Below are 63,996 nucleotides of genomic sequence, written 5' to 3' on the forward strand. Positions count from 1 at the left end.
GTAAACCTCTTAGGTTGGATTAATGAGTGTGTAGACAGCTTGGGTCACTCTCCCTCTCCCATTTCTTACAATTGCTGGGTTCCCATCGTACGGTATCTATCTCCGATTTGACAGATCAGAACTCCTTACTGTCAGGCTGGCAATTTCATGGGCCAGTTCCCTCAGCATTGGGGATGGAGATTATCTGGTCTTTTTAGCTGGAATATATTAAACTCTGAGTTTAGCTTCAGTCTGCAGCAGGGTAATTTCCATTTCTCTAAACATTTCCATTAGTCATCCTGGCTCTGACCCTGCAGTCTAGATAATTATTCTTATTGAATTGCAGAGGCAAGCTAGTCTCTTATTTTTTGAGACCTAAATAAATTGTTACTCCTTTTAACCTGAGCAGGAAGCTGAATGTCAGGATCTCACAGATAATTTCATTTAGGAGGGGAAATCAACGGGAGAAATTGAGTGGCTTTGATGCAGTTTTGTTTGACTGCTTGAAGGGATTTAGTAAGTCCAGGACGAAAGGCTCTGCTGGGTTCCTGGCCAGGGGCTGCTGCCACTGCGGCCACCTCACCCCAGCAGCAGCCAAGTGCCATGCCTCCAGCCCAAGCACTGAAGCTCCTGCACAACTTCTTTTTCATCTTTGAGAAAACGAGCTTATGATGGTTGGACCAGATGATCTTGGAGGTCTTTTCCGACCTTAATGATTCTATGAACTTCTTTCAAGTCCCTTAAATGAAAGGATAAGCTGCTGGTTTCAACCTCGGCTCAGCAATCCTATAACCTTAGCTTTCCTGTGATCCCACCCTTGCTGCAAATGCCTCCCACTTCTTCTTGCCCTGGTTGTATGTGGCATATGTGACACCTTCCCTGGCCACCACGTGCTGTTCCTCAACCTCTCCTGGCTGCCAGAGCCAAGCCATCCTCCTTAGCCTCTCTCTGCCAGCTGAGCACTCTTCTTCACCGTGCTGTCCCCCTGGTCCAGGGCCACCAGGAGAACGTACAGACACCTGCATCAGTCCTTTGACCTGAACCCAATCAGCTTATGTCCACTCGGTGCAAGGTCATCTTCTATTAGGAACTTTTCTATAACCTGCAGTATATCTAACTACAACTAACCAGCAATTTATCTGTCTTTAAAATAGCTGAAAGTAATGTCACCCTTGCTTGGCTCAAATACACATGAGCTATTGCATCTGAGAAAACTTGGTGCTGCTTATTATCGGTAGGGCTATTTTCCAGTTACTGACTGTGTACTCCAGCGCTCTGTGAGGATGTGACTCCCAAAATCATCTCTTCCTGATGAAACCACAGAGCTCTCTCCCACTTCTAACTAAATCCAGCACTAGGAGTGTGCAGCAGCGCCTTTTTCACAGTCCCTGTTTCCTTAATCTCTTGCAGAACTAGCAGGTAGTAACACACTCCTCTTTCTACTTTGGTGTCTCTGTTTTCTTTACTGTTCACAGATCGGTCACTTGTTCTTTCTATCTATCCATCTAGCATCCTCTATCTACCTGATTTATTTTTTATTTTATTTTTTTTTTTTTTGAAACCCTTTGCTCCTGGAAGGAGTCCTGCTCCTGGAAGTGCCTACTCTTGCAGCAAGACTCTGGCAATGTTCAGCTCATGTCCTGCTACCAGGAGGGCTAATACACGTGTTCTCGTTGTCCTGGCTCCCTGGGGAAGTGCAACCACTCCTTTCCAACATTATTATCAATAACTTATAAGGAAATGCTGATTATCTGGTGCGAGCTAATCAAGCTGAATAGTAGATTAACTATGTTAATTCACTTTCATTTAGATTTTATTGGAATTCAATCCTGCTTAAGCACTTAGCTGCTGAACTTGAATATTGCCTACTTCAACCTGTAAGCGAACTGATGTTTATGATCCACTGGTGTCCCTGGCTTTTCAGGTTCAAGGCCATGGAGGCAGGTGAATCCAAGGAGAGGTGAGTAAGAGCAAAACTGGTGTGGCGATGTGAAAACAACCCTTCAGGACAAAAGGCTTCTGCAGACACCGATGATTTTGTTCTTAAATCCCTGGGGATGTTGCATTGGAATAGGGCAAGCGTGCTCATGTGATCCTTAGCAAGGCTGCCTGCGTGGTTTCCTGCCAAGGGGCAAAAAGGGGTGTCTGGGCTGGGATTCACCCTCGGGGGTGGTCACCTAAATGCACATCTAAATGCAGGCAGCAATGGCTGAGCCAGGTATCTACACCCTCACTGGGGTTAATGGAGCCTGGAGAATGATTCAGATGACCAAACCTGAGTGTCCACTGGGAGGTGAAAGGAATGAATTCAGGAGGCCACCATCTGGAGCTGAATCCTTCCTCTGACGGCTGATAAAACCTTCACCACCTCCAAGGGTGTTCCAAATGACGATGCCTGTAAACCCAGACATGTTGTACATAGAGGCTTTTTCCAGCCAAAAGCTCATGGTTACCCCCCACACACATACACTCTTATCCCATCCTTCCTCGGGCTGGGGCAGCTACCACTGCCGGGTCCTGCTCCCCACCCCGTGCCTCTCCCAGTGGAGATGGAGGACGAGCAGGGCAGGTCGGCACAACAGCTTCAGCTGCAGCTACAGTGGCCGGGAAGTTATGTGGTGTTTCCTTTCTTTTAATCGTGCAGCTCTGTGTCTGGGGAGAGAGCCTGTGTTGGGTGGGGAGAGCATCTGTGTACGTGTGTGGTCCTGTCCCTACCTCTGTCTGCCAGGGCAGAGCAGCTTCGTGCTGCTTCCCTGTTTGACCGGGGGCCAGCTAAGCCACCAGGGAGGTGCGTTTTCCTTGCCATTACTGCCACATCTGATCGCTGCCTGAAAACCAGCTCTCCGCACCTCCCCTCTGAGTGCAGGTAGGTTTTGTTTGCTGAGGCGGAGGGCTGCAGAGCCTGCCTTTCTGCACTGCAGTGCCAGCAGGCACGTCTCACAGGGACATTTATCCCTGATTCTGACTTTCAGACTTCTATTTGCTTCGAGATATGAACAGAGAGACTTTTATTTCCACGATTTAACCTGTTTAACCTTGTTTGTCTTCTAACAAATCCCATTTAAGTGCTGTTCTTTTTATTTCAGTGGCTGGTGCGGAGGAAAAAGTTCATCGGGAGAGAACTCCCTCTGCTTGTGCCAGAACTCACTGGAGGAAAACAAGCCTGGGGTTTGGGTTCCATTTCTTTTCATTACAGAGAGGCCGAAGCAGTCTCAGGGCTCTTCATTTCCCTCATGAAGCCTGCAGGTGATGCCCTGTGGATAGGAGCCATCCACCTTGCAGCCATGCAGTGGCAGCACGGGGAAGGACGGTGGCAGGGAGCAGGCTGACATCTCCAAGCACCTTGACCCATCTCTGCCCTGCCCCACGGCCACGCTGGGGTAAGGATGGCTGGGGACAGCCCATGTTCTGGGGCCACATGTGGCACATCTCCACGGGACACGTCCGTCCCCAGGGAAAGCTGGGACACCAAGCATTTTAGGAAGGTACCCAGCTCTGTGCTGAGCACCTGCGGCAAAGGGTTTTGGGGGCAGGATGCTCCTCAGCATGCACATCGCACTCCTGCAAGGCAAGAAAAGGGGGAGGGAGCAGAGGCAGGGGAGAAAGGAGCCAGCTGCCTCGTGTATGAAAAGGTTTGCCAAGCTCCCATGGTTGGATTTAATAGCTGGGTGCTCCGCGCCCTGGAGAACAATGTAATTTATGTCATTCCCGCTAACGGGCTGGTTTGATGGTGAGGGCTTCACTTGCGTTGCCTAAAATGTTAACAAAGGGGAAAGCGAAAACAAACATGAACGCTGTAATAAAAATTATGAGGATTTTGGGGAGACTGCCAGGCACATTTTTCTAATAGTACAAAGTGGAAAGCGGCTCGTTTTGTCTATTCTAACTCAAAGACGTGAAGCTGGAGTTAGAAATAGAAGGAAATAATTAGGCTTCGCTTTAACTTCACAAGTTGCTGGAACATAAGTCAAGTCACCCCGTTGTGCCTGAACAGCGGAAGAGATGGTGCATTTTTTTCATTCAAAATTAATTTCCTGTTCTTGAAAAACGACTTCTTAAGCATCTTTTTAAAGTGCTTTGGGGATGGGAACGGGCAGGGGCAGAACGGATCCAAGGGGTCCTGTTCTTCCTACCACGTCTCGACAACCACAGATGTATTCTGCAGAGGGCTGTGCCTTCCAGGGCTGCTGCATCCCCATGCCGTTTCGTGATGGGCTGAAGTGGAGCTGAGGGAGATGGACACCAGCAAAGCCCTGCTCCCTCACCTGGCCACAGACGGCAGCCCCGGGGGAGATGTGAGGTGCTCGGCATCCCACCGCCTCCCAGCCAGACCCAGGTTTGGTTGCTGGTGACGGTGACTCTTGCCACAGGGCAGCTCTCAAGCCGTTCAGATCATCTGCTCCTGCGCTTTGAGGGACAGCTGCTCAAGCAAAGAGTAACAACCCGGAGAAATTATTTGCCTGTAAGCACAGCATCACAATGTGAGGCCCAAATGAGCCTCTTTTTTTGGCAGTGTTGCCTTTTGCATATGACATACATTAGGCTAACTCCCAGCCAGGCACAGCATCTCTTTACCAAGATGCTTTTTGTGGCTCTTGTCAGAGACCAGTTTATGGGATGGCTAGCAGTGAGCTTTTCAGTTTCATGTGTGCAAATACCTGAATACTTTTAGCTGAGCTTTAAAAATACCACCTGAGCATCACCAGTGGTGCAAGGACAAGCATGGGGCACACAGCAGCATGCAGCCAGCGCTGTGCCAACCTGCTCACAAGAAACATCCCTTGTGGTCAGTGGAACCACATTCTGTCCTCTGGCTGTCTCCTCGGTGGAGATTTCCAAGGAGGAGGTGGCTTCAGAGCTGGGGACAGCTCAGGTTGGGCGCTGCACGGAGATCTCTGACTCAGACACGCCGGTTGCCAGAAACCCACTGGCTGGCAGGGTGTTTTGGTCATTGACAACCGCAGCACTAAATGCAAAGCAGTGGATGTGTTTCCAGCATGAGATGTGGCCCTTGGCTTTTCCTTAAAGGATCCAGCCCTGCACTTGGTGGTGCTTCTGGGAGGGTCGCAGCCATCCTTCAGGGACCTTTGTCACATTTGTACTGCAGCTGCACTGTCGTTCCCCCTCCACCTTTCTCAGCTGGACTATACTCTGATGCTCTGAGCTAAGTATTTTACCAAATATGTATAATCTCACTATCTAACCTCACTATTTCAGTGTTATTGTTTCCTTGACTGTGGTTATCAAGTGGAATATATCCCACCACCTCGCATCTCTGCTGTCTCCACTTGTTTTCCCTGTTGATGTTGGAACGGGATGGTGAACGGGCTCTGCTGGACCTGCACGACTCGCCGACTGCTACACCTCCCCCTGTCAGCTCCTTGTATCGGTCTCATCTCTAACTCAAACAATTCTCATTTTTCCACTGCTGACAGCAGAAGTTTTGCCTGTCATTGATCCTTATCAGTCCTGTCTCTGACTCACTTTGCTGTTCCCGATGTGCTGTGAAATTGTATGCTAATGCCTCTGCATAGGATTTCAAGTAGGGGACAACTTATTCATAAAGGAGCTCTGTAGTTTGTTGATTTTCAGATTTGCTGTCTTTTCGGAGGCTAGGTTACCAAACACAATCGGCTGGATCCAAACAACTTGAATTAGTGTAGGACATACCGTCCGCATACAATGAATACTTTCAAGTCATCCCTTCCCCTGCACGTTTTGAGAAGGATCTCCGCCTGCCATCGCGCTGTTTGTCTGGTTTTCCCAGCTGGCAGCAAAGCCGCCGGTGTTTACAAAGTTAACTGTATATTTTGCCTCCAGCCAGCCCTGCCCCGGTGCTGCTCTGCTCCAGGTCATTAACAGCTCTGTTAATCACTGCTGCCAGCCCGGTAGCAGAGCCTACCCAACTCCTCACCTCTAGCTGCATTAAAATGAATCACTCCTCCCTCCCTCCCCACCCCCTTTCATCTCCTGCCTGTTTTAGTTGATAATCAGAAACATCTTTTGCCTGCTCTTGCAATTTCAGCGCCTTGAGTACCTTCACGGAGCGAGCAGGGCTGACAGATCCGACAGTGCCAGCCAGCTCCTCCATCTGCTGGGTTTTGCTGACTAAGTCCCGGTGCCGCCAGCGCCGAGGAGGGCACGCAGCCCAGCTCCAGGCAGGGCAGGGAGCGGTGGGAAGATAAACTCCTCGGCAGCTGTCTGCGGAGCGAGTAGCGTGGCATTTAATCCAGGCACGGGAACGTACTCCCCATTCAGCACTGGCGGTGATATTTCCTATGCTTACAGCCAGGCAAATAATCCGACGGCCGTCCTCGAAGGCTTGGTGACTGCTTTATCTATGTTCATGAACGTCAAGGGTAGCTCTGGGCAGCATCCCATCCCACCACCCTGTGTGATGCTCAGTCCCATCCCAGGAAGGCATACGGCACTTTCGCTGCCCAGCAAGCCAACCAGCAGGAGAGCTCACAAACGGGAGACTCTTAGATGCGTGCAGAGTACGCGCTGGAAGTGAATTTCGAATTCATGTCAAGCACTGGCACGAGGAAGTCTCTTCTAAAAAGCTGTGCTCAATCAGGGAACAGATACACCTCGTGACCTTGCATCCAATCAGCACTGCCTGGGTGACACGAATCTCAATTAGTCACAGCGAAGCTCGCAGCAAACATTAGACGAGCCTTTGCTAAGCTGGAAGGCTTTCCCTCAAAACCTGTGGCCTGGAGGAACGGGTGAGCACGTTGTCACTAGGAATTATTGCCTGCCTAAAGGGGCAAGAAAGACAGAGTCTGTAAGGGCTTCCCAGAGAGTGGATTTTAACTTGAAAATATTAGAAGAGTGCAATGAAACATGAAGCCCAGCTCCTGACATCCACTGAAGGACGACCCCATCAGTAGGGAGGTCAGATGGGGAGGCCATGTTCTGCTGGTGGCCTCAGAGGGGCATGCAACTCATCACCCGCCTGAAAAGCACCTCGCTTCTCTTCACTGAGGAAGAAGAACTTCTTTACGAAGAAGAACTTCGTTGCAAAGTCAAGTGCTTTGCAAAGTGAGCGTGCCACTTGCTCAGGCTGCTGTGACCAGAGCCTTCCTGGTGGCAGCCTTCATCTACCCTGTCACGGGCCAAACTGGAGGTGGCAGGCGAGGCCTCATCACCAGGTAGCACCTCTGTGCGTGTCCCACAAGATGTGCTGCAGGACGGTATTGCTGCTTCCCACTTTGTGGGTTTTCCCTAATGTGCTGTTTGCAAAAGTGTGGAAAAAGGGGAAGGGCATTATCACAGACGAGGATTCCTCTCAGCCCCTGGGGCTTCCCTAGAGAGATGTCTTGAGGGATCTGTGATAAACACAGACTTTCTCTTTCCTCATGACCAAGGCCTTTAAATGACCTGCTGCTGCTGAGAGCAAGAGAGGACGTTTTTCAGTGTGTCTGGTTCTCCATTTCTTTAAATGGCCTCCCGAGTCTCACTTCACCCAAAATCAATGCCGTGGACCCAGCAACATCCAGGATGCAGGTGCAGCTAAAGCCAAGGCGCCCATGGCTCTGCTGTGGTGCTCATTGGTCATGGCCAAGTGCTAACAATTAATTAAATTAATCAATATTATTAATTAAATAAATTAACCTAGAGGGAAAGCACAAGTTAAAGCCTAGCTGGGATCCCACCTGATAGGACCCCCAGTGGTGGGCTGCAGCACTGACCAGCAGTGGTTGCCCTCAGTCTGAGCCTCCTCTTCCTCCTTGTCCAACTCAAAAACAGGTGGGCGTAGAGCAAGATGGATTTTTTTTTTCTAATTTCTTTTTCTTGGAGGCTATTTCAGGCAAACTGATTACACCACGAGATGTCAGCTGGCCTCAGCCTGGAATATTTTTTTTTTTTGGAGAAATTGTTTTTAGCACCTCTACAAAGTGTTTGCCTTATGGTACGTGCCGGGGGAAAGTGCCTGCTTGAATCACTTCAGCAGGACCTTCAGAGAAGCTCTCAGAATTGACAGTTCTAATGGTGAAGACAGGCATCTCAGGTATCACTCTCTCTCTCCTCTTTAGGAAAGAAAAAATATTTAGAGTTTTTTTTTTTTTTCCCCCTTTTCCCTTTCTCTGGATTGCCATTGTTTCTGTAGGAAGCTCACACACTGACTTCGCTCCTGTAGCATTTTTTCTATTGCTCGCTTTCCAGCGACAAACTTCTCTACCAGTAAATGCAGTTATTATTATAACGAACTTCTATCCATGTTTCTCCTGTGTTTCCCCTAGGGGGGAGGGGGGGAAGCTTGTGTCTGTCTGTGGAGTCACTCTCTCCTCAGCCCATTTGGGATATCCTGTGCATTTGTAAACCAGACTGCATTGTATCTGTAGTCTGAATAATTGGCTGTAGGAAGATCTACATCCCTGGGTAAGGACTGAGGAGGCTCCCAAGGGGCTTGCTATTCATCACCACGCTGCCAAACCCACCAGCTAGTTAGCTTTTACATATCAGGTTTACAGCGCATCGCTCCATTTATTTTTTTATTTTTTTTATTTTATTTTTCCCCCATTGCTGAAGCATTTGGTATGTAGGATCAAAATGTATAAAAGGAATGTGTCCCCTCATTGCTTCCTCTTTTCCAATTCACCAGGGCAGAATACAAAAACCAAGAGAAAGCATTTTATATTCCCCCATCTATTACAGTTGCAAGCAAAAATGTGCTGTTGCACACAAACGCACCCTCCTCAGTTTATAACAGCTCTTCTTAAATAATCCTAGCCAGTTTATTAAGCCTGACCTTCTCTTTTCCTGGAATCATAAGGCTTGGCCCTTTTCAGGCCGTCCCTTTCCAGGAGATTCCCCATTTGAGCACTCAAAATGCTTTGTGTCTCTCCTCACGCACAGCGCTAAAAGGACTGGAATACAATTGCTGTTTACCCAAGCCTATTTTTGCAAGTACAAGGCCTACAAAGCTACTTCTTACTTCACTGGGATTTTAAAGCAAGGGAAGAAGTGAGATTGAAGCTGCAAGTTTTTGTAACAAACAAAAATAATGCAAACTTCATTTCCTGCCTTGTTGCCTTATGCTTTCCATGTGCTACTACCCTCAGAAGCAGGGTGGTTCAGTGCTTTTCCAAGTCCCTTTGTTTTCAGAGTCTAATTTTTATTGTCACTTACTGTTACCACATCTGTACTCATCACAGGAGGTAACCTGACTTGGAAATGTGAGGCTGGGGATCCGCTGGGCCATGGAGTGCTCCTTTGGGTGAGTCTCTCTGAGACCTCCCATGGGCATGAAATGAGGCTGTAATGCACCCATTTTACCCAAGAGTTTAATGATCATTGCCCGAGAGCATGATATCAACACAGACTAGAATATCAGTAAAGAGAAGCCAAAAAATCATAGGTTTTTAGGTAAATTTCCCTTCAAGAGATTGTTGGGCCGTTAAAACAAAAGGATGGTGATAAAGTGTGTGTGTGTGTCCAGATAAATTACTGACGGATCAAAGTATCAGCAGATAAAAGGCTTCTTATTCCCAGACTTTAGCACAGTATGCATGCAGAGGTGTCTCCCTGCTGTAACAGGAAAAAGAAGCTTGAAAGGACAAGCCACCTGAGATACCTTGACCTCGGGGCCCTGAATTTGACTAACCTTTGAGAGTCTCAGCCAACTGCTCATTTTTTCCAAAGATCTTTTACAATAGCAGCACACAAGAAAGAAGTTGGAAAAAATCAGTCTTCTTGGCTGGAAACTAACCTTGCTTTAACTGACGATCAACTACTACCTTCTTAAAAACTTACATTACCAAGGTTATTTTTACTTTTTGACAGGCTTTCAAGATAGGCCTTCAAAAGCCTGCTTTTACCATCAGCGGCTCGCTGGTCCCGGCAAGAGCACGTTAAACTCTGCTGCACTGCAATCACCAGGCGGGGAGCCATGCCAAGGTTTGCTCGATTTTTAATTTGGCTCTTCTGTAGGAGTCTCAGAAAGCCCTCTGGTCTTCATGGCCCTCCAGTTAACTGCAGGAAAAACTCCTGCTTTGCACTCAAAGCTAGTTACTGCGGTCAGTACCGGAACAGCCGACACTGAGCAATCTGCAAGTGATGCCAGTAAGTCGTGCGCATTGAGGGAAATACCCCCATCCTTTGAAGAGCCTGAGATACACTGGTGCAGAGAGACATTGAGAAGGAGGGAAAACATCCTATGCGCTACCCTGATGCAAGGTTTGCTGTCATCTCCTGTGCCTTCAGTGACTTGTGGGTAGGCAAGTCCTAAAAACCTCCAGGCAGAGAACTGACTTCTGCATTTTGTTTGATGCCTGAAGGACAAAGGATTCTTCAGATCTGTCTTGGATGTACAGCAGACATGCTGAGGGCCAGGGTCTAAGCATGGCCAGGCAGCGTGGCCCGCAGCTTGAATTTTGGCAGCAGCGCATGGACTTTGTCAGGGTGGAGCACAGGAAGAGCACACCCTTGAGAAAGCCAGCCATGAACGGTGGTGAAGGGTCTAGAAGGCAAGAGTGACTGAGGTCCCTTGGTTTGTCCAGCCCAGAGCAGAGCAGGCTGAGGGGAGGCCTCATGGCGGCCTGCAGCTCCCTCACGAGGGGAGCGGAGGGGCAGGCGCTGAGCTCTGCTCTCTGGGGACAGCGACAGGACCCGAGGGGACGGCATGGAGCTGGGACAGGGGAGGGTCAGGCTGGGGGTTAGGGAAAGGTTCTTTGCTGATAAGGTGGTCGGGCACTGGGACAGGCTCCCCAGGGCAGCAGGCACAGCACCGAGCCTGACAGAGGTCAAGAAGCATTTGGACAACGCTCTCAGACACGTGGTCTGATTTTTGGGTAGTCCTGTGTGGAGCCAGGAGCTGGACTGCATGATCCTTGAAGATCCCTTCCAACTCAGGATATTCTCCAATTCTGTGAAATACTCCCACTGTGCAATGTCACTTGCACTTCACAGTGCTGGAGGCCAACAGAAGCAGGACACTGCAGTCTGGGTCATCAAGGCACTTTGCTTTTGGTGCAACTCAGCAGAATTACTGCGTTAAGCATCCTAACATCCAACAGCATGGATTCTGTATTATCCCACAGATACACCTTTGGCACCATGTTTACCTCAGCCACTGCATGGCTGCTTCATCAGTCACATAATGGACAGAGCTGTTACGGAGTCTGTCCACACAAAGCCAGGGCAATGGGATGTCTGCTCTAAGGGGATTAGAGGGGGATCTCTGCTTAATTAGTCTAAGAGGACTGATCTCAGACATTTCTTATACAGAGTAAAAGGAGCGACCTGGTGATCTTTGGATCAGTCAATTACTGCACATACCACAAGGCGTGATACAGACAGCTCTGGCTAAGACTTCCCATCCAGAAGAAATGTGGTAGCCTGAAAGTAGTTTGGGCCCCTAGTGACATGTGGCTGGTCAGGAGTGATTATTCAGCATACACTGTTTTGCAGTTTGTGATGGACACCTTGCACCTAGCCCTCCTCTGTGATGGACAGCACCTGAAGGATGAAGAGCACCTGAAGATTTTTTGTAAGGAAGATACAGATTTAAGTGATTACACAGTCAATTAAAAGAGCTGTGTATTTCTAAACTTACTAAGCCCCAGCTGTGGTCTGCAGCAAAGCTTTGCTAAAGACTGTGAATCTAGCAGCTGCTGCAATGCTAATCCAGCTTTCTTGGTGCTCACAGCACCACTGTCGGAGGGTGCCACTCATCACCCGGCACAATTCCTGTTTGGTAGACATCGGTCATTAATGTTTTTTCTTTGCAGGGAGACTTGCGTGTGGAGGAGAAAACAGTTTTATTACCACCCTTAAGCCCACTGAAAACCTGCTTTCATAATCTTTCTATACTTGATCAGAGATCTTTATGGATAATTTTGATATTGCCATCTGAAGTCAGTGAGCAGTCAGAAACCCTTGGTTTTTTTTTTTTTTCCCCTGTAAGCCTTCCCCTTTCCTTCCTTTTTATTTGCATTTGTAGGTGACAAATAGTAGCTGAGACTTTATTTGTTGCAAACACCAGGATGAGGAAATGGGAATGGGCTTTATTTTCTGTCTGGTTTGTTATTTATTTATTTATTTATTGTGGTAGTGGTATTTTTTAAACTTTAGACCAACATGCCAAAACTGAGGGGAAAAAATGGAAAATTTTAACAGGAGACAGCATTACAAACTTTTTCAGAAAAGGGGTCTTCAGTTCTTGGAAAACATTGCCATTTACAAGTAAGCAAGCTAGATGTATAGTTTCAGTGATCTGTAGGCTCTCTGTTCATTTCTGAGAGCAGGGGATAAGCAGCTTCTGCCATCAGCTGCTGCTTCCAGAACAGTTTGCTAAAGCGCGGCTGCGAAGTGCAGTCAAGACAAGACATAAAACGAAAAAAAAGGTGCATGTGTGTGGGGAAAGTGTCTCTTCTAGTGGAAACAAGTTGCTTTCCACATAGAAAAAACCTGAACCTGGGGACAAGATGCTCATCTAGTGGCAGAGGTAGCCCTGTTGCTCTTCTTCCTCCGTACTGACAAATATGATGTTTTTGCCATTTTTTTCTAGACAACCCAAAGAGCTCTGACACTGGAGCTGCCACTTTCTGATGGGGAGAAAATATTTATTACTCTTCAGACTTCTTGTAAATATGACAAGTGACCCAGCAAATGAGCATTTTGATTTAGATCTCAAGCAGACATGCAAGCCCCCTCCCCAGTCATCTCAGTGTGTCTCCAAGTGGATGTTGTCCTCCTGAGTTAAAGATGCTCACCTGATGGATCAGCTCTCACTTTAAAGTAGAGATCAGGGATAATCTGAGTAAACCACCATGCATAGTGGAGCAAGTAAACAACATGCTGCAAGTGCACACCCACACTTAATGGTCTTTAAGTGTTTGAGTAAGCAAGTTCCCAGAAATAACTGCAAATACCACCTTCGTCAAGAAAGGGTGCTTGAGTTTATCTTATGAGAAGTTGCCAGCTCTTAGGAAGACTTCTGGAAAATCTTGAATCTTCACAGCTGCATCTTTCCCTGATAAATTCAGCAGAACCAGCAGAGTTTTTATCTCCTTCCATCTTAAAACACAAACCTAAATATAAAATCAACAGGGTCGCCTTCTCCGGAACAAATCTACAGTAGAGCCACACAGGAAAAATGTGAACTTCAGCTAAAACTGACTGAGAGAAACACATAGGTCTTTACAGAATCCTACCCCATTACAGCAGCACCTGAGGCTCTGTGGAGAATTTGAGAAGAGCGTTGTTTCATTTTGCATTGAAAGTCCTCCTTCATTCACTTGCTATCAGTCAGACACTGGTGTGTCATCCATTTTGCTTCGCAGAATCCCACCTTCTGTGATTGATCAATTATTTGTGTCCCTGTAATCAAAATCTCATATGGCAAATACCGTAGAGGTTAATTTATCGTCGCCTTAATTTAAGAGGGCAAGACTTCCAAGCGAAAAGCTGTTTGAAAGCTTTTCCTGTCCCAGTGTTGGTCACGAGCCATCAGGCAGGTTACGTTGACATGCTGAGACCAGGCCTCTCCTCCTGAGGCTAGTGAAGTCCACCCCCGAGTCCCTTCCTAGGGGACCTCACTGTCAGCAAGCCCAATTTCTGCTTCTTCAGCAGGATACATTAAGATGCATGGTTGGGAATCCTCCCTGCTGAACAGTGTCATCCTACTCTTTCCCACTCTATTTCTCAGCTCCCACCCACTGCATGTAAATATATACGGCAGCTTCTCTGCAGATCCTTCATCCCAGCTAGTACGAGGCTCCTTGCCTTCAGTCTTTCCCTCACTCTTCCTCCAAGAAGAACCAGCTTTATGCTACCAGCAGCAGAAAGACTTGCGACATCGCTTGCTCCGAGCACTGAAAAAGAGTGGGAAGAAATTGCTTTGCTCAGCTGTTTCCATTCCAGGATGAACGCTCACATGCACTGTGCAAGGTGCCTTGCACCCAGAAGTTACTATAAATGAACTACAAAGGGCCAAACGCGTTGCCTGCGGCAGCTGAAGACTTCGGATGCCAACTTCTAACTTGCTTTGTACTGACTAAAGTGTACCCCACCCCCCCAGCAGCTTATAAATACATCCCAAGACAGTGGTTTTAGGGTAATTTCCCTATGGTTCAAACCAGAAAGGTGTCAGATCTTAAACTATTTTAAAGAATTTTGCATATTCAGAATGATGCATCTTCCTTTGTTTTATCCTGAGAAACAACTGAACCATTTCACTTAATATAAAAAAAATATAAATAAATAAAATAAAAATAATTAAAAATGCTGTAATCCAGTGCATGTTCTCAGCTGTAGGAGGTGTGTTTTGTTTTTCTGAACTGTGTTATACAACAGGAAAGAAAAGGTGAATGTCTCAAGTATTTGAGGATCACATTTTTCTTTTTGTTATTGAACTGTACAAGGACTCTAAAAGAGTGAAAAATTCAAGTATGTAGAATATTTCCCATTACTGTATCGAGGCAGCTTTTTATCTTTTTCTGCCATAAAGGCTGTACTTCTCCCATTGTGCTTACCACTCTCTCCATCGACCTTCATTATTTTTCTTGAACAATCCTTCAGTTGTGTGTTTTCACCTCTAGGCAGATCCACCTCCACTCCCAACCTACCACCTCACTTTTCCATCCTTCAGTGAGATTCCTCTGTGGCTGCCGGACCTCGCACGCGCTCCTTGGAAGAGCAGGCAGGCATCTTACCCGGTTGCCTTCACACGTGGGCACTGCACCGTGGAAAGCTTGAAATAAATTCTCAGTGATCCCCAAACTGTTTCATATTCAAGTCAAACCAAAACGTGCGTGCTTGTAAGTACACAGGAAAAAACACCTCTACCAGAGCAGGATGAAGATTTGCTGTTTCAGTGATTCCAGCACCGCACGGTGTCTGGTTCACAGGAATATTGCTCCCCTGCCACCCACTTGCAGCCCAGCCTCTGAACGCAGCCTCCCGTCTGAAAGTCAGCGTGGGCTGTGCCTGCTCCGTGCCCAGACAGAGCTAGAAGAACGCCAGTTCCTGCTTCCACGCTGCGTTGGTTTCGCTAGGCAAATAGGCACAAAGTCTAGCAAAGCTTGCACAGCAACAGCTCTGAACAGCTCTAGGTAGTCCAGCCACTGAGACAGGGCTTTTACGGTCATTTTTCAAGCAAAAGTGCCGTTTAAAAACGTTAAGAGACCGCATGATGAACATAACACGGGAGCTGAGGCAAAGAAGAAAAAAATAAAAATAAAAAATCTTAGCAGTACGTTAAACTCATGCAGTACTTTCTATCTGCAGTGTGAGAAGGTAGACAGTACTGCAGCTAGATCCAGTAAGACTGATACCTGTGCAGGATAGATAAGACATTTATTTCCAATCAAAACATTTTACAAACCTTTCGCAGAGGCAGCTAGCTTCCTGCACTAGCTAAAAGTAAATAAAATAAAATAAAATAAAATAAAGAGGACTCAGGGAAGGCATAAGAGCAAAACATTCAAAGATTTCTAGTTGTTCAGTGTTTGTAAAGAGCATGTTTCATCAACTTTTTTTTGAACTCTTTAGAAGAGCCCAATGAGTTCCTCTCTGTACAGGTATTTTCTTGGGCAAATAAAAAAAAAGGATATTAATAAATGAACAGTACGGCAAGAACCCATCCACGAAAGCTCCCCTGGCACTGTTTTACAGAATGAATGGGCATATCAGAAGCACAAAAATAACAGTGTGTGTCAGCCCTCTATACTATCCATGGAACCAGATGTGCCAGCCTCAGGCTTCATGTTCCTTATGGCATGCATGACATGAAAGCAAGTGAGCATCAAGCACCCATCATTACTGAAAACAGTGTATTTTAGTGATACTGGCATGACCAAAATGTAACTGCTGATCAATGCCAATTAGCTAGAATAACCCTGTTAGCGTTAGCTCAACTGTTCATTTATCTCTGCAATGCTAATTGTGTTTGAAGTTCTTTCTAACACTGACTCCTTTTGTACTGCAATGAAAGCCTGCAAAAACACTCATCAATTGAACAGCTGATATAGTGAACAATACCCTTCTTTTTTCTGTTTTGACCCTTTGGAATCCTCAATGTTATAAAAGTACCACTGGATATTAATTGTATCATATATAGACCAAGTTCATGCATTGTTTTAATCTATTTTACAAGAACTATCATGCTTCTCCATAACAAGGTATGTATCTTATCAAATACCAAGTCTTACTGATTGTTGTGAGTGTATGTTCCTCTAAGAAAACAAACAAGAAAACCCCAAACCTTTGCTTTGGTTCTTTATCAAGCATTAACTTAAATCACACCATGCATCCATCTGTTAAAATGAAAATATATTTTTTCTTCTTGCTTCTTAATTTGTACTAGAAGAGCATTTTGGCAAAAAATGCTTCACTGAATCCCCGAGTAATTGACAGCATGTTTTAAATTACTGGGCAGCTCTTGTTATAAGCTTTGGATAAACTTTATGACCAGACCAAAACGGACAATACGGAAAATCCAAGGGAGGTTTCATTAAATAAATTTATTTGTTAAAATAATTTAACTCCAAATACAACTGCTGAGTTTGCATTGAGTTCTATGTACAATTCTTGTTTTATTTGAAACATCAAGGTTTAAACAACTGACATTGTTACAAAACAAACTGTTGCCCCATTTTAAGTTGCCAGTTGTATTAGAGCTCAACAATTATCTGTGAAATACATTAATTCACCTCTGGGAAACTCCAAATCAACAGCGTTAAGCCTGGTTCCAGCACCCACTTCAGTCTTTCTTCAAACCCTGATCAAGAATTAACAGATGCACAACAATGCAGATAAAGCCTCCTGCAGTTGTCAAACGTTTGCTTTTGTCGCGGAGTTTCACGATTAAAGCCTAGCCAGTGCTTTGACAGTACACTGGCAAAAAAATAAAAATAAAATAAAAATAAAAAAAACCAAACATGCACAAACCCCCCCCCCAACCAAATGGCTGACATCTTTAGGCAACATTCTATACAGGAAAGCAAATACCAGTAGTTTTCCCACAGAAAAGTAATGGCAACTGTAGCACTGGGGTTAGGGAGAGGCTAGAACCAGAACAGAAGTCACCAAATTGTTTCGATGCTTTGAAGGGGGGGGGCGAAAAACAACAACAACAACAAAAGCAACTACGTGTAATACTTGAGATCTGATTCCCGTTTGTTTGTTTGGACCAGTTCTTGTGTGCATTTTTAAGGGAAAGAGGAAACAGTTGCTATCACTATCATCGCTTAAAAGAATAAAAGTTGCAACATTATATATATTAAAAAAAAACACAAACAAAACAACAAAAACACAATAGAACAGGAGAAATGCTGTCTTTGTAGAAAAGGACAAAGCTCTACAAGAACAGCCAAAGGAAAAAGCGGGTCTTTGGAACAAATCATAACATTTTAAGGCATGTTATAAAAAACTTTCCAATACTATAATTGGTAATCCGATCAGGGTACAAATTAAACAACGACCAATGACTCCCACGGGGTGGCCACAAAACCGCCGTGTGGCTCACTCAACTGCGCTTCTGCTACCCCTAGATTTTGGAAAAAATCTCTGTCAAGTGCAACTGTCATTGATTCAAGCTCCACTATCTTCACGTTAGTGGAAATACAAATAGTGCATAACTACTTCCTCGGAATTATACGAAAAACAACACTTACGCTTTTCCCCCCCGCAGTATTTATATGGTAGCAAACACAGCCTAAGTTTTTGAAGACGTAAAAGTGTACTGCAAAAGCAAGACTGGGAAATATTTTCACCAATATTTTCTGTAAGGAATTGTACTGTGCAATTTTTCCTATATTAAATCTGTTTTACAATATGAACTCCACATTAGGCTGTTCATATTGTACTTTATGCCATTTTGTGGTCAATTAACAATTTCCAAGGTAAGATTTTTAATACCTCTGCAAATACCGTTGCATAACGTGCACTTCCAATTAAGTATTTTTGATTTTTTTGAGCGCTTATACAGTGGATCTCACACTGACAAGCTATTTGGCAATTTGTGCTGCTCAATGTTTCCGTAATTTCCCAGTCTAGATATCTTAAAAACTGTCACCAAGCAAGACTTCAGCTGTTGAATTGATCTTGCTTAAGCATGGTGGCTGACACAACGGGCGGGGGGGAAGAGAACATTCATACCATCTAGTTTAGGCATAGAAGCTGTGGACCCAAACTAAAAGCCTACGTTTGCTATATAGTCAATGGAAAGAGGTAGGTGCCTCTAGGAGGGCGATTCGGAGCACCCAAAACGGGCATTCAGATGCCAGAAATAAATGGTGTGAATACCTCTCTAAGAGAAAGAGCAAAGCGCGGTAACAAAAGCTCCGTAAGGTAGACGGGGAAAAAGGGCTACATTAACTTTCGAGTAAGGCGTCATTTTTTGTGACATCTAATGCCCTTCCAGACGTTGGCTGTGGAAAGGTTTTGAAAGATTAAGGGCAGAGATGGCCAGTTCTCTTCCGTTAACATGATTTCCTTTGTTTACCATCCACCGAACTACAATTTAAAACGTTAAGAATATGTATGCAAATCTGCAAAGCGTGTTGCACTTCAGTTTCCTTTGTAGAAGATGAGAGCATTTTAGGCAGTTCTGCAGATGGAGGCAAAACTCTCGAACCTAACTCCAATTACAGCATTTCTAAGGGCCATATACACACACACGTACACACTCAACACACACGCACACCCCAGCACCCCTGTTTTCACTCATTGAAACACAAGGAACTACACTGTTACTGCACAAGATTGAAAAACTAATGAATGCATGGTGTTATTTAGACCACAGGCTCAGTGACTGTATTTTTATGGCCAATTTTACCTATAAAAGATCCAGCTCAAGACAATCTCTCCAGCATTTAAAATCTAAACATTGTGATTGAAAACTTTTCTATACTTTGATTGTAAGACTTCAGAATAGGTATTTCTGTGCCATTAGTCATGCAAATGATAAATACTTCACTGCTATGAAACTAGCAAGCCAGAGCTCGAGCATCCTTTCAAAATAAAACATTTGCTCCCACCATTTAACACTCCAATAATTGGGGAAACCTTTGAATAGTGTGTCAGGCAATTAAATAGCCATTTCCACGCTCACCTAAGGAATTATAACTGTAACTATTTCACCTCTGAACCAAATGATTTCACGTGGTTATCCAATTTGCGTTTTCAATATTAAAGCTACGAAATAGCAAACGTGATTTTCAAAGGTTAGTTAGGGATCACACCAGAGAACATAGCCCTTCAAGGCAAGAAAAACTGTTGTCTTCAACAAACTTAAAAATGCAGGATGTTCATACTGTCCCATGAGGTTTCTGCAGAAGGGAACATATGGATGCAACATGGCTTAATTTTCCTTACAAGATGGTACTAGTTAAACTATTAAAGTGTTCCTTGTTAGTAAGGCTCAGCAATTTTTTCATCACAGTTGCTTCCTCCTGGTTCAGTAAAGTGATAAATAAAGATGCTTCCTGCTTTGTAAACAGAGGGTTTGTTTGGCTTTTTGCAGACCAAAACCTGAAGCGATCCTCCATTTTTGAGCAGCAAAACGAAAGATTTAAAACATTCCAATGCCGTACTGTTTCTTCACCTGCCACTTCTTTTCGGATCTTGCCTCTCGTTTCACACACCGATGGCAATGTCTTCTATTTCAAGATGTGGGATAAAGCGCTGAAATAATAGCATCACTTTTGAAAAAAAATCCAAACTTATATAGATCTCTGGTAACCTCTTCCTCTAACACTGTCAGAAGTTCAGGTGAAATCAACACATTTGACTGAACAAACTTGGCCACAAGTGATAGCGCACATCTGAAGCACAGCAATTTGAAAGACTTGGCTCTCCTTTTGCGCTTATGCTAGACGTGAATGGTCTTCAGTGACAATTTTCTCCACTGCTTCTGTTTCCCATTTCCAAAGGGTTTCTAACTTCTTCGGAAACGGTTGCTGTTGTTGCCGTGTGCCGTGACAACACGTGTACGCTCAACTGGAATGACCCTGTAGATCAACTGGCTAGGCCATAAAATTGCAGGTGCTCAAAGGGAAAAACGGGTGAGATGTGGTCATTTAACCCAATTATATATCCAGAGTCAGTGATTGACTTTCAATGCTCAGCTCTGAGTTAATGATGCTACTTCACTACAGATGTATTTCAAGTGACCCACAAACCAGGAAGTGAAGTAGACAGTTTTACCACCTTACAAAATTTCTGCAAATTAAGTCCAGGTTAGGTCATTTTTAATGCTATTGTATATTACATGCAGAACAGCATGGATCATCTTTGTCTGGCTGTGCTGCATAGTTCATTTGTCTAACAATTTCCGCAAAGAGCTCATCCACCATTGTTTTACTTTTAGCAGAGGTCTCCATGAAAGGGCAGCCCCATTCTTCGGCTAAGGCTCTGCCTTCATTCGACGACACTTCTCTCTCGCTTTCCAGGTCCACTTTATTACCAACCAGAATTACTGGCACTTTCTCATACCTGCAGTTAAAAAAACACAACCAAACAAAAAGAAAGCAGCAATCATTATATTTCAAAAGAAACAACACTCAAAAATGTAAACATCTATTTACAACCAGTGCAGACCCAACAAGAAAGATGTTTGGACAATATGAACGTTCTACATTGGAAAAAAAGTGCTTTACATGTTTTGCATCCTAGCCATTTGTTGCACATCTCTTTCCCCCCCAAACTTTTTTCTTAAAATTCAAGGGAATAATTCCTCTTCTGAATGTTCTTTGTCACCAGGAAACCTGCCCATTATTACCTTTACTATGTTGTTAATCTCAGGGCGCAAGAACAGGACTGTGGTACTACCCTCTCTCCAACATTACATCTTCCTTCTCCCTGAACAGGTTTCACATTTTATTTCTTGCTCTTGATAAGGAAGATGCATCACTCCCCCTTTCAAAGGTACATCTACCTTCAGTTAATATACACAGAACTCTCACGTGAACAATAAATGGGAGAGCACCAAAGTGCCAGTAAATTCATTTGAAATTCCAGGCAGCCCACTACAAGTTCTGTCTACACACAGAAGTATTATATAAAAACATGCATTAGCTAACACAGAAGATATAGCTTTTCCTTGCAGCATTCACATCATTATATGAGTTACACAAGCTGAAAAGAAAATTAAGTACCAGGTAATAGTATCACAGTTCTGCTTCATCACCAACTTGGACAACACAACAGATCATATAAGCTCTGCAGGAATTTATTATTTTGAATCTCTTTGTGAAGGGATCCTTGCCATTTTTATTATTATTATTATTTTAATTAAAATGCCTGTCTTGTCCCCCCCCCCCCCCCCATCCTCACATGCATAAAACCCTTCTTTAAACATGGATCTAAGCAAGTGTTTAGTCAAGTTTTAAATTTACATATTTGACATAACAGAGAAGAAAACACTGGGCCTGTTTCCAAAATGCTTTTACACTGGTTTTCTCATAAAAGCAATGAGGACTAAGAGAAAAACCAATTATGGTTTTTAACACTTAAACTAAACTAAGACCCAGGAGAAACAAGATGGTTGGTTCCCTCCTATTTTAAACCTGATTTTCTACTTTGCATTAGCTGTTTCGAGTCAAATGATCTGAGCAAGACATTCATTGCTAACATGTGCAGCAGTTTAAGATGTTACTGTCCTAAAGCCACCTATAACAACTTACTTATCCCTCCCTTCTTTCTGCCTCCCAGGCAGGGCAGCAGAGCGGAGTTGGTGCATGTGCCTCCACAACTTGGTGTGACCCAGCAATGGTGATGAAATTGGGCTGGCAAGACTCTGCACAGAAACAGGGAATCTATATGTTCCTGTCAACTTGATCTCCGAGTCAAAGGAGAAAAGTACAGGAACTTCTCACACCACCTCAGTATCTAAAATTGGTCGAACTACGTCATAAGATGCACGTGAAATTCTAACCTTTGTAATGTCTCTTCGCTGAGAACATCACTTAATCCAGAGCCTAAGGCTGTGGTCAATAATTGTAGAGGACTCCCCTCACTTTTTCACCATTTATCCTATCCTCGGTTTACGACCTGAGCAGCCGCAATCCATTTCTTACTCTCTAGATGCACAGTATTTAGCACAATGATACCTTTGGAACTCTTACAAGAGCTAAGCTGCCATTAATTAAATACCAAAATACACACAAGCATCTTGAAATCTGTCCTCCTGCGTTTCAGCACATGATGGCATAGTCTTTAATTACATAAGATGGATGGTGTTGAACAGATAATACAGCAATTCAGTGCTTTTTTTTTTTTTTAAATCTTTACTATCTACGTGCATATGTCTTATTTTATTTGCTGTACAGCATTAAAAACCTTTAATGGAAGTGGAAACAGCTGCACCGTCACTGTATGTCTTGAACATCTGAGGGCCCCAAATGCGAATCTTTTTCTTCCAGCTTCTATAGATATTCTCTTTCTTCTCAATTTTACAAGTGGGAAAAACCTGAGAAATTCGGAGTAGTCGCTTGAGAAGCATTCAGCAAAGAAGTAGCTGAGCCAGAATTAAAACACAGGATCTCTTGTTCTGTAAGATCACTTCAATTTGTTGAGAAACACAGAGGGGAAAAAAAGCCCACCCACTTGTTGCAGATTTACAGATAGTTCAAATAAAACATTTTAGTGCTTAGAATGGTTTGAGAACCCTAGAAAAGCTGGGCAACTAAATATCCGAGGATCTGTTTTCTACGAGTGCTTAGCATCTGGGAAATAGAGGGACAGAAATACTGAAGCTTCATACTAGAGGACAAAAAGAGGAATTGATGAGCTGAAGAGATAGATAGAAAAAGTTTAACTGTATTTATCTGCACAGGACTAAGAACTATTACATGGAACAGATTGAATCACCTTTCTGTATTGCTTTTTCCTGCCTTTAGGGCTTATGTTTGCCCTATTCACTACCTACCTTCACCATGTAAAATGAGACGAGAATCCTACAGTCAATAGCCTTATTTACCTCATAATCTGGATTCATCCAGTGACTTTATAACACTGATTTGTATAAAAAATGTTTCTGCAAAACCCTCATGTTATTTTACTCAAATACTTCCTCAGAGGGCAAAAATAAGGTCGCTCTTGCAAAACACACATCTTTATTACCTCACCTTTGAGCAGTCAAATTTACAGAGCAAGTACTTTATATAAAAGTATACATATATTTTAAAAGATACATTGAATGTATTAATTCTGATTATAGTCTGGTTTTGTACATATATATACACAATGTATAGATATATTCTGTATGAAAAAAGTCTTAATCTGTCTTTCTACACACAAAAGTTGTTATCCATCATCTAGAATAATGCAAACTGGAATATCACAAATAATGGGAAAACAGTCTGTGGACACCAAGCAGAAGACTGGCTTCATTCAGTATGGGCTTATTAGCTCCAGTTCAGTATTATTCAGTATCACAGAGATGTCTGTGCCTTATATTGTCTGAACATCAAGATGACGATGGACCGACCGACTGCGAGCTGGGCCGTGCCACGCCTGACCTAGCAGGCCTCTGCAGAAGCTACGTGGCTCCATGTCAGCCCCTGCTATCTTCAAAGGCCCTCCTAATGGTCTTTGCAGCGTACTTCCCAGCTTTTGGGTTCTGGTAACACACCGCAGAAAACCTAGAAGTCCTGAAGCTGGCTCTTGACTAAATGGCTCTACGAGATCTGAGGTTCAAGATGGCTCTCCACTTTCGTCTCCTGGAGCTGCCAGGATTTCCTGCCTCACTCAGCACCTGGGCAGATCTGTTTCTGCTGAGCATGGAGGAGCTCCCTGCTTCCGCTCCCTCCTTGCAGTGGCAGCTGATCCCACAGGAGGCTACTTTTACCTGTTCTCAGAGGTCTCACTCACACGGCTTCAGCCTGCCCCAGGTTTCGGCACGCTACTGAGGTGGTGGGCAACAGCATGGGCCCGCCACGAGAAAGGGTGATTTGTCAGATGCGGCAGAACTATGGGATTTTAATGAAATTTGAAGGGAAGAAGAACATCTATTCCCCCACAGGCTTTTCACCCTGCGGATTTCAGTGACCCAATAGGAAGCACCTTCTTTATCAAAGGAAAAAAATAAAATAAAGAGCTGTTATTAGGTTAACTGGCACCCGAGCAGCAATGCAGAACATTCCCATATAACCACAAAAAAATCAAACCTAGGATTTCACAAATCCTTCCAAAAGCTTCAAGCTGGATCTAACCCACTCACAAACACACTCCTAAAACAGACAGCGTGCTCTATATTCCATCAAATTCTGCCTCAGCTTTCAGCAAGTTCTGCCTCAGCATATACCTATCAAATTGTGTATCAGCAGAGCAAACGAGGCTGAAACCCATCACCTATACTTGAGCCCAGAAAAAAAAAAAAACCCACACACACAAAACCACCACCACCAAATTGCTGTTGCTGCCATCCCAGGATGCGTGAGAGGGCAGCTATCCACCACGGGAGCTGTGCAGAGGTCTTGCCTTTCGGCATGGCCTGCTTCCCCCTGCCTGTCCCCGTCGCGGTGGAGAAACGGCACGTTCCTGCCCCTCGTTCCTGGAGCAGAAAAATCCAATTTTCTCAGCACTGCTGAAAAGCTCCGAGCAGCACTGATCTTTCCTAATGAAAAGGATGAGGGCCACCTGAAAATAAGAACTGCTGTCAGTTTCCTCTGTATCAGTGCGGTGAAGTATGTATTCTAGGGCAAACATCACAGCAGAGCTTGAAAGAAATATACTCCAGTGTAGCACAGGAAGACCTGACTTTTCAAGACCTCAGGAAGAAATTTTTGCAAGACCAATTACACGTGTTTGCAGAACGTGTTTAAAGAACAAGGTACTTCACCCTGCTGAAATGATCTCACCGTCTTAGGCTCCAATCTGATGGGTACAGAGCAGTGACAGATCCCGAAGATATAAACCCGACTGAGATCACTTACAGCCCCGTGAAGGACACCGGTGCAGAGTCAAATACCATCATATCTAGAATGTCACTCTAGCAAGATTCAGTCCTTGCTCCTTAAAAGATAACCAATATGTACTTACCAGTCTCAGATAACTTTATCCAATGCTAAAAGACTACCCTGATATCCATCTTTACAAGCTTCTGGGACCAGCAGGCCATAGTAAATCCCCCCAGTTTTCCTGAGGATGGACACCATAGCCACACAAAATCAGTAAATACATAGACTTTAAATGTTTAATGCAGCTCAGCTATGCACCGCTGACCACACAGCGATAAACAGTTTCTACATTTTATCTTACCTCACATGGCATGTCCACCCGCATTTCTGTTTAGATTAATATGTATACTTTGAGTAACAGCTTAATTAACTTGTTAAACATTTAGAAAGTCTCTAGATGAATGGTATGTAAATGACCTGCATAGATTTCTACCTCACATTTTTTCTAACCTCCAGTCTTATTCAGAGAGAAAAATGTGGGCAGTACAAACATCACACCTGAATTTCTTTTACATTTACGAGGTACTTTTCACATTTCTGGTTGAAGCTGTCACTGGAGAAAGATGAAAAAGATGACATGAAGCGAAAATAGAATAAAATGAAGAAGAATAAATAAAATGAAGAACAAAAAATTAAGAATTTAAAAATACACCACGACACTGATAAACAGATCTGACTCCCTTAAACCGTACTAGAGATTGCCCAGTATCCCTAGAGCAGGAAAATAAATAAGTAGTGCACTGGAACAGAACAGGAGAAGACAAAAAGCGCAAAGGGGTTCCTGCTTTTTAATTCACGTTCAGGAAATGCTGCATCTTTTCTAGGATTTTTGCCTGAGCTCCATAAGAGAGCTGAACACGTTGAACCAAAATGCAGAAGCTTCCTGTATAATAAAAACAAAAAAAAAAAAAGATATAGAATCATAGAATCATAGAAAAAAGGGACCCTTAAGATCATCAAGTCCAACTCTTGACAACAGGTCTACTAGACCATGTTTGCACAGTCCAATCTCTTCTTAAATTCAGACAGGCTCGGTGCAGTGACCTATATGTTCTTAAAGACTATTTTTACGACTACCTTAATTCCTGTTGAAGTTTATGGAAAGATGTATAGATTTCTAGCTTTACGTGTCAAATACCGTGACTGCTGAAATGTGAAGATACCTATCCATGATAACTTTTCCTAATCATCAAAGGAGTCTTAGGTTTGAAACCACCTTTATCTTCTTCTTTTGCACCACATTTTATTCCCTCCTCCTTTTCTGAGGGTGTTTCTGGCACTTTTCATAGTATTTCAAAAAGGAAAGCCTGTAAAGTGGTAAAGATACTAGGGGAAATGATGATACAAATATTATCAGAAGGTCAGGAAAATAAGCATTCTTCACTTTAGACTTACAAAAAAAATATGATAACAATCTTGCCAAAAGACACAGTAAAATAGTTTAGGGAAATATGAAATAAAGTACCAAAAATAGCAGTTAAATCCATTAGATTGTTTACAAATTCATATGCATCTATTACTAAACATTATTTTGTAATGCACGTACAAACTTTGATTGCCTGCAGTAAAGTCTGTCTTAACTTGAAGTTTCCTCAGCTAGGGAAAGAATTTATTCTGAGTTTAACTATCAAGACTGTTTCTAGCCCTTTCACACAGTTTCTTGGATATTTAATGTAAAATCTTCAATAGTTACAAATCACTTCAGCTGCAGAGAATAAGAAAAGAGACAGACTGTTCTCCAGTCTGGTGCTGAGCCTCTCAGACATGAGGACAAGAGGAAGCAAAGCTATGGAATCATCAAGTGCAAACTTGGAAGCTGAAATGAGTACTTAAAGCTTCCAATTCTTGAACCAAAGCAACGGGAGAAAAAGAGATAGCTATTCTACATTTTTATTATGTGTATATATATACACACTTCTAAAACATTACTACCTTATCTTAAGAAATTTAGGTAGAAAGGACGTTTCACTTTTTCCAGATCCCAATTCCTTACATTTTGGTAGTTTAAAAAAAAAATTAACATTATGGGTTAAATCAACAGCACATGCCCTGTCTGTAGAGCTCTATCTTTTCCCTGTGGAATTCTACAAATACACACCAATGAAGATGTGCCTGTATCTGTATACATAGATCAAATGTGTCAAGAGAATTATATATATATATATATGAATCTAAAAATAAGTAGGTTTTTGCAAAGTGTGAACTTTCCACATTTTGCTCTGTGCAACATGAAAATTATTGCAGCTTCTCAGGTAAATCCATACCTAACAGCTGTAAAACCCACACCACCATGATACAAACGAGTCATTCCAGTTTGCCGATTAATTGCATTTAATATGCAGTTTGGTAAGCTATATTGTGTAAGGATTTAATTAGTTAAGCAACAACTCCCAACTAAAAAAAAAAAGTCTTAAAATCATTTTTTATAAATGAGTAGATGTTAAAGAGCTTATTGGAAGTCCCACTGCAATTAGGTGCCTGAGTCATGAATTATTTTGCTATACAGAACAGCGTATGGCCTAATTGCGGGACTAGGGATCTAACATTTCATTCTAGGCTTTGACACGTACTCCCTATATAGCCTTCGGGAAACGAACTCTTCAGATGGGTAGACCTGAGGATAACTGTATACAGTCCGGTTAATTGTACTTACTCATAGGGCATCAAATTAAGTAATAATTGTACAATATGACTTGAAGAATAATATTAGTATAATAAATAGCCACCACACCACATTGCTCTTGAGAAGACTTCAGAAACCATCCTTGCTCTTGTACATGAAACCTGCTGGAAATAATCTCCTCAACTTAAATAAATACTTTAAAGGCCAATTCAGTTCACTGGTTGTTATAGTCCACTTACACTTTCCAGTTTGGTTTCAAGGTCTAACTGAAGTCTCAACCAATCCTAGTTTCACTGAAATTGTCCGACAGGCTCACCTTTGGTACTGTGCCTAGGTAGTATTAGAGGAAATAGCTGTCTTCCATCCAAAAGCCCAAGAAACAACAAAAAACCGATCGTAATGAAGCCCTATATACATACACATACATGTATACATGCACACATACGTATACACATACATACACACAAATTCACATATGTATTCACACACACACAAATATATTTGCTTCCCAACTGTTCCTACAAGCGCTTTTTAATTTAACATGTTATTTCTTGGTAGGTTACAGCTGAGAGCTTGCTAGGGACACAAATGGTGGATGATGATATCCTTTGCATGTACTCAAACACTGTCAAATAAACCTGCATTCCTTTGCTACAACACATGATGTGTGTCATCTATGTATGATGAATTTCCAGGCTATTTCCAGTCACGTCAGAGAAAAATTCTTATTTACAAAAGATTTTCCACATCTAAGATCTCATGTGGGAACAGTACAGTGACAAGCTCCTTCCAGATGGTCAGCCTGCTTCTACAGGTCACTGCAGATAAAGCCTCTGCCGGCAGCTGCATCACCTGCTTACACAGTAGAACAGCAAGAACACCTGAAAATTCAATGGTCTGCCAACATGCCCCATGTGAGAAGAGATTACCATTCATTTAAAAATACCAAACCAGTCCTAAAGAAAAATTACTGATCATCAAGTTCCTCGGGAGACCTTCTTCTCAGCAAGTTCACAGAAGCCCATGCATGTTTAAACTGCATCCAATGGCATTACCAGTTCCCCTCGAAGAAAGGCTCTGGCATGGGAAGAGGCAGACAATCAGCCCTTTTTGCACTGGGGATGACAACAGGGAGCCTATGACCCAAGTAACACCAGGTCTTACCCTTTCAGGCACTCGATAGCCTTTGCAAACAAAAGGTAAGCCTTCACCTTAAAGAGCATACCTTTTCCTAAGGTATCTATCATTCCAATTCGTATCTAATGCTGAAATCAATTATCAGCACTGAAAAGACTCTAAGTGATATATAACATCTACCTGCTTAGCAGCAGGCTTGCTGTGAACACACTCATACAGTATTTCAGTCCCTGCATTCCCTCTCTACACCACTCAAAGGTCTCATCTGAGAGCAGCAATAACCACAAGCATAAATGGCAAGGCAAGTGTCTTTACCTGACCTTTTTCTTCGTGACTAGTTCTCTTGTTTCTAGTATGATACTTCCAAAGCAGCAGGAAAAATCAGAATGTCCTACAAACCTGAGATTCTCACAGGTGCATCACTTTCACTTAGTTTCTGCCTCATACTCTGTTTGTGTTGAAAGAAGTCTAGTTATCACAAAGGCTATGAACAGATAAGGCACAGTAGGGTTGCTTAAGTACAAAGCTCTTACTCAAAAATTGCAGATACTCTAAATCTAACCACCTAGGTTAAAATAAATAAATAAATGCTGCTACTACTTGTAGCAATGGCTCAACATCTTGAAAATTAGGCTGCACGTTGAAGTATTTGAACTTTGTATCCATAATTGAAAATTACTCTTAATGACTGTATTAGTTTTCTGACCTTAAATATTTTTAAGCCATATGCCATGGTAATATAGTAACATTTATCGCAATGGGCATGACTGGATGTGTCAAGGGTTTTGGTACGTACCAGATGTACAACACACAGAAGATACTACAGTTAAAAAGAACAGAAAATCCTAGAGACTACCATCAATATTTGATTTCTATTTTAAAGTCTTCCAGACATAACCACTTCGAATTAAATTTTCTGCAAAGTGTCAGAGGATAAAACACATTAAGTGAGAGGAGCGCCAACACACAACCTGGGTTCAGTACCATACCCTGCTAAAGACTTCCTGAGTGATTTCTCACAAGTCCTTCAAATTCTGTATCTCTATTCTCCACCTGGAAAAACTGCCATCAACCTTCACCTCAGAATGCCTAAGGCACGTAACCACCATTGAGGCCTTCCATCCTCATTCACCTGAGGATCCCGAAGGATGTGCTGGCACTTTTGCTCTCTGTCCAAGAGAAGAACATCCTGCACCCCAGCTGTTCTCAGCAACCTGCTACGTAACTGCACAAACCTTCGGTTTTTCTTTACAAGCATTCAGAACGTGTACATTAAGATAGATTCAGCGCCGACGTCAAGCTTGCCAGCAGAGATAGTACAGCCTTTAGATTAGGTGTGCCTCAGAGCAGGAGCAAAGAACAAACACCAGAGAGAAAAGCCAGAGTTGCTACCTCACTTCAGCTGCGCAGGCTGGAGCAAACAGCAGAGCTCACGGTATCTTAAAACACTGACACTGAAGGACTTGTCCTCCTCACGTCTCCATACAAAACTTGCACGAGGTCAAGAAGCCTGCCTACTCCGACAATGTGGGACTGAATACAACCCTTTGCAAAGGCAATAAAAAAATGCATATAGGCCTCTTGAACATCATACAGCAAATTTGCAAAGCCTAATTTTTTCACACTTCTAATTTATGAGATCGCTGTGTTCATAAAACGTAAGTGACCCTAGCAGGTGCTACCATTTATCTAGCAATACATACTTTGTCACAAGAAGCTTCTCTCAGAACCGTGCCTTTTGAAATGCAAACTTTCTGATGGATTACTGTAATATTATAAAAGGTACTCTAAACTCACCGCACAAAGAAGCACTGCCAACGAGGGGGAAGGAAAGTTGCCACATAGATTTGTACCAATTCAAATATAGCAAAGGGTATGCCTGTAGCTGGGTTAAAGAAAAATCCGAGATCAAAATTTTCTTAGTATTCCACCTGGAAAAGCTGAAGCAACATCTAGCCCTTTCGTAAGGCACAGAACCTAGCAAGAAATGTATGTGAACAATGGTAGGTCTACTTTCCTATCGATTTGGTCAATGCTGTATCTAAAGCTCCAGTTTTTCCTTCTGTCTAGTACTCTTTCCCTCAACCACTCTCCAGTCCATAATTAGATTTGAGCAGATGTCAGAGCGTCTTCCACAACCTGAACACCAACATGATCTCTTTCCCACCTACAACTCAGCAAGAACTTAAATCTCTAGATCTCTAATTCTCTCCAGTCTTAGAACCGCAGCATCACTGGGGAGGGAGGTCTCTGATCCAACTCCCTGATCAGAGGAAGGTCAGCTAGGAGACCTCGACCAGCTCATGCACCTGAAAACCTCCAACGATAGACCTTCCACAGCCTTGTTGGGAACTTGTCCCAGTATTGAATTTATTTGGACTTAGCTGCAGAATTAAAAATTTACTGGCTGGTAATGGAGGAAGATGAGACAAGCAGACAACTGAGTTGCATAAAGCTGGCTTCAACAGAGAACGGGCTGAGAAACAGATGCCAAAGCTATACAAATATGTTTAACTACTAATTTATGTAGAGGAATTGACAACCATACCTACGTAACTCAAGGTAGGCATGTATCTTATCATTGTGAAGGCAAAGTGACTTAACAAGATTTTCCAAAATTAACTAGAGCTCCCTGCATAAGCTAATGGTGACTTCAACCTCTTTATCCATGTTAAATCTATAGAAAGGGGAACTTACTAGTGAATACATAAAGTAAAAACTTTGGCTAGCATATTTAAATATATAAGCCCTTTAAAAGGGTCAAAAGACCACAGTCCCGTAAGGCCTTAATTCACTCTTCAAAGTGAAAACGCTCTTATATTCCTTTAACCAACTCATAATCACTGATAAGAATCCAACTACAAAACTTATTTAAATAACTATTCTAATAGGATTTTCCCTAGCTCATTAAAATTACACTTTTACAGTCTTTAAGAACAGGCCTAACAATTAATTCAAAACCCTCTTAGTAGCATCACCTGCTTCTGAAGGATTAGAACCTAGGAACCATCACGTTGTTCAGTCCAACGAGAACCACGCAGCTTCTTCTCGACATCAAGCTAAGAGCCTTCTTACTCCAGTAAATCAGGGCTGCTGCTTTTTACCTCTGCCCAAACATATTCCTTTAGAAACAGCTGCAGGCCTGGATCACAAAACTCACAGACAGCACAGAACAGCCCAGGTTGGAAGGGACGATCACCAAACGATCACCAAGTCTGATCTCGAATACCTATGTCCCTGGGTAGGCTTAAACTCACCTCTGACAATTTGATTGCCACTATCTCCACGGCCTGTACGATCAAGCACTGCACATGGCTATAAACTGTATATCCACAGTGCCTTTTACTTATTTACTTTTAAAGAATTTGACCTTCTGCGATGAACTTAGCTTCAAGTCACCTAAAGCTTCAGAAAAAAAAAATAAAAGTAACCGGATTAAGCAGCAAACAACCTGGCATAAATTTCTGTTCTCCCATCAGTCCCCACGTAGAAGCTCAGGCAGATGGATACCAGAGTGTGTGTGACGTGGCACAGCCTGAAGAGAATTTGAGAGCCTAGCACGAAGCAGAGGCTTCCTTGTTACCCTAGTAACCAAAGAATAATACAGCTTAATGTCCTTCAAGCTAATAAAAATACCCTACACTGCTTCTAAGAAAACTTTGCAAAAGTGCTCTGCTGAGACAGATTTTCCTCACAACTGTACTATTATATTACAACTCTGGGTATTATTTGTAAGCTGGGCTATTTTACAGAAACTCTGAGCAAGTGGCAACACAAGAATACCAAACCCAGAGAAGAGACAGAAGTCTGACTTCTATCATTTCATCTTTTACTTCAGAAGCAGTATTATGATTTCATATCCTTTTGATTATAGTCAAGGCCCCTTTTACCAATGTAAAATTTGTCTTCAACAAAAGAAGCCCAAGAACTTTTGGGTTACAGGTCCAACTGCTTCATTAGCAGGTGCTCTGGAAGCCTCTTCACTCCTGCTGAGTTTCTACCAGAAACTCTCACTTCTGACTTGAGAAAGAAAACCATCCTGCCACGACCACAGAAAGTTGGTGGCCCTCATCTTAAAGAAAAACTTATTTAATTACCATAAGCTTGGTTTAAATAATTTGAATGTTCAGTCGGACTGCTTTGGATGAACAGAGCACCAGGAATGTTTCTTCTCCACAGTTTTCAGAAGTGGCCTCTATGTTTAACAATTCAACTACTTAACTCCACAAATAAAGAGAGCACATCAGCCAGTTAAGTGAAACTGTTTTCATATCTAAAGATCAATAATATACAAATAAAGACCTTTCAAAAATCTTGTGGGTTTTTTTTTGGTTTCGTTTTTTAAAAGTGCTTTGGTTCACCACCAAGTAGTGCCTCCCAGCATACTACCGCTATGCTGAGAATAGCGAGTATGATTTACTAATGACCCCTCTTCTATGTTGAGCATAAACTTCTGAAATAAACTTCTTCGGAACTTATTCTTCCTACATAAAGACAAGTACGCATTACAGAAAAATACCTCACAAACTATTTTATTCTAAATCAGCATCCTGAATACGTTGGAAGACCTGAAACAAAAAGTTCAACCATTCTAGCATCCAGAACTTTCCTAGGAAGAAATTAATGTCTATAAAATGACACCAGATATAAGGTATCGGGTACATAAAATCATAAAATGTAAATATTTTCTTCCTTATGTATATCTCAAATCCAATATTTGCGTAAGTATTAAAAACATCAGCCAGAATGAGGAACTTGGGTATACTCAACATCCCAGATGTTGAGCTATTTACGTTTCAATTCATGTACAAACGTTAATTTATGTGGGTCTGGCCAAGGTTATAAAAGAATAAAAGCCACCTTTTCCCAGACAAGTTTTACTAAAACGATGGACAGGTGTTTTATCGTCTATGAAGACAGCCCATGGTGTCTTCCCCAGGAGGGTCAGAGCCCAGGGCTGCATGGCCAGTTTGTGGGCTGACGGATGCTGCCATTGAACAGGAGGTAGCAACAGGAGGTAGCTTGGCTGGCAAAAAGGATGTGCTTCACTAGCTCGTGGTGAGAAGAACTCATGCCTCTGCGTGAGAGGGGAAGGAAAAGAAAGGAAAAGACTTTTCAGCAAAAGATCATATTGTTCAGACTGAGAGAATTTTTTTCAGAGGGAGGAACAAGAAGCCAGGCCAACCTCAACCATTTAAGATGTTGCGAATTCCCACATGGACACCAATCTTAGTATTGCTTAAATTAGTGAGGAAAACGGTTACATTTATCTGAAGTGGGATCAAACAATGTGGCTTTATTTCAGAACGTAATTTAGTCATGAAATTTTCATCCAGGAAGGATGGCAGTTTGTATACTGAACACTCAAAAGAAGCAGTCAAAACGGTAAGAAGCCATTCGAGAAAAGTTGGATTTCTTTTAAGAAAGAGTCTATATTTAAAGGAATCACACACCCAGTGTCCATAACACCTTCTTTGTTGAATCACTAATTGGTAACCAGAATTTCCTGAAAATAGTCCACTAATTATTTTTTCCACATTAAGTCGTCCTATGCAGAAAGGCCATTTCAATTAATATGAAGGTGTGCGTGGGGGTGTGAAGCCCAGGCTGTTCCCAGTCCTTTTAATCTAACCGCGTTTCTTGCTGACAGACGAAGTCTTTCAAAGGAAGGTGTTTTGATCATCTCTGGGAGAAGAATGTAGACTTCAATTACCGGCCCAATTATCCCAGCTAGGAAGGCAATACAATTGCTTAATTTTAGAATAATAAGTGACTTTCAAGGTGAGCCTTTTCAGCTTTCATCCAAGACTGAGATTTCCATTGTCCCTCTCCGGAAGACTGAGCTACCACGACTGTAGTCACTTTTTTTTTTTTTTTTTTTAATAAAAACCATCTGCAGGAGAATTCAACATCCCCTGAGTTCAGTGATTTGCCACCTCTAGGTGATTTGTCCTCTTTCTTGACTATGCTCATGTCAATGTTAAAAAATAAACCATGAAACTTTTTGTTTTGGGTATACTTTAGCCAAATACAGTTGCTAGGGTTGGAACAGGAGAAAGAAAAAAATATACAACATCCTTCAATAAACAGCAAATTATATTAAGTGATCAAGCTCTTGAGAATCCATGTAAGGAATATGGGGTAGCCTACTAAAAATATATATATCCTATTTTCTTTCCTATGATAAGTCCACAAGGTGGAAATTCTTTTCAGAGATGAAAACTGTAACCACAGCTTTTTGCTGAATCTGCCTATGTCAGGCCTAGGGATGCATCAGTAATCCCTGCAGTACGTGGCACGTATGTCACCCTCCCTCCCTCTTCCTTATGTTCCAGAGCAATCCCAACCTTTTAAGTTCAAGTATCCTGACCTCAACTTTCTGCACAACTCATTTGCCTTTTCAGAATACGGTTATACTGTAAATTTTGGTAAGTAAAAACTGAATTTGTTTAATCAAAGAGTTACAGAAGGACGAACATTTCCATCATCATCATCAGACCACCACAATGCTAATTGTGAACTTCTTGTGGGAGAATGCTCAACAGATAAAGGTTTGTGAACATGTCCACTTCAGGAGAACAACTGGGGGTTTGTAACGTCTCCCAGTGTCAGTCACCGCCTTCCCTTGAAAAAGGACCCCAGTTTTAGTTACATATTCATTCACCTCATGTGTCCCAGATAAAACCATTACCATTGCCCTGTAGCTGAACACTGGGGAATTACAAATGTAACTGACAGTGTAAGTGAAAAAGACGCAAAGAGCATTAGCTCCAGCCCATCAGGAGGCTGTTTAAGGACTGCATTTGCTCACTGTGGTTCTTGAAAACCACCCCAGCACAGGTGCAGAGCAAGTCCAGCAATCCTCCTGTTTGCTGAATCAGAGGTCAACGCAGAACACAAAGTATAAGGCCTGGAGGCAGCAGGGCTATTTCCACAATAGCTGCAGATCTTTAAGTAAAAACTAGTACTTGGAGTGGTAATAGGAACAGCATTTCTTGCCAACAGTTGCTGACAGACTCATCTGATGAGCAGATTCAGCATCTGAATGTGGTTGCTATGAAATCTGGTTACAGAGAGTGCTAGAAGTAAAAGGGTTAGAGGAGGTTTGACTAAAAGCTGCTAGATGGTAAACAGATTCTTCAGGGATTTGCAGCAGCTACATAACAGCACAGTGATACTTTAGCAAGCAACCGAGGCTACACAAACCCAGCTGGAAAGTCTATAATGTACCTAGTGCCAGACAGAGATCATTAGATATCCATTCAAATAGCGTAGGAAAAATTACGATCCAATCCATGATATTATTATTAAAGGCAGCCCAGTGTTCCGCAAACCTAATCCCATCACGACATAACCAGATGTTCACCCCACTGAGAACAGGCAGATTAGCTTCTCCACAATTTGAATAGAATTTGGGAATATCTGGATCCAGTGACATTACCTGCACTTTCTGCAACGTGGTTGAGGATCAAAGAGGAGAAGGCTATTGCTTATCTCACATGGCCAACCTATAACTACTGGAGAAGCAGATGACAGACAGCCTGCTAAGAGTCCACAGCTTTTAATGTTAAGTGAGGCTGCCAGTATCCAAGCTAGGGGAAATAGAAAGGAGATGCCTGTGAAGACTAGTCTACCAACTTTCCTCAGATTTGATATTTCGACTTTAAAAGCTGTGGACTCTCAACAGGCTATCTTGATATCATTTGCTCTCCCAGTTTCTTCCTACAAAAGAGTCTACCATCCCTCAGACAACTATTTGTTCAAGGATAGCCACACAAGTAGATTCTACTCCAAATATAATTTAATAATCAGCAATGTAATATAACCAGTGCACAGAACTTGTTTCTAGAGAAGGAAGACATCTCAGAATGGTTAAATATATTGTCATAGAAGCAACGCAGCTTATCCTAGGGACTGACAACAAATCGCATAACAGAAACACAATTTTCGAAGGAGAGAAAGAACTCTACGCTGTCCAAAGAGAGAGGCTTCCCCATTTTGCATTGGCAAGTCTCTGTGTCACAGCATTCTGGGTTTATTAATACTTAAACCCAGAAGAAACCTCAGCCAGGAAAGGGTCCCGTGCAGTTCTGAAGTGTGATAAGCTGATCAGCTCCAGGTACAAGAATTGTCAAGCCCAGGCTGTGGGCCTTGTGATCATCAAGACTCTGGTTACTCGCTTCTCCATACTAAGAGTGTTCACACAATCGTGTGGTGGAATTCCACTGTTCAAAACATTTCAAAACATGAAACAGATCTAAAAAAGCAGGAGGTGAAGTGAGGAAAACCATTCTGGTGGCAAACACCGCTAGGCCTGAGGTAGGTAAGCACACCAGGCCTCCAGAAGAATTTAGGCAGCCATGTCCAAGAGACTGCTCCACAGAGCCGCTGCCTGCCCACTTCAGCTCCTGACAAGCAGCATCTATCTCAGGCTTTTTTTTGCCGAAGCGGTACAGCTGCTTGCAGGCTTACAGCTGTGCAGGCCAAGCCGAGCCGTACGCTTCAACCGCAACAGGGTCACACACCTCAGCTCTCCTGGGATTTGTAGATTAGGCACGCAGGCAGCTCAGCCCCTTGGGAGGCCTAATTCACTGAACGCTCCTCTGTGCGTCTAGGAACACAACAATGGTAAAACACTCAATAAAAACCACAGCAGATATCACTTCCATGCAAAACCATGGGAACAAAAAGAAGTGGTGGCAATGCTGTTTCATGCATTGGACATGCACTTTCTTCAGTCCTGGGGAGTTTCTCACCTGCCTTTCCCAGAAGACTGCCATAACCATCATGCTACAAGCAAAGCTGAGGAAAAACAACAACTCTTCAACAGGAGGAATGAAGATGAGCCACTATTAAGGCATATATAAACACTTGAAGGTAAACTCACAATTTCCAAGGGAACAACAGAAAAAAGATCAGGTGTACTAGGTAGTATGGACAGTGACCTAAGGAAAAATGCCAGGGACTGAAACCCAGAGATATCTCTTGATACTGTTTATACAAAAAAGTCACTGGAAAACGCAAAATCAATATCCCAAACACCGAACAATCACCAGAAGACTCCCCTCGCCCAGGTGACTCAATATTTCAGGCAAAGCTCAACTGTTGCTCCATTACTGCACAGTGGTTCCCATTTAATCCCACACGATTAGAATTTTTGAGTGTTTTAATTAGTGAGAGAGCCTGCTTCTGAAGAGGTGGGTTACTAGTAAGGAGATAGTTCAACGAGTTTGCTGCAAGAGGACCACACACCTCAGAGCACAGCAGATTCCTAAAGCTCTTTTGCAAGACCCATTTCTCATTTAAGTTCCTCCCTATTTCTCAATGAAAGTGAGAAAAGAGAAGGCTGAAACTGGATATAAACAAAAAGGGGGGGGAAAAAAGCATCTCCTCCAGTGCATAACATATTCAGAAAATTAATGCCAGGATTCACTGCATCCATTCTGCTTCAGACAGCATCCTGCACACTTCATACTAAAAAGAAGCCATCCCCTCCTTGCCCCCAAGTCCCCTGCTGCATACTGAGGAGGTTATCTGTTAAAGAACCCACAGCTTACGAAAGAGGTTTAAGCTGTACTACATCGATCCCCTCTCCCCCCAAAATCTTATCAACACGCAAGCAAAAGCAATGGAAGAATTCACTCCAAATCGCTGCCTGGCTTCTGATTGCGGCTCGCAGCACTAACCCAGCAGAAGGTGACTCATGCTCCTCTCTTCCAGGCATCGTAGGGAGTAACCTGCATGTCAGCCACAAAGAATCTGACTGCTTCTGAGGCAGGCAGCACAGATGCCTTCCTTAAGCAGCGAGACAGAGAGCCCAGGTTTGGTCAGACTCCGAGGCACTCAGACTAGTTAGGAGATTTTTATTTTTTTCAGGCTATGAAAGGCATCTGATAGAATACGCCGGAAGAAACCATGCAAGGTGATCATCCTTCCAAATTATTTTCAAACAGACTGAACTCCTAATTAAAAACCACTACCAGCACGGAAACAAAAACCCCACCACCTCTTGACCAGTTTTCAGTAAAATTACTACAGTGAAAGAGGAGCAAAAATGTGAACTTGGAGATTACCACTAGGAAAGCCCTTAACATCATCAAGTCTTTTTGGCAGTAGAAAATACACAGACTGTAAAAACATACCTTCTTAAAATACATTATAGTGGCAGTATACAAATAAGTACTGCTGTCCTGTGGTTCACATGACACACACCTGCAAGACTCCATGTCACGTCCAAGTGCGGTTAAACACAGAGGTGGGTGAAAAAGGATTTCCCCTTGCCCCCTTTAGACCATTTCCCTAAAAAATTATAAAAACAAAATTCTTCAGATCCATTATCTTGTTCTGACAAAAACAACGAGCTTCCAAAATTTAAAACTGAAATTGAAAACATGAAGAGGAAATTTCAGAAGAAAAGCAGATCTTCAGAACAGACTTCATTTATGCATTTCTAAATGGTTCTTACCAAGTTCATATCTTTTTTTGAAAGAAAAAGCATACCGGATTTTTTTTTTTTGCATATTTATAAAATGTTTCAAGTAAGATTTTGCAAAGCAGTTAAAGATGTTATAGCAATGTGAGAAACTGCAAGCAGATCTACTCCAAAGAAAGTAGGTTGATCAGTCTTGGCTTATACTCTATGCTGTGAAATGTATTAGGAGTAAGAGGGCAAACAGCACAAACATTCTCTACCAAAACCAAAACTAGCTTGTCACAGCAAGCTCACTTATAGCCCAGACGTGATCTATGTGGCTATTTCTTGAAAGCATCTTTTCTTGCAACTCATCAGAAACCCAGGACTGAAGCTTTTCTTCACAACATTCAGAGCACTTCAAGTTCAGTGCCCTTATCCAATTCACGGGGATCCAATTCACTTCCAGTTCAAATTAAATTGCCACGTGAGTATCAACTCAACCACAGTCTCAAACACCATTAATCTTTAGTTAAGGTGGCTGGCTACCTGTTAACCAGAACAATAATGGGAAGACACGAAGGTGGAGGGGTGGAAACAACACAAAACCACTAACTAACCAACCCTTACTTTACAGAATTATTTTAGCACAAAGAACGATCCTCATCGATTACATTCCAATACTTTAAAACGCTTTAGTCGCGTCTCCTCATTACCCTGATTTTTTGCAGAAGACAACAACTATATCTTAAAAGATGTTAAAGCTCTGTCTACGTGACCCAAGCAATGTTTCAAAAACAAGCTAGTCAACTCTAAAAACATTTTTCCCTTTTTTGTCCTTCACTAGATCTTTCATCTAGTCTAGCCTTTCATCTAACCAAGACAAGAATTACACATCGTCACCACTGCACCAACTAATTGAGCTAGCCCCATGACATTAATGTTGGGAAAGGATAACATGCTCCTATCACACCTTTAATTCTCTCGTCTAGACTAGGATTTAAGACAACACAGCTGCTAAAACACAACCCATCGACAAAGAAAAACATTTGAGTTGTACTCATCACTGTAACTGTACCTAGACTATACCGTTTGCCTTAATGCAGCAAAAACTGAAGACCACTCCTGTGCTGGAAACCTCTGGCCAAGAAAAAAAAATAAGCAGGAAGCTAATGAATAAGAGGACATGAAGAAGCAGATAGCTATAGTTCTTGTTACCTTAATCACATAAATCTTTGTACAAGTCACTACGTGCCAAGATAATTTAGCGCTGCAGTCCCCATTGCTTCCCAATTCTCTCTCAAAACGTTATCATCACATACCACCTACACAATTTACAAGGAGGGGAAAAAAAAAAAGGAAGAGATGTTTTAACAACACCCGCAATATTTCTGAGATGAAATAACCAGTAACCACAGGTTTGTTCTTAGTTGCGAAAGAAATCTTGAAGTGAATTAAGTGAAAAACTAGAAAAGGAATGGATTTAATGATTTTTGGGACAGCCACCCCCTCAGACATTTCAAATTTTCTTCATTTAAAAACTCTCTTAAAAATAGAATGACAATTGAAGTCTCAGTCCAAAGAGTATGCCTGCTAACGGAACAGTTTTAACAAAACATACTGTTACTCTGAATGTTTTATTTATGACCCAAACAACAAAATTTGTTTCTTACACATACTAGCCAACTGAAGAGCAGACAATCAGTTATTTTGAAAGAAAACACGCAAGTTACTGCCAACTGTGTTGGCTATTTAAAAAAAACGGTATTTAGAGAATTATTGTCCCCTACATATCAAAGGGAAAACAGAAAATCTGGTAAGCAATGACTTTTTGGATAGAATTTTCCAAGTAATCATTGCAAAATCTGTCAAAACAGCGCTATTAAGAGCAAGATAGAAAATATTCAGCCCCAAGCATTAACGTACAAAGTCCAAGTACTACTGTTCTAAACTATGAAAGCCACTTAAGTCACTGTTACATTTGATCTTTAACATATTGAACAGCATTTTTACAATGCAGACATGATCAAGTAACACTGCAAGACTGAAAACAAACTTAAGAAATCTTGCCACATACTGTTCTACTGCTTGACAATTCTAGCTATCCACATGTATTCACACACCTCTACAACAACATGAACTGAAGCAGGGCCCGGGGAAGTGGTTGAGTCACCATCCCTGGAGGTATTCAAAAGACGTGTAGATGCAGTGCTCAGGGTTATGGTTTAGCGGTAGACTTGGCAGTGCTAGGTTAACGGTTGGACTTGACGGTCTTAGGGGTCTTTTCCAACCAAGACGACTTTATGATTCTAAGATTTGTTTTCAGTGCCCATACATGCAAACTGTCACATCATTTTACCTTACAAAGGAAAATAAATAAATCTTGGAAAATATCTACCTATATGATTAGCTGGGGAGGGGGGAAGCAGACAAAAAATATTAGAAGACTCTAGTTAAAGGCATTGTCTCAAATTTTCACAGCTTCCACAGAAAGTAACTCAAATTAGCATGAATACTTCAGATCATCAAGAAAGTGAGCGGGGAAAGAAGAATCATGTGAACTCTGCAAGTACGGAATTCAGTTAAAAAGCTTCTACAGGAAAACATTCAAGGTGGTATGTTCCAAAGATGCATGAACACTTTGAAATATTTGACTTTAAGACCAAGCTGAGCAATTTTAAAATAATCTTCTATGGCTTAAAATTGCACACTGTCAGAGATTTTTTTTTAGGGGATTGTCTATGTATGAATTCCGCAGTTAAATCAAGAAACCTATAATTTTGTCTGACAGAATTATTTCATTAACTTCATATTAAAACAAAGGTAGATTGACTAAAAAAAAAAAAAAAGTCTACATTCTAAAGAGCCAGAAAGAAGTCTGGTAAAGTTGTTTGAAAACCACAAAGGGAAGCTAAAGTTTAAGACATTGCTGTAAAACTTATTTAGTCCTGTACCCTGCAAACAGGTACTCCTTCCATTCTAGACACTTTCTAGGTTATAGTTCACCAGTAAGACATAAGAGATGTCTGAACAGCTGAAGAATGTGGTGTTACGTAGAGGGTCAACTTGGTAAGACTGCCAACTTGTGTTTACCACTTCTTTATATCTCCACAGATACATAAAATATTTGCATTTTCTTCTTCTCACTCCGTAAGATTCTCACCTGAGAAACAGCTATCTGTAGTGTCCCCTCCAACACAGGAAAAAAAAGGAGAAAAAGGGCCAAAGTATAGGTCTTCTATTACACTTTGAAGAAATGTTAACACAATGTCTGAAGCTTGCATCATGTCAAAATCCCATACAGTTTCCTGCATTTCCTCAGAAGTAGGTACACCTGTTTGATGGGATTTTAAAGCCCATTAATCTCTTCTTGCAGTAAAGCGCTAAGTTTCACCTGACAAGCACACAAGAGTGGCTGGCAGCTTGGTAAGCCATGCAGCGGAGGATGTGGACCGTGCTCATTACCTGCCCTGCCTTTTTCACTGAAAGATGAGTAATCAATCCACTGTGTCACAATTACTGGAAGAAAAAAACAAAAACAAACAAAAAAAACCAACACAAACAACCCACCTCTTGCTAAAAAAAGACTTAAGGATTTCAGTCTCTTCATATTTCTACCATCCTACATGGATAGCATCTGAGAAAGTCCCTACACTTTTGTTTCATTCTTTTGCATACAGTACTTTAGAAGGAGTAATATTTTCCAAGTTTTGTCTCTACCGTTTTGCTATTTCTTCCTGGAAGGCTGGAGCCATACTTGTTGTCACAAGTGTTGTAGCTGCATTTCTTGAATACTGCTCTAAATGATTCTCAAAATTAGAATAACAGTTTCTTAAATCAAAAAGAGATAAAAAATACATAAAACCTGGAACCCTTGACCAGATGACCTCCTGAGGTCCCTTCCAACCCAAACAGTTCTGTGATTCTCTGTAAATTTTGTGACACTGGAAAATTCACTGCAGTGAGAACTCTTCAAACCAGGCTGAAGAGCTGAAGAATAAATTCAACTATTTAATCCCTTCCAAACTCTATTGACAGTCATTTGTATGATGATATTATTGAGTTTTATAAGGAACTGGACCCTAACCTGCTAAGTGATCTTTAAGTAAAAAAATATTTAATTTTCACAGCACTTGGAAAACAACATTTTTGAACTAGACATTTGAGCAATTTGTAACTTCAAGTATAGATTTCAGACTTAATCACCATTAAGACACTAAAAACATCAATCATCATTGACTCAAGATGCTGATTTCACAATTAATAAATTTCAATAATTGCTTCTCTCGCGTGTTTTGAATTGCCACATAGAATCCCTAGACCGGGAGGCAGATTTTCATCCTGATGATAAGCATTGCCACAAAGAACACTCAACTCAGCCACATTTCTGCAGTATTTCATTGTAATATATCTACAGTGTTCAGTCTGCATTTTCAGTCAAAATTAATGTGTTTTCTCGTCTTTGCTTCGTAGAGAAATTAAGCAATAGATTATTTAGAAGTTTTATATTTACTCGTTTTCCCACTTCTGAAATAAAGCATTTCCCAAAAGTACTGCCTGAAGTAGAATCTGGCGGATTCTCCAAAAGATGAGCCCTACAGTCCTGTCTTTAAAGCACTGGTCTGCAGAAACACGACAAGAACAGCAAATTGACTTTGTAAGAATTTCACTTCTGTGCTTTAGACTCTGCTGGAACAACGATACTTTGCTATTTCATGGGGTTCTACTAAAAACATCCTACGATCCTTAATATGCCCAGACTGAGACGTTACATTACTGAAAGCTACACAAGCACCTGGAGTACACAGTCGACGACATTTAAGCATCCCTCATGGGAATAAAACACTGGCAAAGTCATATCCAAAATTAAAATTCAGTATATGGTAAATATCAGCAGGTTGGCTTCAGAGAGCTTTCTAATCACATAACAGACAAACACAACCATGTTAGAAGTTATTCAACTCTGCTCTGAAAAAAAAAACCCAACAAACAAGAACCCCACAAAACCAACAAACCACTATTCCACACTTCTTAATCTACATTCTTGCTATTTCTTTGTGAATCTGGATATCTCACTGGGGTGTATCACCACCAACCTGTTCCATTTGACAGCTTCTGCTCTCACTTCGCTGCAGACCTTCAGCCGCACGGGCCCACTCCCCCAGGTTAGCCTTGTTCTCACAAGTTAAAAAGTTCCTCCAGAAAACAGTTCTGTCTGCAGCAAAAGAGCTCTTTGCTGCCAAACCTGCTAATCCATTTTGGGAGGAAAGGAGGTCTCGGAACTGCAGTACCTACAAATGCCCAGATAACGTTTTGTGTTTCCCACCAGGAGCCAGTAAGGCAGCAGTCAGTTTCTGTACACAAAAAAAGCTAAAGGGAATTGAGCGCCCTTCAAAGACACCACATGAAAAATACTACGCTTAGGTACACCCCATCTTCCCAACGCTACCATCTCGCAGCATCTGGAAGTACAGATCTGCAAGAATGCGAAGAAGCAAGGCTTAATGGATGTATCTGGCACGAGTGGGATCCAGAAACTGGTACGAGGTGCCTGAAACACGAAGACCATGGGGTTTGACCGATGCATTTCAGATAAGCATTCAGTTGTACCGTGAGGAGTTCACGAGCTAAGTTTATTTAGCTATCATAATCAGTGATAACTGCTCCAAGCAAGTGTGGAGGCGCTCTCAAGCTCCCAAACCTTTGGCTCACTCTGCACAACCCACCGCCCCGCACCGGGGCGCCCCGTGTCCTCCATCCCCCCCTCCTGATCACACCCCTCACCCAGCAGAACAAGGCATCCCCTGCTTCCTTCACCGAGGGCACGGCCCCTTCAACAATTTCCTCCTCCCCGAGTACTAACCCTAAAGCACGCGCTCCGGACAAGCAGGGCCACAACAGCTGACTGCAGCAGTGGCTGCTTTGTGCAGCACAAGCCACGGCCAAGTCACTCCTCGGGCACAAACCGGCGCAAGGAGCAGCGTCCGGAAGAGGAAGCTCAGCAGCTGTGACTTTGTACCACCGCGATCCTTCGTCCAACGCTGGCAGCACGTGTAAATCTGGGAAACTCCAGCCGACAGCACTTCTAAAACCTCTCCCTTCTTCTCACCTGTCTGCTCAGAGCTGCTGGAGGCGCAGCCGTCCGCCTAGCACTGACAGGGCTCCTTCACCGAGGGCAAAGCGCCTTCATTCGTTCCCAGAGAAATCCAGACAAAAACGCTTGGCAAAGAAGGTGGTTTACATTTCAACCAGCATTTTCCAGGAAGGAGCTTTAATTACCTGCTTGAAGGCTACGGAGCCATCCCCTGCTCCTTTTGTTAAAGCTGTGCACCACGCCTGAAAGGGCTGCAAGGCTCCCACACCACGCAGTACAAAAGAAATCCTGACTTTATAGTCGCGCCACTAGGAGACTCCTCTGGAAACTGGGAGACCTGGATTTCGGTCCCGTTTCTGAGGAAATCTATGCATTTTTTTAATATTAAATAGCTGTTGTCAGCTTGGTTTCTGTTCCCATTAAATGGCTATCTGTTGGATAGCCTCTAGGGGCTGGCTTCAGAGTTAAGGTCCACTTTTTCCCTCTCTTTCGGCCACTCAATCCTGTAAAGCAAATCAACTTCACCGGGTGGAATGAAGGATTCCCTTAGCCTAGTTTAGCCTGGGATGTGGTGGTCAGGCCAGGGAAGCAGAAAACCCAAGCCTGCATCTCTCAGCCCGAAGAGGGAATTTCACCCGGCTTTTCTACTTCTTGGGACAATAACTATAGCTACTCTCTAATTATATAAGAACACAGGAATCCTTCCATCAGAAAAAGTAAAAATAGCAAGGGCACGTAAAATGCAAAGGTACCCACCAGCTGGGGACCTGGTCAATCAGTTTTTGGGTACAATTAAAGTTCAGAGACTTATATCGTGGCTTTGTATCGACATAAGCAGGTACTTGCAGTTTTCAGGTACATCTCCAAAACACCCAAGTAAACGGGACTGTGATTATTTACCTCTCATTAATGCATTTGTGCAGCTGTAAATTATAAATTAGAACTCCTTGCACAGACACATATCTGTACATCTGCATTCTTCCAGTTAAGCTTGCATCCTTTCTACTGGTTAAATGAACGGCACGTCAGGTCTGAAGACGCTGCCTTTGAACTTGCATCAAGTTGTAAAACAAAGCAGCAAAACGCACAACCATAAGACGAGGTAAGTTGACTAGGGAAGACCTGGTACACTTGCTGAAATCTTGTAATTCACTTTTTAATATTGCAAGTCAATATTATATTCCTTTCAACTGCACCTCAATTAAAAAATTCAGGACTGGCCAGAACCTGGATTTCAGCTGCTTTTAGATTGCTTTGCATAAGAGAAATTTAGAATTAAAATACTGCTTGGATCTCTTTCACAAAGTAGCTCGCTGACAGCCAGAAGTTGAAGTCTTGCAGTAAGAGCCATGACAGCAGAAAAAGCCGAGCGGCGTTCAGACCCACCCTGAGCAGTGCTGAGTCAATATAACTATGGAAGTGTAAGGTGCTTTCTGTTCTGCTTCACCTACCTACAGGCTGTCAGCTCGGGTCTGAAGGCAGGCACTCCGCTGCAAGGCGCAGAGCACGCTGCAAAAGCTGCAGCTCGCGTTCAGGCACTGAATGTAGAGCGATGATTAAACACAGGAAAGCCAAAGGCATTTACTAACGAATAAAGTCCACCTTAACTACTCGGAGCAAAACCGTTCTGCTGTAAGGTACGTGTGAGAGATAAGGATCGTAAGGATACAGAAAACGCATTTTCCCTACTGAGTTCAAAATAACTTTGTTACATCAGCCTTCAGAAATCCCCCTGTTAAAAAGTTAGGACACATATTAAGAAACACCTCCTGTGAGAAAGTTGTAAGTCTCCAGAAATATCTGAGCTTCGCCTCCTCCCTCGCCTTTCCCCTCCTCACCCTCCTCCCCAGTTTCAAAACACGTCTTGCAGGGGCCTCGGTCTGGAGCAGCGGCTCCTGCCACCAGACCATCCGCCGCTGCCACCGCTACACGGTGAGCTGCAAACCCGATGGCTGCGGTCCAGCTGGGGTTATTTACAGGGGCTGCCCTTTCAGGTGGCCGAGCCTCAGCTAAAAACCGGTCCTGTGGCACCAGCCCAATCCCCCTCCATGTGGGAGAAGAGACGTGGGGCTGCGATGAGCTGATAGCAGCGTTTTCTCAGCCATGCCCTGGCTTGAAGGGTTGCCACGACGTTATAGGCTGAGGGGGCCTGACGGGGACCTGAGCATCACGTACCGGCATTTCACCGTGGTGCCAGCGGGATATTCAGGATACCCACCGGCGCGTGCAAGGCCTGAACCTCACAGCCACCACCTCCTTAGGGAGGCACAGCCCGGTGACCCTGCGCTTTGAGGAGCGGGACCTTCAGGGGCACAGCTATGTGTCTAGGCAAGGAGGGACATCCCCACCCGCCCCGGTACGTGCGCGTGGGGTGCGACAGCCCCCAGAAATGCCCCCGCAGAGCCCCTCGGGCCCCCATCCCCGCCCCGCGAGGGGTGCCCCCGGTCTTCCAGCCGCCTGCGGGGGGCTGCCGCGGGGGAAAGGGCGTGCGTGCGGCCCCGCCTCGTCACCTCTTGACGCGGATGATCTGGTCGCGCATGGGTCGGATGTCCTGGAAGCTCTGCTGGTTGACCAGGCTGTAGACCAGGATGAAGCCCTGCCCGTTCTTGATGTAGAGGTCCCGCATGGAGGCGAACTGCTCCGTGCCCGCCGTGTCCAGGATCTCCAGCACGGAGGGCGACGCGTCCACCTCGATCTCCTTGCGGTAGAAGTCCTCGATGGTGGGGTCGTACTTCTCGATGAACGTGCCCGTCACGAACTGCACCGTGAGCGCCGACTTCCCCACCCCGCCCGAGCCCAGCACCACCACCTTGTACTCGCGCATCCTCCCGCCGACCTCCGCCGCCACCCTCCTCCTCCTCCTCCGCCTCCTCCGCCTCCTCCTCCCTCGGCCCGGCCCGGCCCGGCCCGACCCGCGCCTGCCGCCGGCCCCTCCTCACCCCCCCGCCATCCGCCGCCCCCTCCCGCCGCGGCTCCTCCCGGCCGCCGGGGCCGCGCTGCCGGGGCTGCGGCGCGCCTCGGGCGGGGCGCGCGCCACGCCCCCTCCTGCCCCGGTCGCCGTGGCAACAGCCAATCGGATGCGACAGCGGGCGGGGGGGAGTCACGTGGCATCACCCCCTTTTTCCTCCTCCTCCGCCTCCTCCCCCGCCCGCCCGCCCGCCCGCCCGCCGGCCCAATGGGAGAGCGCGGCCGCCGCCCACGTGACGCCCTGCCTTCTGCGCTGTCGCCGTGGAGACAGCGGCCCCGCCCGCGCCTCCGCCGAGCCGCTCGGCGGGCCCGCTCCGCGTACACGCGCTGCGCGCCGGGGCCAATCAGCGGCCGCGCCGCCGTCACGCGCAGGGAGGGGCGAGCCAATGGGTGGCGGCGCGGGGGTGCGGAGGGGCGGGGCGGTGGCGCGGCCGGAAGTGTCTGTCAGAGGAGCCCGGGGCGGGGGGGTGGCGGTTGGCGGCTGTTGGGCGTCCGTTGGTGCCTATTGGGGGCCCTGGCAGTGTCCGTTGGGGATCCCGGGGCCCCAGGCTGGCGTTTGAAGCGCGTGCTGATGTACAATGCGGTCAATAAAGTCTATTGAAGCGGTCCTGCTCGAGTGTCCTTCGTGGTGGTGGTGTGTGCTCGCAAGGAGTGTGGCTGCGTGTGTGTTACCAAGGGGCGCCCGCCTCGCCGTCCCCTCCTGACAGCGGCTGGGAGCCAGGGAGGGCAGCCTGGGGGAAATAGCTCTGAATCAACAACATCTGAAAGGAAAACACTCGGTGAGGAGATGTAAGCTTCTCGTGGGATTCAGAGTCACTCTGGAATTTATGTACGCATTTATATACGTGTCTTTCCACCATGAGGCTCCTTAACCCTTTATTTTTGTTCTCCTAATCATCACTGGCCAAAACAATCGAATATATAGAGAAGAGACTTTGTTTCCTTTCAAGGCTTGTGCCTCTTCAGAGCCAGAGTCAGTCAGGTAGCTCCTGAAAGCTGCCGGAAAAGCAGCTCCCCCCCGGGGTTAGGTTCCTCGCTGTGCTGTTCTTCCCTTTGCTTTATCAAGCCTTCGTCTTAGGTAAGGCACCTGGTCCCAGCCTGCTTTCCGGGCGGGTCCGGTTCTACTTCCCCGCTGACCTATTTTCACGTTCCCAAACTTAACGTGGAGTTTTCGGCGGCAGATGTATTTCTGAGACTTCGGTGAACGCTTGTCCCCTTGCTGAGCCTTTTGGTTACGTGCTGCCATACGCAGTGCTTTCAGCTTTGTGGCCCTCTGCTGTAATAGCCTGTCTTCTCTTCTGTGCATTTCTTCTCAATCCGCAAAGCTTCGAAACAAATTTATCTTAGCAGGATGCCCGTAGCTTTAGCCTGTCTAGAAGAAGGAAGGTTATTTGCTGGCGTCTGGCGATGCCCATGCAGTAGAAACCACCAAAGCGAAACCAAACCACGCGCATCCATGCGATGTAAATACATTAAATAACAACGATACACAGGATTTTTACGGGACTGTCAGAATCCATTTGTAAATGTTACTGAGCCTGGCTAGTCTAGTCAGAAGTGACTAAGGTTTTCAGTGAATAATCTCATTTCTGTTTGTTTCTGACTTGAGACCTTCGAGTAACAGAAGTGAGCCTACAAGAACATGTGGTAGCAGAACATGCAAGATGCTGCACGTATGGGTTAATGAGTGTTTGCGCTGTACATCAGGGCACTCTCTAGCAGAGCACTGGGAAAATACCTGGGTTTATTAGTCAATGATGAAAGGAAGCTAGCGATTTAATGCCGTTAGGAAAAAACAAACATGACTGTGACATCCACAAGGTCAAGCCGCTCGGTGAGGTTAGTGAGACATTAGTGCACCCAGTTCTGATGAACCATGTCCAAGAAAGAGGGACGTGTACAAAAATACACCCGGCAGGGTTACTGGAATAGAGCAAAGCTTATCTACAAGAGTACACTTGGAATATTTGTCTGGGTAAACCAGCAGAAGCAAATGTGGAGGAGGCACACGGCTGCTAGTAACAAATAAGCTGGGGCAGAACGAAGGCGTGGGCATTTCAGCTAGCAAACACCACAGAAGAGCATGGATCTAAACTGGTTGTGAGTCTGGGTGGTAAAGAGAGATCTCAGAGGACGGAGGGTTTGGCCTTACGTTAAGAACAGCGAAAGATGAATGTGTCTAACAGGCTTTAAAACACATTGTGCTTCAGAATAGGAGGCTGATGTGCAATCATAAAAAATAGATGCAATTATCTGTGTTGAAGGGAGGAGACGGGGGGCCTCCCTTACGCATCCTGCGACTAGAGCAGGCTCCTGGAGCTGGGTATTTCTCAGAGAGAAGCTGTTGACTGCTGGTTCAGGTCCTCAGGATGAGGATGCAATGGTTCAGAAAGAGACAAGAGAAGCGTGCATGCTGAACAGGGTTACACCAGGTGGTCTGGCTCACAGGTGGTCGAGTTTCAAGCATTTTTTCACATAGTGATAGTGGGGTGATGTGTGCAGGGATTAAAGAAACTCTTAAAAAATGAAATGTAAGGGAAATGAAATGTAAATATGGCATGGAGGATGGAAAAGAAAGGGCCGGATGGTCTACTGGAGGAGGTGCTGGATGCCCGGAATGGACGACTGTTCCCAAGGATCTTGTAAGGCTAAAAGCCTTACCACTGCCTTATTTTTGTAGCCTTCACCCTTGGTCAAAGATGACAACATTGAAAATTCAGCTGGTCCATGATGGAGCCTCTCCCTAAAAAGAACTGCAGGTATCAGTGATGTGGAGTTAGTTATCGGGAGGTGGAGGGCATGGGGCTGCCCGCCTTTCTTTTATACACACTGCTTATACTTTTGCTATTCCCTACCAGAGAAGGTGGGGGGATGGAGAGGCATGTTTTGGGGAAAGAGAAACGTCCTGCCACCAAAGACTGAACTGGGCAAGGCTCGTCCCTGCAAATATCTCGTCCCACATCTGACCGGCAGACAGACGGTCTCCTTTCCCAGCACGACCTCCTGGAGTTATCTAGTCCCTCTGTGCTGTGCGTCTGGGTTTCGCTGGCTTCCCAGGATTTAGAAACTTCAGACAGTTTTATTGCTCACTTTGCAAGTCTTTTATGTCTTATATTGAACTATCATATTTCAGACTTCAGCAGCCTGTGGCTAACCACACTGTCTTATGATAGGCTGGAGTCTCTCTATAAATATTTTTTATTTTATGCAGAAAACAACACGCAGTTGCATAAGTTTCACGGTAGCTATTGTAGCCTCTGACTGCACATTAGAGTGTGTGTATGAAAGAGGAACAAGGCCTCTAACATCTATTTTTATGCCATAGCTAAGGTTTGCTAATTTTTCAGTAGTAACAGTGCCATTGGCAAGATGGAAAACAGGGAAATCTGAGTGCTGATGACTGTCTCCTGACATTTAAGCATGACAGAAAGGATAAAATAGCGCCTGTGTATTCTGCAAACTGTTCTAGTGAATATGTTTGCTTTCTGTGGCTTTTCCGAGTGCAGGTCAGTAGAACAACAGTGACATCCCGTCCGTGCTTACTGCCATATTTTTCTGTTCAGGCTGGCAGAGCAGTTCTGTCGTCACATGGATCGCTCCTAGCCACGTGTAATTAGAGTATTTTAGGAAGCGTAGCCAGCATCAAGTGTTAAGGATGAGATTATGTTCAGCCTTTCATCTGATACTTCTTGCCCAATTAATTGTCTGATTAATTGTCTGCCCGTAAAGTTGTTATCAAACTCAAGATACAGCTAAGCGGGGTGAAAGGTGGCTGACTTTTCTCACCCTGTCCTTAGCATTTTTAGGTGGTCACACTGTTAATTTCCCTTCCATCCCTGCATTGACCATCGACCTTGTCCCCCATTATTTATTTATTTATTTATTTATTTATTTATTTAACTGACTGCAGAAACGTAGGTGTTTGACATCTTTGTCCATGAAAAGAGCAGCTGTCTAGAGGGAAGCAGGAACAACCTCCGGGTGCTCGCAAAGGGTAAGGAGGTTGGACCCGAGCCCTCTGCCATCCTGCTTGGCCGTGGCACAAGAGCCGGACTAACGGGGAGCCTGGAACCTGCTCTGGGGAAGGCGCCTCACAAAGCTGAGGTAAGCACTAGGAAATGCTTGGCAAAACTGGGAACTGAGCGCTTGGACTGGGTTCCCAGCAGACGAGCGTGCTGAGCAAGGGAGATTGTAAACCAGCTCATCAGAAATGATGTGTGGGCAGCTTTCTCCTTTGGTTAAGTTGCACGTAGCCTACATTTAAGCATTTTTGGTGCTGGGGAGACAAAATCTGCACTAGTGCTAGCATTTCGTGTAGCTCCATAGGGCGTAGGCAGACCCTGCAGTGCATCTTCCCGCTCCTCCCAAGCCCACGCTGCCTCTGTCCCTGTGACACCACTGCTGGTGCCCTGCGCTGAGCCACTGCAGCCCACTAAATCTGTAGAAAGCTAATCCAGAGCAGAAATGCAAACAGTTTTATAATTGCTAGCTGCCCTGGACTCAGCCATAACAGAACAGAGTTAACTCCATCCGTGGCTCGAAACACTTTAAACCCACACCTATTGCTTCCCACGAGACTTTTTGTTTTGTGAAGTAAACCAAACTAGATTACGTTACAGCAGAACTAGATTGAATTAATGCGTTTTACCTTACAACTGGAGAGGACAACAAGTGTGAACACAATTACTGTGGCTCCGCCAGTAGATACTCATTAAGTTGCTGTAGCTGTCACTTCCAATTGTGTGCTCCTGTCCCTGGGGATTTTTTTTTCCTTTTAACAATTTGAAAGACACGGAGACGATACAAGTAGGCATACCAAAGTCTTCTCTCAGACATAATTTAATTTTCTAATCAGAAAGGAGCATTTGGGCTTCAGTCCTGTGGGCTTATTTCAGAGGATGACCAGTTTAGTAGCTCTGCAAATGGGGACAGCTTTCTGTTGTTATCGTCTCATTAATGCTCATTCCTGGCATTGCAGATTAACCATGCAGAGGAAGGGGATCGCTCGCCGAGGGGCAGGGCTGAGGTTTTTTTAACTACTTCGTGCAGTCAGATATCCATCCCTGTCACGTAATAAGGTCATTGTGTTTAATTGAGAATGGTGGTTAAATTTGAAAAGAATAATTGCTCCTGGTCCCTCTTTTTATTAGGAGTGAAAATCTGATTGAACCATTCCCAAAGCACCAAGAAATCTAAATGAAAATACTCTGTTTTAGCTTGTGACCTGATTTTTATTGTTTTTAGCGGAGTTTTGGTGGACTTCTGGTGATGTTTTGTGATGTTTCACAACAAAGTTTTCTTTGCTCACTATAGAAGCAAACAAGAAACCTTGGTGGTGTTATTAATTTTAATGAAAAGTTTCCACTGCGTATCTAAGTTTTCCAAGAAATATTCACCTGCCAATGAAGCGAAGTTAAATAGCTGTCATTCATATGTAGGTTCAAAACAGGGGAAGTCAGCTTCAGGATATAAAAAAAAACACAGTGAAATAAACTAAAAAAAAGCTAATTTATTATTCTATTTGATTCCTTCTTTCTCCTTATGATGTTCAAAAATAATTCAATCACAAGATTTAAGAGAAAGTGAAGATAATGATAGTCTGTTTTTATTAAGGTACAAAAGTCTTGGAATATCTATCACAAGCCACGTGGACGTATCTTTCTGAGTCAGTCTTGGAAGCAAATGTTTAACCCCTCCTTTGTAATAACCAGAGCGTGAGCATCAGGGCCTTGTATTTCGCAAGCATTAGATTTTGTACATGTCAATAAAAAATAATATTACAGTTACAGTATTTTCTTTTTATGCAGTTGTTTTGAGCAAAATATCCAGAACTGAATTATTTTTTAAGATTCCTTAATTGTCGTGAGTTACACTGTAAGTTAAAATAAACTTTCCAACCCACTTTTCTTGTATTTATGTCTTAAATGCAAGTTTCCTTAAGCAGGGCAGTATTTAATCATCTCAGGTGTGATCGAATCATAGTTTAGATCATTTCTGTATATGTCCTAAAACTTGTTTAGTACTTTTGGTGCGCGTCCAAGCAGATACATTTGTTCTGGATATTTGTTTTTGCATTGTCTGCTCTAGGCAGAGAAGACCACGGATTGCTCTGCAGGGTACCCAAAGCACACAGTGGGTGACAGTGGCCTGACGGGCCCCTAACGAGGGGCAGATTTTAAGGGCAGACTGAGGGGGCTGGGGGAAAATGAGATCATGCCTTTCCGAAAAATACTCAGCAGCCAATTTGTCTGCAGGCATTGTGCGGACCCTCCCTCCCTCGATACGTGCATGTATGGAGGCAGGAGGAAGCTTGGGATATGGGTGTGGGGAGGCCGGACTTGCAGGTAGATTAACCTGCCTCTTCTTAGCTGAAGGTCTCCTGGAGGTCCCCGCTTCTGGGAGCCCGTTGAGCCAAACCTCTGATTACTGGAGCAGGAATTCCTAACTAAGTGCTTCGAAACCATGAATTTCAGATGTAATCAACATAGGAGTTGCCACAAAGATGAGCATGAAAGGCCTGAAAATCATGAGGGCTCAGATGTCTTTTAACACCATTGGATTTGCCTTTTAGTCTTTAGATATTGTTGCTTTTCACTGCTTACTCATACATTTATTTATTTATTTTTAAACAGAAGTCATGTGTTCTTGATTCAAGTGGCTGGTGCTTTAAGAAGACCGAATATCATAAATTAGTGATAAAACCAGAAGTTTTGGCAACAGGGACTATTGACAGGATAAAAATAGCTTAGTTATCATTTTGAGCCTGGGGAAAAGATTCATTCAGAGGAAAAACGAGAAAGAAACTGAGTTTGTGAGGTGTACGAAGCTCTCATCCTCTTCTTTAAGTCTTCAGTGCTGTACAGGAGTGCAACCCTGTGACTACTTTCTAGCACATTTTCAGAGCTGTGTTATACTGGGAGGCCTGCTTTACAAGCAGGAGATACACGTACGCTGCTTTAGCAAAGAACCACAGTTCATTTCCTTGACGAAAATGATGCAAAGAATTAGCTCCAGCCTCTCTTTGCAGTTTCTCTCGGGACTTCAGTGAGAGCTGCTACAGCTGAAGGTAAATTATTGCAAAATAATGGGCGAGCAACTTAGAATACACCAAATAAATCCGGAAGATTAGATTGTCCAAAATCATTCAGGGTTTTTTGTATAGATCTGGTCTCATTGCACAGAGCTGAACTTTGTCAGACTTTTTTGGGCAGAATGAAAGATGATTTCCTAGCAGGTTGGGGATGAATGCAGTGGGCATAGCACATGAGTGATGAATCTGCTGGAACTGCCCCTTGACAGTTTTCTCAAAGCAGTTAGTGTCTGCTAGTTCCTCCCATCTTCCTGGTTCTCCTGTCATCTTCCAAGTCAGTGCTTTGCTAATGCTTGAATGTCTTGTCCAGCTCCTCAGCAGTGGAGGAAAAAATACATAACCTTTGTGTATTTACTTAAGAGTTTGATGTAGCAGTGCAACAAGGGGATTCTGTCATGGTTGTTTGCTTTTTTTTTTTTACGGTGTCATATTTGCTGGATTTACACTTTGGTGCAAACTTCTCTTCCTTATGGAAGGTTCTTTCCCTTTTTAATGTACTGTCCTCACAACTCATCTTCCCCAAGGCTATGTTTTCATGGTATTTAGCTCTGACCAAGAAACTAGATTACAGAATTCCTCCTCTTCCACTTAGGGGCTCACCAAATCAACCCCTAGTGCTTTTTTATCAAGTTAGTCCAGAGCATTTGAGCTCCAACACAGCATTGCTTCTCCTCTTTCAGTCAAAACACAACCAACTAACCAACCAAAAAAAAAAACAAAAACCAACCACCTCAACCACCAAACCAAAAAAGTCCCGGCTCTATAAACATGGTGTAGCTCTCAGTTTCCAAAATTAGCTGTGAAGGGTGTTGCTACTGTCTCTAAAGAGGGACAGCATTGAAGATCTTGCTTAGAGATGTCAAGATTGCTGCCACAAGCACCTGCAACTAAAACGTACTGGAATGTACAGCCACAAAATAGGCTGAAGAGTGAATTTTAAGAGTTGACAAGGCTCATGCTCTGCAGTGAGGCAGTTTGAGCACATTGGGGTCAGCCCTGATGGACATCTGCACAACCGTTTCTGAAGGACCTCAAGCGGTCTTGCAGATCTTGTGCTGTTTTTTTCTAGTTCGTGAGGTTATATTTTGTCTTCCAACACGCTTGCAGGCCCTTCTCAGCTTGGTATCATCCTCCAGTCTAATAAGCATCGTCTTTTCCATGTAGTGCCCTGATAAGTGACTAGTTGCTGGATAGTGCCCTAATAAAATAAGTATTCATTATCTTTACTCTTATTACATAAGAAACTAGATTTTAGCGAGTGCAGAAGCGATGTGCATTGGATACACCTCTGTAACCACAACAGTGACAGCAGTGCAGAGAACAGAGACCTGAGCTAGCTAGCATAGATAACATATAAATACTCACTTAACCTGAAACAGTAATTAGTAACATACTTTGCACTTTTCTATCTGATCATCTGATTCTCCAGGTAGTGGGTTTTTGTTGTTTTGTTTTTCCCCCAAGCAGCTCCTATCTGAAAAAACTTGCTGTCTTTAGATATAGCTGCACCATTGATCATGCTCACACCGAAAAAAATTACTGTTCAGGTAAAACTAGTGATGGCTCAGCTTTTCCATGGGCTGCGACATAACTCTCTCCACATCTCATGCCAGGGAGCCGTTAGTGAAATCTAGTTGTTTAATAAAAAGTCTACTGAATAATACACATGGCCATATAGCTTTATTGTACTTACTCTTGCTTCCTAAAAATGTGCTTCACGGTGTAATCAAGTGGATTCCTTTGTCAAAGCTGCTGAAAGCTTAAAAATCAAGAATAGGAGTTCCTTTAAGTTTTGGAAAAAAATGTTTTAATTGTCCATCCTCATTAGTTTCAGCAGGGAACGCATTAGATAACCTAGAGAGCATGTAAATACCCAGGGAGAAATTGCAGAAAGTGGTAGTCCAGAGAGATGTTGTCATACATGTAGCATGCAGCAGATTAGACCTGCTGCTTGGATGAGAGATGACAGAAAATCGATGCAAAATTGAACTGGGAAATCACATTTTAGCCCAGGCCAAGAGCCATTTCTTTTCACGCAGCCTTGATGGGGATCTCCTGAAGTACCATCTTGGTGGCTTGTGGCCTTCAGGGCCTAAACCAGATGTGAAGGGGCTGGTGAGCCCCCAGGTCATCCAGGTGTTTGAAAGATGTGATCCTGTGTATTTTTGGCCACGGTCTCTAATTTAACATGGCAGGCAAATGCTGTCCCTGAACTAATTCAAAAGTTGTTTGGAACAAAACTCAGAAAATAACCATTTAGGTTTCCAAGAACAACTAGCTGCGGTTTAACACGGGAGGAAGAGGACCCAAGCCAGCAGTAGCTCCAAATCAACCACGAGTAAATGTGCTGCCTGTCAGGAGGTGATAGATCCGGAACAGCACTACCCATGCACATCTCCGCTGTGCTGAAGGTACGTCTGCAGCTCACGCCAGGGCTACCTGTTGATTTGGGGGCTGTACGGATGCTTGCCTGGAGGGATAAATGTGCAACCCCTTTCTCCGTGGGGACTGGACCTGTACCTAGTTTAACGGAGAGGTGGATGTGCATGTATGCTAGCTGCAGTTATGTATGTAACTGCTGTGCCTGCTTTAGGAAAAATACACTTCTGTCAGATAACCTTATCTTATTCTTCTGTACACAGAGGGAGATAGGAGCAGGAAGAGTTACTGGTCACTGTGGCCCTGTTCTGTGAATCACATGGAGCAGCCACCACATATCTACTTAAGGTCTAGCTTTCCATAAAATACTCTTATAAGCAAACTCTCGAACTTATAAAAATGTGCTGGGAAAAACAAACAAACAAAAAAACCCGACACACAACTGTGTTGTATTTTAAAGAGTGATAGCTCAATTTGCAAATATTAGTTAAGTTTCTGCGTCTGTGTATACATGCAAGTATATTCTCTCTCTGTGTTCCCGTGTGTGTTTGCACAGGCTCAAACCCCACGGAGTTTTATCTAAACCTGTTTCATCAGGAAATAATATTGTTTCAAGTTCTAAATCAGGTAGATGTCCAGATGAAAATGATGATAATATAATATAGTTAAGTGTGTCCCCCCCCCAATCTATTTACAAAGAAAAGATGAAGCAGCATGTTTTGGTTAAACCAGACTATTTACAACACTCTTTGCCCTTTCTTATTTCTTTTGTTTTCGTATTTTAGCTAGTGCCTAAGGAATAGATTGTCTCTGAAGCTGATATATTGTTATATAGCGCCATTTGATTAGAGGATGAAACATCTATTTAAAAACACATAAAGGAAATTAAAGAGCAGGACCAGTCTTAGTTGCAGTATTTTTCATGGCCTTGAAAACCTTCAGCTAGAGTCTCAGCTGCTATAAATTGGCAGAAACTCCAGTGTCTTAATGCTGCATTGGTTTATGTGACCCAAGGAGAAGACCTCAGGGATTTGTGGGACTACTGTATAAATATCAGAGCTTTCAACCTGCCAACGTCGAAATAAATAATGCGTTTGGTCCAGTCCTGGCTCCATGCTTACACGTCGCTCCTTGATTTAAGCAGTGTGGCGCGAAGCAGCTGAGGGGAGAGCGCGGCCTTCAGAGGCTCGGCTCTTCTCCCCGGCCAAAAGCCTGCCCTTCTGGGTGTTGCTGTTTTCATCTTTTGACACCAATGAGTTCATAATACCTCAAAATACCCTGCTCAAGTAACTCAACCCCATAGTCGCTCCTTTCAGCTGCCCATCCAGAGGCAGAAGTAAGTTTCTAATCCCCGCCACCGCGGATCTCGCTGCTGAGGAGCCAGCCGCCGGCTCCGGCCCAACACCGCCATGCTGCAGCACGTGTTCTGGGATAAAACTCACGCTGGGACACGTTTCCACCTCCGAGAGGGCCAAATCCCAGTGCTACAGAAACCAGAGCTTATCAAGGCCATTTTCTCTATCGGTTTTACTGCAAATTGGCTCAAGTGTGTAGACTCCTGGAGCTTGAAGCCGCATCCAGCTATGTCTTAGAAAGAAGCTGAAAAATAAAGGAGAGACAGCTGTCTCTGTGAAAGTATTTGTGAGGTAATAATAGCAATAATAAAGGAAAGTCAAATAGAGTGCTTTCACTGTGATTTTTTTAAAAAGTAAGGATTCAATTGAATATGAAATGATCGTTGATTTTAGGCACTTTGACTGACTAATGTTTGATTCTAACTGAGTCATTTTCTGAGAAGAGCAGAAAGAAAGCTGTGCTACGAGGAAACAACTCTGGCTTTGTATAGAGGTGCTGCCGAGTAGCACCGCCGGAGTCCTTTCTTTAAACAGGAATAATTTTATTGTACAGGAAACTTGGATTTGAGAACAGTTCCTCTGATAATTACTCCTAAAGAGGAATATATCTGCTGCATTCACCAAAGCTTGAAGGCTGGTCTCCTGTCACAGGGGGCCACCTGCATTTGGGCTAAAATTAAAGCAAAGGGAGAGGTAAGAGTCACATAAGAAAGGACATAGATTCCCAAAAGACAAATCCGTGAAAAAAAAAAGAAAAAAAAAAAAAGGTTCATTTCACCAAGGAGGGGTAAAATGCCTCTTTAGTGTGAACACCTGATGTAGACAGATGTGAGAGGCAAATAAGAGAATAACTATGTTGTGCTTGGATTCCTTTTCAAGTGTCCCTGCTGAATTCTTGCTGGACGATGTCCTTTCACTGCTCTACACCTTCTGCTTTTCTTAGGGTTTCCACAATACCTGGTAGCTCTCATCAAAACCTGTCCTGTGGATAGCATTCCCCGTGAAAGACTGGCAAATTTCTCTCGCCCAATAATTGCATGGGGAGAGCTGCTTCCAATTCTGAAAGTAGGTTTATTTACAGCCAGCCTGGAATGAAGCCTGCCCTCCCCACCTTGTCTCTGATCTCGACACATTGCATGGAGCAGGCGCGTCACTGCCTGCGAGGAAGTTGGATCCTCTCCGGGAAGGTCCTGACCACTCTACCTTCAATGCAAAGCAAATCTGTAATTAAACAATGCTTTGAATACTCAGGCCACTGTGGTTTCCTGCTTTAGTTATGAAAATGAAAACTGTCCGGTCAGTCTTACTGGAAACGACTCTCACGTAAGTTTTTGTAAGACTTTCATAGGAAGCTTCTCCATGTGGTGCAGTATGGCTCTTAATTTGGAGCCAAGGCCTCCTCAAGAAGGCCAGCAGAATCAAGAGGGTGAAAATAAATGCCTCTGCATGCAAACTAAACCAGGATCAGCTAATACTTTTCATAAGTAGCAAGAGGGCATTTTTCCCTTAAAGTTTCTCTAGATAGTAAGGGATTCACGTTAATATGTATACGTAGTGGTGGGGAAAGGTCTTTGGTTACTCAGGACAAGTCACTTGCTCACAGGTCAGATCCTCACCTTTCAGGCAGCCTGTTCAACCTGTGCTGGCAAGAGAAATCAGTTCATTGCAACTAATGGGCAAAAATGACCCGTTAAAGTGCTGCAGTAGAGCAAGGACCTCTGCCACACGATGATAAAAAAAATACATAAATACCACAAAAACAAAACCACCTGTGTCATTTCTAGAAAGAAAAAAGAGGAACAAGATGCTTTAAAAAAAACAACTCGGAGAAAAATAAAGGAGCAGAAGCTGGCCGGCAGCTTCCCACGGTGCACATATGCTCAGAAGCGAAGCTCGGGTGAAAGTCAGAGCAAGGAGGATCTGGCTGCCTGGGCGCAGGAGCGGGGATGCTCTGTGCGCCCCAGTGCAACCCGGCAGGGGAGTCACCTTGGGCATCTCTGCAGGCAGCTGGGCTGGGCAGGCTCCAGAAGAGGCAATGCTGTGCAGAAGCTGGGTGTTGCTGCCCCGACTGGGCCCCTGGCGAAGCCTTTCTCACTCCGTTTGCCTACACAGGAAGTCTGGGGCTGAATGCAAAAGACCTAAATTTTGCGGGGTAAAAATAAACTTCTGCTCTTGCTCTAATTCGTCTTCCACCTGACTTCAGTGGGCCCGTACAGACAAAAAGATGCCCACTAGAAAACTGTTGCTGCAATTTGGGCAATCTGTATAAATACTGTGCTACATCTGGCAAATAGAATGGTTGCAAGTGAGAAAGTGCAGAGTTAGCTGACAATTTGATATAATTAATTCAGTTGCATTTGCCTTATAGGCTCTCTGTGTGCTGTTGTAAATTATTTTTCAGATTGTGCTTCATAAAGCAGAATATTTGAAATACCTTGCTGCAGAATCAGTTCTGTGAAGAACAAGAGGAATTGATCTAGAAGACAAATGAGCACATCTGAAATGTGCATTTAAAGAGGACTAAAGCAAATCTGAAATATAAGTAGCCTGGCCCTTAAAAGCTACAAAGGACGTGCAATCAGTCTAACATTCACGTAAGCTGGGGAGAAAAACAACAACCAAACAGAAGTTCCCGTACATACCTGCAGCTCCAAATAAAATGGGGAGTTGAAGTTCAGCCTCTCCCATCAACCAATTAAAAGGAAATTAAATGAAAAGCCCACAAACTGCAGGGAGAGCCACCAGTGTGTTTCCACTTCTGCCCATGAACACATTCCATGGGCTCCAAGGTAGCAGCTGAAGAAGGGGCAGTGCCTGCAGCCCAGGGATTTCTCAAGTGGTCGGTCTGGGTCAGAAAGGTCCCACTCATAGAGGAGGGAACTGATTCTCTTTTAGAAGAATTTAACCTCTCTTTTTTTTTTTTTTTTCTTCCCTGAAATTAATATAAAGTAATCACTTTTAAGATCAAGGAAAAAGGGAAAATGCTTTCTTTCACGTCTTGTTAGAAAGTCTACTGAAATCTGATAATCTTTCCCCACGCAAGTCCCAGTTTACTCATGTTTGCTCACATAGCTTTTCTTTCAATCACATTTGTCTTGAGGAAGGACACAAAACAGGACCCTTGCCTTTCACCATGTATCTTAAACCTGGAAAAGAATGTGCAGGATCTACCAAACACTTGGTAGTGTGAAAGGACAGCTCATTATCTGGCCTTACAGACAGAGAAATTAAAGCAACATGACTAGATCAGACAAAGCAGGGTACAATGGGCCCACCTGAAACATTTGGAATAGAACAATTTATTTTCATACAAGAATAGTATATCCCATTGCAAGCGCATTCATGCTAAGTTATACAGATAAAAATAATAATAACAAAATAAAGCTCACATGCAGACTAAGCCTAAAGAGATGATACTACATGCCAAAAGGGTACAAGATTTCTCAAATACTCCCTATAACTTGGTAAGAGATAAGAATATCTCAAAGTCATCAAACCTGTAAAATTCATGTTGTCGATTTTCATTACTTTCTCAAGAATGTTATGAGCTGCTCTTTACCTCCATGAGTATGTGGGCATCTTAGCTGACAAGAAAAGTATTTCTAGGCATCAAGGTAGGAGAAAAAAAGAAGAAGAAGAAAAAAGCTTTAATATGCAAGCTGAAAGTACTCCAAAAGCCTACAAACAAGAACGGGATTTGTAACCATCAGACCATTTAAGCCAATCTCGTGACTTTTGATTGCTTGTGCTTGATGGTGTTTGGAAATCCATCAGAGCCATTGTTACAATTGACAGTCCCTTGTGAAAACAAGTGGAATTCATTGCTTAAACCCATCTGAGGTGTTGTGGAGTCTATGAGACATCTGCAGGGGCTGGCAGACTCGAGTTAAGATATCTGTCAAGATCTGTGCTCCTCCAGAGCAGTGGCTTTAGGCCAAGCCGGTACCCTGCAATGTCTGAAATGATACTAGACAGCTCCAGATAAGAAGCTGAATCCCACCCTAACAGCTTTCCAAGTGAGAAAAACTTGCTTGCTCACAGTCCTGAGCGGTGCTGTTAGCTACCAACTTTAGCATCTCTGAGTATGCTCCACTGCTACTCGGTGCGGTGACTGTAAGCATAAAACAAACAAACAAAAAAAGGAATTAAAAGGATTTCCCCCTTCTATACCCCCAGGAAAAGGAGAGGCATTCAAAGAAAATGTAAACACAGTGCTCAGTCACCCTTGCCACCACCACAGGCCAGCACCTGGTTGGTCCTGTGACCCTCAAAGGAGTGACCTACCACCACGCAGGCTCCACCCTGAGCTGTTTTGTGACTTGGACAATTGCAATAAGGAGGACGCTCACCAAAATTTCTTTGCCTTAAAGTAGTATCCACGTTCAGCTCTTTGGAGAGGAGAGGGGCAGGGCGTCCTTCGTGCAGTGGTTTTCCTAGATCATAAAGCCACGTGTACTTCCCTCGCTCTGGAAGAAACTTTGGTGGCAAGAATGCAGCTGCAACAGCACGTTGCATAGCAGTTCACACCAATATCTCCCTTTCACGTTTCTAAGAGTGTTTTTTTTTCTCCCGTAGCAGAAGGTATTTTCATAAAACAACACGTAATTTATTTTCTGCTGTTTCTGTGGGTTCTATAATTACTGAACTAGACGAATAAGAATTTAGAAGGCATTTCTGTAATTTATTCATTCACAGATAATTTCACTATAAAGTCTGTACCTATCACAATTTGCTCAAATACACTCCGTTCCAGAAATAGTAACTGCTTTGATGCAGCAGCTGAGATGGTATTTCCCCCCCCTTCCCCTCCCCGCACAAGAGCAATAAAAGTCATCGTGATCCATCCGAAAAGCCCTCAGAACTGTCAATTATATGACATTAAAAAGGGAGGTTACTCGAAAAAGGGCTTGGCTAGAGAAATGATTGCAGGCATAAAGAGCATGGTATGCATGTGATCAGATGCCAAGGAAGGTTTTCAGCAATTCAAGGCATATTTTTGGGTCCCACGAATTCATGCAATAAATGCCTCTAGCAGAAGACTCAATACAGACTA

At 43.5% G+C, this 63,996-nt stretch overlaps 1 protein-coding gene across 2 annotated transcripts; it reads right to left on the reverse strand.

The window, feature by feature from the left end:
• Positions 1 to 16,433: 16,433 nt before the first annotated feature.
• RAP2A (RAP2A, member of RAS oncogene family) lies at positions 16,434 to 48,179 on the reverse strand. 2 transcript variants are annotated; one of them, XM_066986731.1, is made up of 3 exons: positions 48,092 to 48,179; positions 47,663 to 47,883; positions 16,434 to 20,421 (listed from the first exon to the last, which is right to left on the reverse strand). In XM_066986731.1, exons 2-3 carry the CDS (start codon positions 47,776 to 47,778, stop codon positions 20,184 to 20,186), a joined length of 354 nt encoding a protein of 117 aa, XP_066842832.1. In that variant the 5' UTR covers positions 47,779 to 47,883; positions 48,092 to 48,179; the 3' UTR covers positions 16,434 to 20,183. The 2 variants fall into 2 exon arrangements, with proteins under 2 accessions (XP_066842832.1, XP_013029859.1); XM_013174405.3 differs by lacking the exon at positions 48,092 to 48,179 and having other exon boundaries at positions 47,663 to 48,055.
• Between the last annotated feature and the right edge of the window lie 15,817 nt (positions 48,180 to 63,996).

Source organism: Anser cygnoides, chromosome 1 (genome assembly GCF_040182565.1).
Source record: "Anser cygnoides isolate HZ-2024a breed goose chromosome 1, Taihu_goose_T2T_genome, whole genome shotgun sequence".
Lineage (NCBI taxonomy): Eukaryota > Metazoa > Chordata > Aves > Anseriformes > Anatidae > Anser > Anser cygnoides.

Excerpts from the sequence above, each read along its gene's own strand:
- RAP2A (XM_013174405.3), bottom strand. The coding sequence starts at position 47,976 with ATGCGCGAGTACAAGGTGGTGGTGCTGGGCTCGGGCGGGGTGGGGAAG. Across the intron at positions 20,422-47,662 it reads CAGATCATCCGCGTCAAGAG|GTATGAGAAAGTGCCAGTAA; the intron begins GTGACGAGGCGG and ends TTTTAACTGCAG.